The sequence below is a fragment of the Suncus etruscus genome, chromosome 11 (genome assembly GCF_024139225.1).
Source record: "Suncus etruscus isolate mSunEtr1 chromosome 11, mSunEtr1.pri.cur, whole genome shotgun sequence".
In the NCBI taxonomy this organism is placed as follows: domain Eukaryota; kingdom Metazoa; phylum Chordata; class Mammalia; order Eulipotyphla; family Soricidae; genus Suncus; species Suncus etruscus.
The window spans coordinates 98,903,779-98,974,947 of NC_064858.1; the positions used below are offsets into that span (position 1 = coordinate 98,903,779).

Below are 71,169 nucleotides of genomic sequence, written 5' to 3' on the forward strand. Positions count from 1 at the left end.
TATTAAATATTTTTATTTATTTAAACATCTTGATTACAAATGATTGTGATTAGGTTTCAGTCATGTAAAGAACACCCCCATCTCCAGTGCAACATTCCCACCACCAATGTCCCAAATCTCCTTCCATCCCACCCCCCCACCTGTACTCTAGACAGGTTTTCCAGTTCCCTCATTCATTATTTTTTTATATATTTTTTAAGTAACATGATCATATTTGAGTTACAGTCATCACCAGAACACCCCCCTTCACCAGTGTAACATTACCCCTTTCCCCCTTCCCATCCCTCGCCTGTATTCAAGACAGACATTCTACTACAATTGTTTTTAAGTTCAGTAAGTTGTATTTTTTTCCTTAAAGAATAAAAGTAAAAAAAAAAAAAAAGTAAAGGTGTGATAGTAATGAGAGCCATTGTTTGCATAGGTCCAAAAAAATGGGGAAAATGGAAAAAAATCCTTGACCTGATTACTAAAAAGGCCTCACCTCAGTTTATTGGCATAAGATAGACTCTGGGTTCCAGGCAAACCAGACCGTCCAACTCCAGTCATTCTCAAGGTCCCGGTGAAACTTTTTCACACTTTAGCTATTGTTGGTATCAGATTCTTATATTTAAAGACTCTGGATTCTGTGCATTTCTTTCATTGATGCCAGGCTGATGTGGAGCATCCTCTAGTTTCAGCATACCGTTCAATGTGGAGCGATCTGCCCTGCATGCAGACTGTTGCTGAGTCGTCTGGGTGTTGGGAGAACTCTTTGGAGTAAGTCAATGCCAAAGCAGTGGTAGGTCTTCTCTGGTAGAGGCTTGGATCCTGGTAATGTTATAGACAATTGTGGTTGTTTCCATAGATGGTATCCATTGTTAGGTGTGTGTGGGCGATGCCCATTCTTCTGAGGCCTGAGCCAAATCATTATGCCAATGTTCAGGGTAAAAGGCCTAATTACATTACCAAATTTGTGTCCCCATCTCTATTAGATAAGTACTTGTTTGCATATGTATTATTTCCCCCATTTTAATGTGCCTATACAAAAGAGAAGCAATGCCACAAGATATTGTTGATGCATCTGGGGGCTGACGAATAAAGTCCAACATTCCCCGTAACGTGGTACAAACATGAAATCTATACAGAGATACTCTTCTACCAGTATTGCTTATAAAACAGATCTCAAAGGGGGAAAATCAAACAATCAAATAACAAATCCAGTGGGCAAAATTGTCACTATATGAGGATATTCGACAAGAGTTATAGATGTTAAGGGAATACATCTGAGATATACAAAGGAGATACACGTGACCCTTTTATGTTTTAGAAATAGTCAAGAAGGAGGGGGTGTTTCCAAGACACCACTTTGGTCTGTGATTGGACAAATGAAGAGAGCATGGAGCCATGTCTTCCACTTGTTGCTTGCTCTAGCTTCCGACTCCCCGAGAGGCTTTTGCTTCCTAATTGCTGGAACTTGACAGTTCAGCAGTCCCCTCCCAGCCCCTTGCATGAACAAGGAAACCTGGGCTCTCTTTTAAATTGCATCTCACTGGAACCCACTTGCTGGGACCCTGAGCAGGTGTCCAGGAATAACCCTGGGACGGGGAGGAAGGAGAGAGAAGGCTTTGGGGGGCGACCGAGGCTGCATCTTCACCTTATCTTGGCCAAAAAACCTACAGCATGAAACCTTGCTGTGACGCATTGCCTGCTGAAGCTTCAGGCTCCACCCAAAAATTACTGTGAAAGATATGTAATCCACCTTGGCCAAAACAAAAATCATTAGTACAGAAAATGGTTAAATGTGTGGTAACAAGAGATGGGAGTGAGAGAGTAAAGGAATAAAAGGAGCACATGGACAATATTCAGAAAATGACTAGCAGATGAAACACAATGATATCCATATATTTCTTATAATGTTCCCCGCGCGGTTTCGCAATGGACAGGTTTAATAAGGAAACTTCCCTGATAAGTATTAATGCCAGAACCTATTGTGACCCATGTCCCGCACCCCCTTCCTAGGCCTGGTTAAAGCAGCCTTTGGCATGGCGGAGGGCTGCCCGACGCCATGCTGGCAGGACCTCCCAGCTCAGCTCCCAGGAAGAAAAGAGGTTCTTCCCTTCCCGAGCCTGAAGGCCGGGAGGTCGGAGCCCCCTCCCCCAGACCCTCCCTTTGGAGATGGGAGGGAAATGGAGCAATCCTAGGAACACCCACAAACTCCTCCAAGGGACCCTCCTAGATGGCTTGCCCCGCCATGTGACCAGGCAAAGCCCTGGAGTACCAGAGGAAGGAGGTAGGGGGGTGCTGGGGTGACCCATGTCCTGCACCCCCTTCCTAGGCCTGGTTAAAGCAGCCTTTGGCATGGCGGAGTAAGCCAAATCTTTAAGTAATATACATGCTTCATTTTCTTCTTCTTCTTCTTCTTTTTTTTTTGCTTTTATTTTTTTATAGTATAATTGCTAAACCATCTTTAGACCAAGATGATTCAACAGTCTAGGCAACATGCTTTGCACCCTAGAATCCGGGTCTGATTCTAGTACTACCAGGAATGACCTCTGAAAATAGAGGTCATGAATCCTTACAGGAATGACCCTCAAAACAAACCAAAAGAAAAAAATATATTTTTATGGTTTTTGGGTCGTACCCGGCAGTGCTCAGGGGTTACTCCTGGCTCCATGCTCAGAAATTGCTCCTGGCAGGCACAGGGGACCATATGGGACGCTGGGATTCAAACTGATGACCTTCTGCATGAAAGGCAAACGCCTTACCTCCATGCTATCTCTCCGGCCCCAAAGAAAAATTTTTAAGGAAGAAGATTAACAAACACTTCCTGCTTTCTACATATCTCAAAGGGTGGTCTTTGCAAACAGCTGAAGAAAATGGAAGTAAAAACATGTTATATACAAGGACTAGATCAATGTGCTCAGCGAGAGGTCTGATTTTTTCCACAGAAATGAAGACTCTCCTCATCCTGGGGCTGGTCCTCCTGTCTGTCACCGTCCAGGGGAAGGTCTATGAGCGATGTGAACTGGCCAGAGATCTGAAAAGACTTGGAATGGACGGCTATCAGGGAGTCAGCCTGGCAAACTGTAAGTCAATACGACATCAGACTTCCAATGAGTTAGCTACATAAGAAGGGGTTTGGAGCAAATGAGGTTTTCCAGGGATTTTCATGGAGAGTTTGTTTTCTTATAATGATAGGCTCTGGTGCAAGCCTCGTATGCAAGATCCCTGGATCCGGTCTTGATACCACATGAATTCCTGAGCACACTGCTAGAAGTGAACCTTAAGCATTGGGCCAAAAGTAGCCCCTTGCATTACTGGATGTGGCCCCAAAACAAAACAAAAAAATGAAATTAACTTATAATCAAATATGCAAATGTTAAAAATAAACTTAATATCAAATATACAAATGTTAAAAATGAGAGTAAGGGAGGGCAAAATGATATATCATCTGAAGTTAAACCAGAAAATATTGTATGCTTAGTGGCATGGCTTTTCCAGGAGCCTGAGACTTGATGCACATGTAGAATATTAAAAGTTGCATTTGAGGACCTAACATATCTCTTTATTTTATTTAAATACCATGATTACAAGATTGTTCATACTACAGTTTTTTTTTCAAAGATCAAGTTTTTCATGATTGAGTTACAGTTATACAAAGTACAAAAACCTTAACCAGTGCGCATTTCCACCACCAATGTCAACAGTTTCCCTTTCACCCTATTTGATGCCCTCTTTCTTCCTCTGCTTTGTATTTCTCCCTCTCTCTCTCCTTTTCTGGCATTGTGGTTTGCACTACTTTTAATGAAGGGGCATCATGCACGTCCCTTTCATGGTAGACCCTTCTCTACTCAAACTGCACTCTCCACTCTTTGTGGCAAGCTTCCTACCATGGACTGGTCCTCTAATCTTCACCTCCTAAGGTATCTTTCTTGGTGCTTGACTCCAGCCATTTTCTTTTGGGACTTCTGGTTCTGAGTACCAGAGTGAGACAATATTTTTCTTTATTCAGTTTCCTTCTCTGACATCAGATTTGAGTGGAAAGGGGAAGGGTGATTTCTCCCAAGGATTCTTGGCTACCTGGGCTGACAGTTGTATGTTAGTGCCTGAGGATGCAGTGATACAATAAGTTATAGTGACCACAACTGAACTTCCTGTACAATCTTCAGTAGGTCTTGTTGTATTGCTTTTTCTAACTAAATATAAATTCTTTTCAGGGATGTGTCTGGCCAGATGGGAAAGTAGTTATGACACAAGTCAAACAAACTACAACCCTTCCAGCAGGAGCACTGATTATGGAATATTTCAAATCAACAGCCGCTATTGGTGTAATGATGGCAAGACCCCCAGAACTGTGAATGGCTGTGGAATCTCCTGCAGTGGTGAGTCAGGCCCTTTGAAAGGCAGTGCAGGTTCCATTCAGTCCACTCGCAAAAACTAAGATTTATAGGCCCTGTATTATAGTACAATGGGTAGGGCACTTGCCTTGCCTGAGAGCTACCTGGGTTCAATCCTCAGCTTCCCATATGTCTCGTTGGCACTGCCAGGAGTAATGCCAGAATGAAGTCAGGAATAAACCCTGTGCATTTGTAGCTAGTGTAGGCCAAACTCCTTCCCCATTATCTCCTTCTAAGCCATCAAAGTTTAAAAAAAAAAGAAGAAGAAGGGAAGAGGACCTCGGTTTAATCCCTACTACCCAATATGGTACCCCTGAGCACCACTGAATCTATTCCTGAGTGCAGAGCCAGGAATGAGTCTTGAGCCACTAGATGTGGCTCTAAAATATTAGCAAAAAGAATGTTCAGCCTCTCCCCTTCTTTTTTTTAACTGTGTAGTTCAGATAGATCCTTCCTTCACATTGGTTAAGAATTCTATTAACTAGGGCAAATGAAACAACATGCTTCATTTCTTGCCAAATGGGATGGAATGAATGAGAATGAAGGGAAACATGTACTCCAATATCCACCGATTCATGAAAACTCTTGAAGGAAATTGGGGGTGGAGTTTGGACCACCTCCAGCAGTGCTCTGATTCTGCACTCAGGACTCTACTCCTGGCATTGCTGGGATACCATGTGGGATGCCAGGGATTGAGCCTGGGTTGGCCACATCCAAGGAAATGCCTTGTAACACCATTGTCTCTTGGAAAACACTTCCTTTAGAAAATGTTTTGTCTGTTCTCCCTATAGACTAAGGAATCTAAGATGGCAAATCTAAGTACATTTTTGTGAAAACTGTTTTCATTTTCCTCTTTTTTAGTTTTGCTGAGAGATGACATCACTCAAGCTGTAACATGTGCAAAGAGAGTTGTCAGGGATCAAGGCATTCGAGCCTGGTATGTGTTAACCATGGAAAAGCAAAGTTACTTTACCCAACTGTTGTGAGAGATTTTCAGAGACCAAAGTAATCTGAAAACTGAGAAGTGCAGTTTGAATCCTCTACAAATCAGGGATTACTAGAAATAATCTAAGTGTTTAAAGTGTTTCTTACGTGTTTCAGAATATTTTTCTTTTATTACAATTTGTTTAAGGGATTTCTAGAATAATTAAGATTTGTCACAATCTAGGGAGCCAAAGTATAATATAGAGGGTAGGGCACTTGCCTTGCATGTAACCAGTCCCAGTTTGATACCTAGCATCCAATGTGGTCACCTGAGCCTGTGACCAGTAATTCCTGAGTGCAGAGTCAGGAGTAATCCCTGAGAACTTCCAGGAGCCACCCCCCATGCCAACAAAACACAACACTCAGTGTATTTATTGTGAAGTAGTTTGGATTTTGGAATCACAGCCATCAGTATTCACAACTTTCTCCTTGACTAGGATAACTCCTGATGTTTCTTGGGTGCTCATATGAAGTGCTGATGATTAGAATGTGGTACATACCAGATTCCAGATAAGCATCTTAACTCTGTCCTATCTCTTTGACCCAATACTCAAGTTTATAATCAGTATTATATATGCACTAGGCAGGGTTTGGAGATAAGCAACATATTTGGAACTGATAGCTCCATTAATTATCAACAAGCCCAAGGCTATGCTCTAGTCTGTGTTTCAATTTACTGATGAATTTTCTCATTCTTGCTAACCATGGAAGGTAGATATATGCAAGAAAGGTGTGCTCTGAGCTTTTCACTGTTTTACTTTGCTTTCCAGGGTGGCTTGGAGAAACCGCTGTCAAAACCAAGATGTCTCTCAGTATGTGCGAGGTTGTGGAGTGTAATTGTGGAATCTTCCAGCTTCCGCTCATTTTGTCCGTTTCTCATCCTTAGTGGTAGTCATTCAGTGAAAGGTTACACTATCAATATTTTCAAACAAGTAATGGTTTTATAGAAGCAGGAGTTCAATGTGAATTTTCACCTAGAAGGTGAATATTTATGAATGTGTTTATTATTTTATATTAGGCTTACAAAAATTTTCAGTTGGCTCACAGGACTAATGTTTATGAATTTTCCCCATGTGTGGCTGTCAAATACATCTCCAGTATGTACTAAATTCCTTGTAAAATTTTAGAAACTTTATGCATTGTGCTGCTCATGAAGAAATGGAAAGCAGGACTAGATGAGCTGTTGCTGTTTCAGTTTCACTTACTTCAATTCAGGCCATAGTTATAAGTATAGAAGCAGATGAATTAGCAAGCATTGTTTATGAAATAATAGCAGATTAACCTCAGGTTTGAAATTATGCATATTGTAAACAATGAAATTATCATTAAAGTCTTTTTTGCAACTTAATCATACTTAGTCTTTTTTCGTTAAAATCCATAGAAAATCTATCAAGAAAAACACTTGTGGGAGAAAGATTTGGGGCCAAAGAGATAATAGCACAGGGGTGAATGAAGTCGCCTGCCTTGGATATTTGACCCGGGTTCAATTCCCATCACCGCATTGAGTTCCCTGAGTCTGCTAGGAATGATCTCTGACCACAGAGCCAGGATATAAATAAAGTCTGACACTGCCAGGCGTGACTCAAGCCTCTATCCACCCCCCAAATAGGTTTTCTGAAATGTTTCCTATATTCTTATCTTGTACCCAAAGAGCTGGATTGCTGGAGAAAAATCCAGAAACATTTGCTTAGAACCAGAAAGGGCCTTGAATCTGTAAGGCCTTCTTTTTCTTTTTCATGTTTCTGCAACTCCATCTGCTGTTGTGCCCACTCTCCATGGTGACAATTACTTTTCCTGTTCCACTCACCCTTTCAGAGCCCCCAGTGCTCACACCAAGTGCACAAACACAACACTTTCTCTCTGTCTGTCTCTCTGTCTCTCTCTGTCCCTCTCTGTCTCTTTGTCTCTCTGTCCCTCTCTGTCTCTTTGTCTCTCTGTCTGTCTCTCTGTCTCTCTCTGTCCCTCTCTGTCTCTTTGTCTCTCTTTCTCTCTGTCTCTGTTCTGTCTGTCTCTGTCTCTCCATCTCTGTCTCTCTGTCTGTCTCTGTCTCTCTCTCTCTCCTCCTCAACTCACTTCTCACCCTTCTGGCATTTCAGTGGATGACCTGGCATTGAAATTCATTGCTTCTAAAGACTAGAGCAATCTTGTTATGGATGGGGGGGGGGGGGGGAGGGCGGCTACACCTGGCGCCGCTCAGGAGTTATTCCTGGCTCTGCACTCAGAAATAGCTCCTGGCAGGCTCAGGGGACCATATAGGATTTGGGAATCCAACCCAGGTGCGACTTGGGTGGGCTGTGTGCAAGGCAAACACCCTAGCGCTGTGCAATTGCTCCAGCTCCTAGTGCAATATTCTAAGAATGTCTCCTTTCCTTGCCCCCATGTGGTCCCAGGCTTCCCACCTCTGCTCCTGCCAATGACACTTTCCATGTGCACTGTCCAGGATGTGGTCTCCATGCTGGGGCACCTGCACCACTGAACAAAATGCCCAGCGACTTCCCTTTTACAAAGAACTCTCCATTCTCCCCATAGAAGCATCCCACCTGTCATCCTTGTGTGCTCCCTTTTACAGCAAAATGTTGGCTTGAGATCCCTGACCTTGCCAATGCAACAGCCTTTCCTCCACTCTCTCTCTGGCCATTTTCCCCAGCCTGTTGTCCTCTCACCTAAGGCTGCTCCTACCAAGACTTTCCCTTTCCTCCCTGGAGCCCATTGCAGGGTTGCCTGTTCGGGGTTCATCTGGCTTGATATCTCAGCAGCTTTTTTTTTGTCTGTTCAGTTTTCAAGTTTTCATTTATTAATTCTTTTATAATTTTTATTTTGACCATATTGGCTTGCATATCTTTCAGGGTAGTATTTTAGGTACATATTAACATTGAATCAGGGGAATTCTCATCATCAAATTTGTCCTCCCACCACCCTTGTTCCCATCTTGCATCCCATATCCCCACCCTCAACCCCCGCACTGCTAGAATAAGTGGTCCCCTCTGTATCTAGCTTACTACTTAGTGACCATATATCTGGTTGGTCCTGGTACCCTCCCTTGTTTCATCCTCTGTTTGAGAGGCAAAACTAGATAGTTTACATTATGTGGTTCTGTTTGAAGCTTTTAACAGACTTTTTTCCTCTTTTGGTTTCTCCCTCCTTTATAATCTACATCTCTGTTCCTGGCAGATCCCTTTCTCAGTTTTTGCATTTCAATTTGGGGAGTTCCCTGGGTTCAGTCTGTATACATAGACTATATTTCTCATGTTTTCATCTCTTGCTAATATATAATGTATAACTGTGGGGAGCTGAGCTGATGGAACCTAGAACTAAGGTGCCTCAGAAATCCCTGACCTTGTTACCCACGTGACCAGAGGCACCCATGCCCTGAGGACAAAGGAAATAGACAAACACTAAAGTAAATTCAAAGCATCCCAATACATCCAGCCAGAGAGAAAAATATAGAGCAACTTGCCTTTGTGTTAGCAAAAGATTAATATGTTTACAGCTGAGGTTTTATTTATGCTTGCTGAGTAAAAGTTATAAGACCCTGTTTGGATCTTGTGCTTTCAGTATAAACATGTGCTCAGGTCTCCCTCTTTACCCCTCCCTATTACCTGCCCCCAGCTTATGCTAATGAGTGCTTGCAATTGTAATTGGTGGAAACTTGTATGACGTATTTTGCCTTTAAAAGCTGATCTCCCCGGGCAATAAACCCCTTTTGAACAGCGTGAGTTGTCTTGAGGGTCTTACTAACTTCTTAAGTTTTCTTCACAGATCGGACCTGCTCAAGTAAACCCACAGATTACTAGCGACCCTCATTCCCACACCCCCGCAGGTCGGGGGTCCCCCACCGAGGGTTGCATATAACTTCCAACTTTATGCCTGCCCGCTGTCCATCCTGTAACAGAGACAGGAGCTCACACATGTGACAATGATACTCCCACAAACAAGTGCTAGGCGGCCACAATTAATGGTGGGGTCGAGTAGGCTGGATGCAGATTTAGTTGTATGCTTGCAACACAGTTTAATCATAACACGCTCTCCAAGGTTGAATTCTTTAGCTGTGGTGCTCACCAGGGGTCTTTATAGATCTTGAACATCTTTCAGTCCTGATGCTCACTGGTGGTCCCACTCTAGACCCAGCTTTACTCCAGAGATCACACATATTTCTATGTGGTACTGGGGTCCCAGATAGTAGGGCATGTGGACAGCATTGGGTGTCAAACTCAGAGCTTGATGCTTGCAAGTCAGGTGCTTCTGCCTCTGATCCACACTGATATGGGGCCTCCTTCCTGCCAGGGCCCAGTTTAGAGGAAGCTGAAAGCTTCCTGAAGCCTGCTGTGGAGAAGACTCAAGGCAATCCCTCTGTAAACTGTAATGAAGGTTTGGCTAACTGAGGAAAGGTTTCAAAGAGAGACCCACTTCCTTAGAAGGGACTACAGCGGGCCCGGAGAGATAGCACAGTGGCATTTGCCTTGCAAGCAGCCATCCAGGACCTAAGGTGGTTGGTTCGAATCCCGGTGGCCCATATGGTCCCCCGTGCCTGCCAGGAGCTATTTCTGAGCAGACAGCCAGGAGTAAGCCCTGAGCACCGCTGGGTGTGGCCCAAAAACAAAAACAAAAACAAAAAAAAAGAAGGGACTGCAGCATATTCCAAGATAGTTCATAAATTTATTTAGCCTAAATATAAATCTCCCTTCAGCTGTTGTTGAGTATTTGAGCATTTAACCCAGATGAATGAATGAATTAGTACAGGCCAATGCGGCCTTGATTAAATATCTCTTTACCTGGAAATCTTAGCATAAACATAATCTTAGCAGAAACATAAAAATAACTTTGTAGTAACTCACAGTGGAGTTAGTTATTGAAAGGAAGTTTAGTATCTTTAAACTGTCAACTCCCTCAGATTAAAGGAATCCTGATAGAATCCTGATAAACTTGCTAATCTTTTTAATTTACATTGGTATTGGCACCCAGGATCTGGCCTGGGAGTAAAAACTTTGAGATGTTAAAATTTGCCTTTATGTTTTGTTTTGTTTTGTTTTGGGGGGTCACACCTGGTGGTTCTCAGGGGTTACACCTGGCTATGCTCTCAGAAATTACCCCTGGCAGGCAGAGGGGACCCTATGGAATTGGGGGATTTGAACCACCATCCATCCTAAATCAGTTGTGTGCAAGGCAAAAGCCCTACCACTGTGCTATCTTTCCAGCCCTAAAATTTGCCCTTTTGATCCCAGGAAAGCCTCTGGCTCAAACAGACATCCCTCTCTGTCTTCTTTAATTGTAGCTAATATTTTTTATTTTATTTAAATCACAGTGATCGACAAGAGTCCTTTATAGTTGAATTTCAGATAAACGGTAAGTCAAGGCCATTCCCACCACCAGTGTCATCCTTCTTCCACCAATGAACCAAAATTGCTTCCTATACCACCACACTTTTAGAAGGTTTGTAACCCACAATAAAGGCCTGTGCATTGTTCATTGTGAAGAAATATATAGCTCACACAATATATACTAATAAGCTTTTGCTAATAAGGAAGTATAATCTTTTAACCTTGCAGAAAACAGATGTAAGCTTGTCACACACCACAAAAATCATCATGTCAAATATCCTATTTAATGGGCTGGAGAGATTGCACAGCAGTAGGACATTTTTGTATGCAATGGACAGACCCTGGACGGATCCGGTTCTATTCCTGGCATCCCATGTGGTCCCCCAAGCTTGCCAGGAGTGTTTTCTGAGCGCAGAACCAGGAGTAATCCTTGAGCATCTCCAGGTGTGGCCCAAAACCAATTAATGAATAAAATAAATAAACTGCTTTAAAAAAAGCTTTTTAAAAATCTTGTTTAAATATACCATTGTAACAATCACTAAATGAATTCAGATCCCACTTCATTTTATTTTAATATTTAAAAGGTTTTTATTTATTTATTTTTTGGATCACACCCGGCAGCGCTCAGGGGTTATTCCTGGCTCTACACTCAAAAATTGCTCCTAGCAGGCTCGGGGGACCATATGGGATGCAGGGATTCAAACCACCGTCCTTCTGCATGCAAGGCAAACGCCCTACCTCCATGCTATCTCTTAGCCCCCCCCCCCCACTTCATTTTAGTGTCTGATCTGTCTGCCCATTTGCCCAGACCTGCACTCACCTTCCTCAGGGACCCTGAAGATTTTCTTAGTGCTTGGATCAAGCAGGCTGTGACACTATAGTGAAACAAGTTCAAATTTTCAATATTTTTTAAATAGAGTACAAAGGCTATTTCCATCCCCTGAATAGTTTGAAAGTAAATTGCCAACCTGGGGCAAAACACAGAATCTTTCCATTAATAAGTTTGATATATTTCCAAAATATTAACCAAATTAGAAAGTTGCAAGGACTCATTACCACCTAATTATCAAATGCCACTCAATTTTATCAACTGTCACCTATTAAATTAAATGCATAGTTAATTTTGTAAATCAGGTGCCTTAATAAAAATTAGGAGCCAGAATGATAGCACAGCCCTTGTGTATAATATGATTTTGGGCCCACATCTTGCAATGCTCACAGTTACTCCTAGTTCTGCACTCAAGAATTGCTTTTGGTGGAACTATGGAGAGAAAAAGAATGCCAGGGATTGAGGCCAATTTGTCTGTGTGCAAGATAAAATCCCTACACATTATGCTATGACTTCAGGCCTAGTCATGTTCTTTTTAAACATTTATTCAAATTCATAGACAGTAGGAAAAAGCTCCTGTTTTAGATATGGTGCTACTTCCCACTTCCCATTTCTTCCTAAACCAAATCTTTAAATAATGTCATGCTGTATTTTCTTATAGCATAATCCCTAGGCCATTTTTAGGCCAGAGATGATTCAACAGACTAGGCACGCACTTTGCACCCTAGAATCTAGGGTCTGCTACTAGAATTACCAAGTGTGACCTCTGAGAATAAAGGTCAGGAATTGACCCCAAAGCAAACAAAAAACAAAAACCCAACCTTCAACTATAAAAGAAAGCAGTTAAAGTAAGAAGATCAACAAATACTTCTTGCTTTCTACATATCTCAAAAGGTGAAATTTGCAAATAGCTAGAAGGAAAATGAAGTAAAAACGTGTCATATAAAAGAACCAGATCTACCTACTCAGCAGAAGTCTGATTTCTACACCAACATGAAGGCTCTCCTCATTCTGTGGCTGGTCCTCCTGTGTCTCACCATCCAGGGGAAGATCTATGAGCAATGTGAGCTGGCCAGAATTTTGAAAAAAACAAAAAATGGATTCCTATTGGGGAGTCAACCTGCCAAACTGTAAGTCAACTCAACACCAGACTTCCAATAAGTTAGCTAGAGCAAGTGGACTTTTCAAGGCATTTTCTTGGAGAGTTTATTTCCTTATACTGGTTAAAAAATATCAGCCTGTAGGATCAGGTACAAACCTTGTATGCAAGAGTCCTGGCTTTGGTCTTAGTACCATATGAACTCCCAAGCACTGCTGGGAGTGAACCCTAAGCACTGAGCCAGGAATAGCCCCTTGCATTATTGGATGTGGCCTCAAAACACACACAAAAAAATTCAGCAAAATGAAATTAACTGATTTCTTTAATATCAGTTATACACATGTTAAAAATGAGGGTATATGGGGCCAGAGCAGTGGTGCAGAGCGGTAAAGAGTCTGCCTTGCCAGCTCTAGCCTAGGAGATGGACTGTGGTTCCATCCCCTGGTGTCCCATATGGACCCTCAATCCAGGAGCGATTTCTGAGCCCATAGCCAGGAGTAACCCCTGAGTATCACCGGCTGTGGCCAAAAAAAAAAAAAAAAAAAAAAAAAGAAATGAGGGTGTGAGAGGGGAAAATGATATATTATCTGAAGTTAAACCAGGACATATTGTATGTTTTTAGTGACATGGAGTTTTCCAGGTACCTTAGACTTGGTGAATATGTAGAATATTAAAGGTACATTTGATGACCTAAAATATCTTTTTTTTTTTTTTATTTAAGCACCATGGTTACAAGGTTGTTCCTACTACAGGTATTTTTTTTTCACAGATAAAGTTGTTCTTGATTAAGTTACAAAGTACAATAACCTTCACAGTGCACATTTATGCCACCAATATCAACAGTTTTCCTCTCACCCTATTTGATGACCTTTCTTCCCTGCCTGCTTTTACATCTCTCTCTCTCTCTCTCTCTCTCTCTCTCTCTCTCTCTCTCTCTCTCTCTCTCTCTCTCTCTCTCTCTCTCTCTCTCTCTCTCTCTCTCTCTCTCTATCTCTCTCTGACAGTGTCTCTACTCTAACTGCACTCTCTGCTCTTTGTGAAGCTTCCTACCATGATTTGGTCTTTTTTTTGGGGGGGGGCCACACCTGGCAGTGCTCAGGGGTTACTCCTGGCTGTCTGCTCAGAAATAGCTCCTGGCAGGCACGGGGGAACATATGGGACACCGGGATTCGAACCAACCACCTTTGGTCCTGGATCAGCTGCTTGCAAGGCAAACACCACTGTGCTATCTCTCTGGGCCCCATGATTTGGTCTTAATCTTCCCCAAAATATCTCTTTGTTGAGTTCTTGGTGCTTGAGTCGAGCCATTTCCTTTTTTTGGAAATTGGTTCTGAGAGCCAGAGTGATACAATACTTTTCTTTACTCAGCCTCCTTCTCTGACATGAAATTTGAGGGGAAAGGGAGAGGATGACCACTCCCAAGGATTCTTGGCTAACGAGACTGACAGTTGTATGTTAGTGCCTGAGGATGCAATGATGCAATAAGTTATAATGACCACAATTGAACTTCCTGTACAGTCTTCAGTAGAAATCTTGGTGTGTTGCTTTTTCTAAATAAATATTAATTCTTTTCAGGGATGTGTCTGGTTAAATGGGAAAGTGGTTATGACACACAAAACAAATTACCATCCTTCCAGCGGGAGCACTGATTATGGAATATTTCAAATCAACAGCAGCTATTGGTGTAATGATGGCAAGACCCCTGGAGCTGTGAATGGCTGCGGCATTTCCTGCAGTGGTGAGACGGGCCCTTTTAAAGGCTATCCTGGTCCCATTTAACCTAACTCACAAGAATTAAGGTTCATGGGCCCTGAACTACATAATACAGTAAATAGGGTACTTGCCTTGCATGAGACCTGCCTGGGTTCAATCCTCAGCCTTCCATATGGTTCCCTTGGCACTGCCAGAAGTATTCCTTGAATAAAATGTCAGAAATAGGGGCCGGAGAGGTAGCATGGAGGTAAGGCGTTTGCCTTTCATGCAGGAGGTCATCGGTTCGAATCCCGGCGCCCCATATGGTCCCCTGTGCCTGCCAGGAGCAATTTCTGAGCCTGGAGCCAGAAATAACCCCTGAGCACTGCCGGGTGTGACCCAAAAACCACAAAAAAAAAAAAAAATATATATATATATATATATAAAGTCAGAAATAAACCTAGAGCACTCATTGCTGGTTGGCCCCAATCATTTCCCTACTCCCCCCCTCCACCAAATAAAAGAATTAAGACTCAATAGAAGTGAATAGGCCTTGAGGCTGAAGAGATTGTACATTAGTGGTTAGGCACTTGCTTTGTACTCGGCCAACCTGGGTTTAATTCTGGCATCCTATGTGGTCCCCGAGCACTACCAAGAGTTATTCCTGACTTCAGAGCGAGGAATAACTCCTGAGCATTGCCACGTGTTGTGCCACCCCAACAAAAAGAAAAGGAAAAAGAAAAGGCCTTGACCTAGAAAAACTCCAATTCCAACTTTATAATTTATTTATTTACACCTAATGTTTATTATAGCGCCATAATTTATCAAGTTGTTCATAATATATTTTAGGACTTAATTATTCAAACACCAATTCCACCGACAGTATGTCCTTACATTCACCAGTGTCCCCAATCTCCCAATCATCACCCTAAACCAGCCTCCAGACAGGCACAAACAAATTGAATTCAAATCACTTATTACAACTGAAAACAAATGGAATGACCAAAAATTAGAGAAACACAGCTCAATTTGAAATGGTTGGCATAGCTCTCCCTGATGTTAATAAAGCCAGTAGCTAAGGATTTTCTGGGTTGTGGTTGGTGCTAACTGACCCTTCTGTGTTACTGTTTAGGCCAGGAGTCTCAAACTCGCGGCCCGCGGGCCATTTGTGGCCCTCCGTACAACATTTTGTGGCCCGCCGCCGGCCTTCAAATATCGCAGTATTCGCGATTATTCGCTTACCGAATAATCACAATAAAAATCGCATTAGTAAAAAAAAAAAATCGCATTAAACATTAGCATACCCCAAGCAGTTCCGTTCGGGGTATGCAAATGTTTAATGCAATTTTTTGTGATTTTTTTCTTACTAATGCGATTTTTATTGTGATTATTCGGTAAGCGAAATCCCTTATGCGACCCTGCCTCACCCCGACTTTGCCTCCTGCGGCCCCCAGGTAAATTGAGTTTGAGACTTCTGGTGTAGGCTCACAGAGCTCTGGTATATTGCCATGTAACTTGCCCATCAGATTTTCTGTGAAAACAAATAAACAAACAAACAAAAAACCTTCATCTTATCTCCAATTTCTTTTCTTTTTGTTTTTTTTTGGGTCACACCTGGCAGCACTCAGGGGTTCCTCCTGGCTCTATGCTCAGAAATCGCTACTGGCAGGCTCGGGAGACCATATGGGATGCCGGGATTCAAACTACTGTCCTTCTGTATGCAAGGCAAATACCTTACCTCCATGCTATCTCCCCAGCCCTTCTAATTTCTAATTATAAAATTAAAGAGCTGCTATAATGAAAGGTCATTAATTTGCTAATATGCAAGTTTCTAGAACTCTCCTCTTCATGGTAAATGTAATTATTGATATTTTCTCCAGAGCATTACCTTTCTGTGCTTATATTGTAGAAGTTTAGAGATGATTTGATGATGTAGGTCTTTAACTTTTTATTTTTATTATGAAATATTCTAAACATATAAAAATTTACAGCAATCATATAAAAAGCAGTTTTGTTCTCCATTAGAGTATTAAATGTTGTCAACATGTTATTATACCCAATCTCTTCTATAGTGATATTAAAGTGAATTAAGAACATGAGTGTTGGGGCCCGAAGAGATAGCACAGCGGCGTTTGCCTTGCAAGCAGCCGATCCAGGACCAAAGGTGGTTGGTTCGAATCCCGGTGTCCCATATGGTCCCCCGTGCCTGCCTAGGAGCTATTTCTGAGCAGACAGCCAGGAGTAACCCCTGAGCACCGCCGGGTGTGGCCCAAAAACCAAAAAAAAAAAAAAAAAAAAAAAAAGAACATGAGTGTTAACTTCTAAGTTCTTTAGTTTGTAACTCCAAAATGTATAACTGCCATATAATCTTATAAGTTCCATATAATCGCAGCCATACTTAATAAATTGAATTATAAATTTGTCTAATAGGAGCAAATATTCTATTAAATTTATATAAAGTAAAAATGGTCTATGAAATGTTCAGTGTAAAATATTGGAGAAATATTTCAAACAGTAATATTTTAAGGAGTTTTTTTGAATTCCACTATATTTATTTCCACTATATAACACTTTTTCCTTTTGTTAATCACTATGAAATTCTTTGTTTCATCCATGTCAAATGTTTTGGGATCCATTAATTTTGTCAGGATAAAGTTCCAGGACTGGAATTGCTGATTAAAATTTGGGCCTACCATAAAACATATCTCTATAAGGTCAAGAAATTGCTCCTGGCTTGGGGGACCAAATGGGATGCCAGGGGATCGAACCATGGTCCGTCCTAGATTAGCGCGTGCAAGGCAGGTGCCTTACCGCTTGTGCCACCACTCCGGCCCCATCATCCTTCATTTTTATCCTCAGTACTCCATGTGCCTCTTTGAGCACCACCAGGAGAGATGACTCTGATGAGATAGAGATAAGATAGGCATTAAGGCTTTTTCTTGCTTGCGGTTGACTTTCGTTTGATCCCCACAACCCCATATGGTTCCCCTGAGCACCACAGAGTGATTCCTGAGTGCACACTAGGTGTGGCTCCAAAACAATGAAAAGATTATTTTGTTCTTTCTTCTCCCATTTTTTTTTTGAAACTGTGTAGTTCAGAGAGAGTCTTCCATCACATTAGATAAGAATGCTATTAACTAGGGCAAATGAAATGACATGCTTCATTTCATGCCAAATGGGATGGAATGAAAGGGAAAAATGTCTCCCAATATCCAAATAGTCATGAAAACTCTTGGGGATAAATTGGGGCTTGGGTCACATCCTGCAGTTCTTCTGACTCTGCACTCCTGACAATGCTGAGGACTATGTGGGATGCCAGATATTGAATCTGGGCTGGCCACATGCAAGGCAGGAAAACATTTACCTTGGTAAATGTACTGTTTGTTCTTTCTATATAGACTAAGAAATCTAAGCTGGCTAAACCGAAATGAATTTCTGTGAAAGCTGTTTTTATTTCTTCACTCCCTCTTTTTCAGATATGCTGAGAGATGACATCACTCAAGCTGTCAAGTGTGCAAAGAAAGTTGTTGGGGACCCTCAAGGCGTTCGAGCCCGGTACGTGTTAACCACAGGAAAGCCAAGTTACTTTACCCAACTGTTGTGAGAGTGCCACAGTCTCCTTGTCTGGACACTTCACGGAATTCTCTGGGTCCCCAGGATAGTGGGTGCAGGGTTCAGCAAAGGAAGGAGACATACTTAATTGTTGTGGTAGATCATAATTGTGTCTGTTTATTGAATGCTACAGGGGTGTATTTAAACATGAATTTTACATATGAGAGACTGCATATATCTGCTTTCCTGCAAGGTTAAAAATATTGTATTTTCTTGTTAGCAACAAGCTTATCAGTACATACTGTTTGATCTATAAGCTTCTTCAAACACATAATTCTTTAGAGTGGGTTACAAATCTTCTGAATGATAAGTTTCAATAAAAAAAAAAAAAAGACAGAGGGGAGTTGAGCCAGAGGCTGCTCTGGTATCTAAGGGCAAATAATTTTTGGGGGGGGTTTTTTGGGTTACACCTGGCATCGCTCAGGGATTACTCCTGGCTCTATGCTCAGAAATCGCTCCTGTCAGGCTCGGGGGACCATATGGGACTCTGGGATTTGAACCGATGACCTTCTGCATGAAAGGCAAACGCCTTACCCTCCATGCTATCTCTCCAGCCCTCTAAGGGCAAATTTTAACATTTCAAAGATTTTTACTCCTAAACTGGACCTTGGGTGCTAATTTTGATATAAATTAAAAGATTAGCAAGTTTTCTAGATGTTCCTACAAAGGGCTCCTTTCATCTATGTGAGCAGAATATCTTTTAAAAGATTAACTTTACTTTGAGAATTACAAAGTTATTTTTGTGATTCTCTTGATGCTGATTTTCCCAGGTAAAGTGATATTTAATCAAGGCCATATTTATATATATTAATTTTGTCATCTGGAAGTAAATGTTCAACTATATTCATACTTAGCACAGCAGCAGGGAGATTCTTATTAGGCCAAATATATGTTTGCAACTATTGTTTGAAACTATTACTAAGCTTGAGAAATATCACTCTCAGTTTTCAAGGAAGGGACCTCTCTTTGAGGTCTTTTCTCAGCCATCCATGCTGAAGGAGCCCAGTGGACCTTCTGATTTTAACTTTCCTTATATTATGGCCACAGTAGGAGAGATTTTCAGAGACCAAAGGATAGGGAGCTTGCCTTGCATGACACTAACCTCGGTTCATACCTAGCATCCTAAATGGTCTCCTGAGCCTGTCACAAGTAAGTCCAGAGTGTAGAATCAGAAATAAGCTCTGAAAACTTCCAAGAGTCTCTCCCCACGTCAAAAAACAAAAACACTCAGTGTATTTATTGGGAAGGAGTTTGAGTTTTGGAGTCACAATGCTGAGGATTAAAAGGCAGATAAAAAATCTTAACCCCTTGACAGAGGTATATATATATATATATATATATCCTTGTGCATATATATGTGTGTGGCCCAACAATCAAATATAATAATAAATATTAAATAATATTATATTATAATAAATATACTCAGCATTATATATGCACTAGGCAGGGTTAAGTTCTAGTCTGTGTTTCAATTTACTGATGAATTATCTTATTCTTGCTAACCATGTAAGGTTATATAAAAAGGTTATATGAAAGAAAGGTGTGCTTTGAGATTTTTCACTGTTTCTCTTTTCTTTCCAGGGTGAAATGGAAAAATCATTGTGAAAGCCAAGATGTCTCTCAGTATGTGCGGGGCTGTAGATTGTAACTGTGGAATGTTTCAGATTCCGCTCATTTTTGTCTCTTTTTCATATTAAGGGCTAGACATTCAGTGAAAAGTTACACTACCTATATATAGAGGTACATATTGGTTTTGTACATATTGTACAAATTGTACATATTGGTATTGTACATATTGATTTTGGGTCACACCCAGTGGTGCCCAGGGGACACCCCTGGCTCTGCACTCAGAAATTGCTCCTGGCTGACTCAGGGGACCATATGGGATGCCGGGATTCAAACCATTGTCAGTCCTGGTTCAGCTACATGCAAGGCAAATGCCCTCCCTCTGTGCTATCTCTCTGGCCCCTACTACCAATATTTTCTTTTTATTATTGTTATTTTTATTTTTGGGTCACACCCAGCAGCACTCACAGGTTACTCCTGGTTCTGTGCTCAGAAATCACTCCTGGCAGGCACGGGGGACCATATGGGATACCGGAATTTAAACCACCATTCGTCCTGGATAAGCTGAGTGCAAGGCAAACTCCCGACCATTGTGCTATCTCTCTGGCCCCAATATTTTTAAACAAGTAATGGTTTTACAGAAATAGGAATATAATGAGAATTTTCATCTAGGATATGAATATTTGTGAATGTGTTTATTATTTTATATTAGACTTACCATGATTTCCAGTAAATAGGAGAAATTAATTTCCCCATTGTGTGGCTGTCAAAAACATCTCCATTATGCATTCAATTCTTCATAAAATTTTAGAAACTTTATGCATCATGATGATTATGAAGGAATATAAAGAAGGTTTAGGAGAGCTGTTGCTCTTTCAGTTTCACTAACTTCAACTCAGGCAATAGGAATAACTACAGAAGCAGATGAATTAGCAAGCATTGTCCATGAAATAATAGTGGATTAACCTCACGTATGAAATTATGAACGTTGTAAATGATGGAATTATCATTAAAGGTTTTTGCAATTCATACTTTGAACAAAAAAAGTCTTCATTCAAACTCTGAGAAAATCTCAAAAGAAATAACTTGAGGAGAAATATTTGGGGCCAGAGAGATAACACAGGGGTTAAGTAAGTCACCTGCCTTATACATAGTTGGCCAGGTTCAGTTCCCATCATGGCACTGAGTTCCCTGAGTCCTGCTAGGAATGATCTCTGAACAAGGAGCCAGCAATAAACTCTGAGCACTGCCAGGTGTGACTCATGCCTCTATCCACCCCATAAAAAATGTTTGGGGAATGTTTCCTCAATTCTTATCTTTTACCCACAGAGCTGGATTGTTGGAGAAAAATCTACAAATTTTGCATAGAACAAGAAAGGGCCTTGAGTTGGTACAGACATCTTTTCATGTTTCTGCAACCCCATGTGCTGGTGTGCCCACTCTCCTTGGTGACAATTACTATTCCACTACTCATCCATTCAAAGCCCTCTGAGTTTCTGCATGTAATCATGTGCACAAACACACAATAAAGACACATTCTCACTTTCCCACTCACTTTTCATCCTTTTGGGATTCCCGTGGATGATCTGGCATTGGAGTCCATAACACCTAGGGACTTAGAGCAACCTTCTAAGAAAGTCTCTCCTTGCCCCCAGAGAGCCCAGCTTTCTTTTCCCACCTCTGCTCCTGCCAATGACACTTTCCATGTGCACTGTCCAGGGTGTGGTCTCTATGCTGGGGCACCTGCACCACTGAACAAAAAGCCCTGTGACTTCCCTTTTACAAAGAACTCTCTCAGGGCCCGGAGAGATGGCACAGTGGCGTTTGCCTTGCAAGCAGCCGATCCAGGACCAAAGGTGGTTGGTTTGATTCCCGGTGTCCCATATGGTCCCCCGTGCCTGCCAGGAGCTATTTCTGAGCCAGGAGTAACCCCTGAGCACCGCCGGGTGTGGCCCAAAAACAAAAACAAAAACAAAAAAAACAAAAACAAAAACAACAACAACAACAACAAAAAACTCTCCATTCTCCCCCTAGAAGCGTCCCACCTGACATCCTTGTCTGCTCCCTTTTACAGCAAAATGTTGGCTTGAGATCCCTGGCCTGGCCAATGCCACAGCCTTTTTTCCTCCATTCTCTTTCTGTTCCTTTTCCCTCAGCCTGCTGTTCTCTCGGCTAAGGCTGCTCCTCCAAGATTTTTCCCATTCCTCCCTGGAACCCATCGCAAGGATTGTCTGTTTGGGATTCATCTGGCCTGATCTCTGCGGCCTTTAACAGACTTTTTTCCTCTTTTGGTTTCTTCCTCCTTTATAATCTACAATCTCTGATTGTTCCCGGCAGATCCCTTTCTCAGTTTTTGCATTTCAATTTGGGGAGTCCCCTGGGTTCAGGCTACATACATAGACTATATTTTCCTTGTTATCATCTGTTGCTAAAATAAAGGACACGGTTCTTTTTCCCCATTCTATTCCTTCTTGTATTCCTTCCCACTCTATGTCCATCTTGTAACAGAGACAGGAGCTCACACAAGTGACAAGGATACTCCCACATTTGGTTGTAACAAGTGCTAGGAGGCCACAATTAATGGTGGGGGTAGAGTAGGCAGGATGCAGATTTAATTATGATGCTTGCATCACAATTTAATCATAGCATGTTCTCCAGGGTTGAATTACTTTTTTTTTTTTTTTTTTTGGTTTTTGAGTCACACCCGGCGATGCTCAGGGGTTACTCCTGGCTGTCTGCTCAGAAATAGCTCCTGGCAGGCACGGGGGACCATATGGGACACCAGGATTCGAACCAACCACCTTTGGTCCTGGATTGGCTGCTTGCAAGGCAAACGCCTCTGTGCTATCTCTCCGGGTCCAGGGTTGGATTTCTTTAGTTGTGTGCTCACCATGGATTGTTATAGATCTTGAACATCTTTCAGTCCTGGTGCTCACTGGTGGTTCCACACTAGACCCAGCTGAGTTCCAGAGATCATACATATTGTCTTGTAGTACTGGGTCCCAGATAGTAGGGCTGACACGACTTTCCTCAGCACAATTGGACAGCATTGAGAATCAAACTCAGAGCTTGATGCTTGCAAGTCTGGTGCTTCTACCTCTGATCCACACTGATAGGGGGCCTCCTTCCCTGCCAGAGACCAGTTTAGAGGAAGCTGAAAGCTTCCTGAAGCCTGCTGTGGAGAAGGCTTAAGGCAATCCCTCTGTAAATTGTAATGAAGGCTTGGCTAACTGAGGAAAGGTTTCAAAGAGAGACCCGCTTCCTTTAGAAGGGACTGCAGAGGGCCCGGAGAGATAGCACAGCGGTGTTTGCCTTGCAAGCAGCTGATCCAGGACCAAAGGTGGTTGGTTCAAATCCCGGTGTCCCATATGGTCCCCCGTGCCTGCCAGGAGCTATTTCTGAGCAGACAGCCAGGAGTAACCCCTGAGCACCGCCGGGTGTGGCCCAAAAACAAACAAACAAAAAAGGGACTGCAGCATATTCTAAGATAGTTCATAAATTTATTTAGCCTAAATATGAATTTCCCTTCAGCTGTTGTTAAGTATTTGAGCATTTAACCCAGATGAAAGAATAAGTACAGGCCAATGCAACCTTGACTAAATATCCCTTTACCTGGAAATTTTAGCATTAAGAGAAACATAAAAATAACTTTGTAATAACTCACATTGGAGTCAGTTATTGAAAGGAAGTTTAGTATCTTTAAACTGTCAGCTCCTTCAGATGAAAGGAATTCTGATAGGATCTTGATCAATTTGCTAATTTTTAAATTTACATAGGTTCTGACCCACAGGGTCTCACCTGGGAGTGAAATTTTGAGATGTTGAAATTTGCCCTTTTCATCCCAGGAAAGCCTCTGGCTCAAATAGGCATCTCTCTTGTTTTTTAAATTGAAGCTACTATTTTCTATTTTATTTAGATTATTGTGATCTGCAGAGTCCTTTCTAGTTGAATTTCAGATATACAATGAGACAGGGCCATTCCCACTACCAGAGTCAAACTCTCTCCAACCAATGAACCCAGAAGGTTTGTAACACACAATAAAGGTCTGTGAATTGTTCATTGTGAAGAAATGTTTAGTTCAAACAATATGTACTGATAAACTTTTGCTAACAAGAAATTATAGTCTTTTAACCTTGCAGGAAAAGAGATGTGAGCAGTCACACATTGCAAAAATCATCATGACAAAAAAATCCTGTTTAAATATACCACTATAGCAATCAATGAAGGATTTAGATCCCACTTCATTTCAGAGTGTCTGATCTGTCTCCCATTCGCTGACTCCTGCGTCCACCTTCCTCAAGGATCCTGAGGATTCCTTAGTATCTAGCCAAGCAGGCTGTGACACTTCAGTGAAACAAGTCCAAATTTTTCAATATTTTTATTTCTTTTAAACTTCATTGCTTGATTGATTGATTGGTTTTGGAGGCCACATCTGGCTGCACTCAGGGTTTCTCCTGGCTCTGCACTTAGAAATCTCCCCTGGCAGGCTAAGGGACCATATAAGATGCCAGGAATTAAACTGGGTCCCTCCTGGGTTGGCTTCATGCCAGGCAAATGCTCTACCGATGTGCAGCCCCAGAATTTTTTTTTTAATTTTATGTGTGTGTGTGAGAGAGAGACAGAGACAGAGAGAGAAAGAGAGACAGAGAGACAGACAGAGACAGAGAGAAAGAGAGAAAGACAGACAGAGAGAGAGAGAGAGAGAGAGAGAGACAGAGACAGAGAGAAAGAGAGAAAGACAGACAGAGAGAGAGAGAGAGAGAGAGAGAGAGAGAGAGAGAGAGAGAGAGAGAGAGAGAGAGAGAGAGAGAGAGAGACCTGGCAGCACTCAGAGGTTACTCCTGGCTCTGTGCTCAGAAATCACTCCTGGCAGGCACACGGGGACCATATGGGATGCTGGGATTTGAACCACCATCAATCCTGGGTCAGCTGCATTCAAGGCAAACGCTCTACCTCTGTGCTAGTTCTCTGGCCCCACATTTTTTAAATATTTTTAAATAGAGTACAAAGGTTATTTCCATCCCCTGAGAAGTTTTGAAAGTAAATTTCCAACCTGAGGCAAAACACAGAATCTTTCCATAAATAAGTTCTATATATTTTCAAAATATCAATCAAATCAGAAAGTTGCAAAGACACATTACTACGTAATTATCAAGTGCCACTCAATTTTATCAACTGTCACCTTGTAAATTAAAGGTGTAATTAATTTTGTAAATCATAGTGCCTTAATAAAAAATTAACTAGGAGCCAGAGTAATAGCACAGTGGTAGGGTGTTTGCCTTGCACTTGGCCTACCCGGGAAGGACCCAGTTTCAATCCCTGACATCCCATATGGTTCCCCAAGCCTGCCAGAAGCGATTTCTGAGTGCAAAACCAGGAGTAACCTCTGAGCACAATCAGGAGTTGTCCAAACAAAACAAAACAAACAAACAAACAAACAAACAAAAAACACCTAATTCAGACTCCTGCATTACAATTGGTTGCTGTGTTTTTGTGTCCTCCATCAGGGTCATTTTTTTCATTTTCATTCTTGCTTTGACAATTTACATACTTCGAAGAGCTGAGATAAGTGATGCCGCACAATCCTAGAGGTTATCCAATGTTCTCCTGGTCTCTCAGGGCCATAGGTGCATCAATGCCATTGATGCATTCTGTGCATTTTCAGAATGCACAGAAGTGAGACTCTACCTTTTTCCTGTCAACATTCAAGATACACAGTTTTTGATTAATGATTATTTTTAATTTGACCAAGGTATCATAGATCAAAGTAGGGTCAGCTTGGCAGCAAAGCCTAGATAGATACTATCTATCTCTCCAGCCCCAGAAAGCTTTTCTTTCCATTCAAAAATTAGGACAATTAATCTTCGGTTTGCTATTGATCTTTCCACCTGAAGGCCTTAGATGCAAATTGTCTTTATGTGAAAACCTACTAATGACTCATTCCCTCCTTTATTACAAATTTTTATTGACATTTCACATCTGTGGTTTGCCTTTGCCTTAGCTAGTTTACATTATTTAGAACATATTTAAAACAAAGGCCATTGATATTTTAATGGCCTTTGAGAGGGGAGTCAAGATAACTCCTTTGCCCATATTACCAGTTTTCACAGGGTCCTATAACACATTCTGAGTAACAAACAATTACAGCCTTTTCTTTTCTTTCTTTTTCTTTTTTTGGTTTTTGGGTCACACCTGGCAGTGCTCAGGGGTTACTCCTGGCTGTCTGCTCAGAAATAGCTCCTAGCAGGCACGGGGGACCATATGGGACACCGGGATTCAAACCAACCACCTTTGGTCCTGGATCGGCTGCTTGCAAGGCAAACGCCGCTGTGCTATCTCTCCGGGCCCAATTACAGCCTTTTCTTTTGGGATGGTTTTAGTTTGAAAAAACTATCAAAAGCCTTAGAGTTATACCAGGACCAAACAGGTGCAAGACTACTAAGTAGTAGGCTAGATACAGAGGGGACCACATATTCTAGCAACCCTGGGGGTGAAGGAAGAGGATATGGGAGGTAGGACAAAAACGGAGGTGTAGGGAGGACAATTTGGTGATGGGAATCCCCCCTGATTTTATGTAAATATGTACCTAAAATATTATTGTCAACAATATGTAAGCCACTATGATCAAAATAAAAATTATATTTAAAAAAAAAGCCTTAGAGCTTTAATGAACTTCCTTCTTCCAGGCTGCAGGTCCCAACACACATTGACTGATGTTCTTTTCTCTATCAAGGGAAACAAATAGGAATAATACACCCATTGTAACCTGACAAAATAAACACTGATGGGTATGTTCTTTTGAAGTTCTAAGAGCAGCCCACAGAGAGAAGATGCAGGAACAGGGGCTAGTGAAAGATTAAAGCTGATCGGTCAACTTTGACATGTGAAGTCCTCTGGTGCCCCTCAAGACTGATAAGCAGCTAGGTTTTCAACGATAGGTCTTGGCATAAATTTATATCTGATCTCAGACAAATAGGGGACAAAGTGTGAACTTTCCTTATATCTGCCTCCTTTTAATGGGGAGTCCTCAGCAGTCCACAGAGGGATGTGGTGTCACTGCCAGCAGTACTCAGCCTGACTGAGTGGGCTGAAGGGATTATGTTAGGATTATAAAGGGATTATGAACAGAGGAAACTGTTAGAGGGCTGATGGAGTGGAGAGCATGTAGCGTAGTAATTCAAACTAAGAGTCAAGTATATGACAAGTTCTTGGACACAGATCTGTGAACTTTCTTCCTGACCCTATCATCATTTCCTTTGACTTGCCTTTCAAGACTAACCCTATGCCAAAGGAGCAGTTCCTGGAGTATAACTCTGCCCCTCCTCAGAAGACTTGATTATTAAGTTCCATGGCTCTATAATGACTCCTGTGTTCTAAAATAAAGTGTGATGTAAAGCCTTTGGAAAGGTATCAGGAACTTTGCCCCTTGAGCCTATTTTAGCAGGAAAATACAGATTTATAAAGAAAACACATATTAGGTAACAAGAAAGTTCAAGTAGGAATCTGACTGAGCAACATGGCTTCAACTTAGGTCTATTAAAACTACAGGCAATGTAGCATCTAGGGAAGTTGAGATAAATAATGTTGAGATCAGGAGTACAATAAAGTAAATGCACACAGAGCAATTTTAGTCAAAAGGAATGCTAATAAAAGATGTGTTTTGGTTTTGGAGACAAACCAATAGTGCTGCTTGTGTTTGAAGATCATGATGTACCAGGATTCAAACTTAAGGCCACACATGAGAACAAATAAGATACATCCATGGTCCAGAGCTCAAGTTTTAATTTTTTTCTTCAATAAAAGGGTGTAAAAATTCATCAAATACCCTCCCCATTAAAAATAAACTCATTTTCACTTGTGTAAAATGTGCATGTAGTCGTGTGTGTGTGTGTGTGTGTGTGTGTGTGTGTGTGTGTGTGTGTGTGTGTGAGTGAGTGAATTGTATAATCTGATTTTGAGACCACACCCAGCAATGCTAAGGTTTTACTCCTGGCTCTGCATTCAGGAATTATTCCTGATGAGGTTTTAGGGAGCATCAGAGATGCCAGGGATTGAACCCAGTTTGGCTGTTTGAAAGGTAAGCTTCCTACTCCAGGTCTAGTTGTGTTGTTTTTTAAATCGTTCAAATACATATTCAGTAGGAAATAGCTCCTGTTTGACATCTTTTATTTGGGGAAGGGGAGACCTGGAACACACACAGTGCTCAAGTCAGTGCTCCTGACTCTGTGCTCAGAAATTATTCCTGGAAGGCTTGGAAAACCATATAGGATGCCAAAGATCAAACCAGCATCAGTCACCTACAAAGCAAATGCCCTACTCCTCTCGCTATTGCTCCAGACCCTAGCTCCTGTTTTGGATATGCTGTTACTTCCCATTGCTTCCTAAGCCAAATCTTGGTTTTTTTGTTTTGTTTTGTTTTGTTTTGTTCTTTTGGTTTTTGGGTCACACCCAGCAGCGCTCAGGGGTTACTCCTGGCTCTTACCTCAAAAATCACTCCTGGCAGGCTCAGGGGACCATATGGGATACTGGGATTCAAACCACCATCCTTCTGCATGCAAGGCAAATGTCTTACCTCCATGTTATCTCTCTGGCCCCCCTAAGCCAAATCTTTAAGTAATGTCAGGCTGTCATTTTCTTATAGCACAATCCCTAGGCCATTTTTAGACCAGAGATGATTCAACAGGGTAGGCACGTGCTTTGTACCCTTGAAGCCAGGATCAGTCTGATCCTCTAGAGCTATCAGGTGAGACTTCTGAGAATAGAGGTCATGAACTCTTCCAGGAATGACTCACAAAACAAACCAAAAAAAAAAAATGAATAAAACCCAACACCATCAAATATAAAAGAAAGCTTTTTAAGTAAGAAAATCAACACACATTTCCTGCTTTCTACATCTCTCAAAGGGTGGAGTTTGCAAACAGATAGAAGAAAAAGGAAGTAAAAACATATTAAATACCAGAACCAGCCAACCCAGCTTAGCAGAGGTCTGATTTCCCCACAGACATGAAGGCTCTCCTCATTCTGGGGCTGGTCCTCCTGTGTGTCACTGTCCAGGGGAAGGTCTATGAGCGATGTGAGCTGGCCAGAACTCTGAAAAGACTTGGGATGGACGGCTATCGGGGAGTCAGCCTGGCAAACTGTAAGTCAATCTGACATCAGAATTCCAATGAGTTAGCTACATAGGAAGGCGTTCGGAGCAAATGGGCTTTTCCAGGGATTTTCATGGAGAGTTTGTTTCCTTATAATGGTAGGATCTGGTGCAAGCCTTGTATGCAAGGGCCCTGGATCCGGTCTTGATACCACATGAATTCCTGAGCACTGCTAGGAGTGAATCTTCAGCACTGGGCCAGAAGTAGTCTCTTGCATTATTGGATGTGGCCCCCCCAAAAAAAGTAAATAATGAAGAAATCAACCTTTTTCATTAATATCAGATATGCAAAATTTAAAAATAAGGGTATGGAGGGCAAAAATGTTATATAATGTGAATTTAAACCAGGACACATTGTAAGCTTTCAGTGTCCTAAAATTTGCAAGATGTTTGAAATTTGGTGTACATATAGAATGGTTAAAAGGTACATTTAAGGATCTAAGGTATCTACTTATTGAGTTTTTGGTGCTTGACTCCAGACATTTCCTTTTGGGACTGTAGAAGTCATGTTGTGTTGCTTTTTTTTAACTAAATATAACTTCTTTCCAGGGATGTGTCTAGCCAAATGGGAAAGTGGTTATGACACACGGCAAACAAACTACAACCCTTCCAGCAAGAGCACTGATTATGGGATATTTCAAATCAACAGCCGCTATTGGTGTAATGATGGCAAGACCCCTAGAGCTGTGAATGCCTGCGGTATCTCCTGCAGTGGTGAGTCAGGCCCTTTGAGAGGCAGTGCAGGTCCTATTCAGTCCCACTCACAAAAATTAAGAGTCATGGGCCCTGAGCTATAGTACAGTGGGCAGGGCACTTGTCTTGCTTGTGTCCTACCTGGTTTCAATCCCCAGCTTCCCGTATGGTTTCCTTGGCACTGCCAGGAGTAATGCCATAATGAAAAGTCAGGAATAAACCCTGATCATTTGTCTCTGGTGTAGTCCAAACCCCTTCCCCATTACCCCCTTCTCCGCCACCAAAGAGAATCAAGACTCAATAGAAATGAAATGGCTTTGAAACTGAGGGAGCTAGTACAGTGGTTGTAAGGCACATGTGTTGTACTCGCCAACTTTGGTTCATTCTGGAGTCCCACCTGGTCCCTAGAACACCACCAGGAGTGATTCCTGAGTGCAGAGCCAGGAGTAACTTGAGCATCACTTGGTGTGGACTCCCCCTCCAAAAAAGAAGAAAAAAAAATGCCTTGACCTAAAAAAAAGTCCAACTCCACCTTTATAATTTTTTTAAATTTCCTAATATTTAATATAACACCATGATTTATCAAGTTATTCATAAAACAATCATTCATTTCAGGCACTAAATATTTCAACACTAATCCCACTTTCACCGGTATGTCCTTACTTTCACCAGTGTTCTCAACCTCCCACCACCACCATAAACCTGTATCCATGCAGGCACAAACAAATTTAATTCACATTGATTTCCCACAGCAAGTGGGAAAAAAATGACAGGTGGATAATTCCACAAAAACAAGTGGAATTAGCAAAACTTAGAGCAGCACAGCTCAATTTGAAATGATTGGTATATCTCTCCATGGTGTTACTAAAGTCAGTAGCTAAGGATTATCTGGGCTGTGGTTGGGGCTAACTGACTCTTCTTCTGTGTTATAGGATAGGCTCACTGATCTCTGGACTAGTTCCATATAATTTTCCCCATCAGATTTTCTGTGATACTACTGGGCTAACACTACTATAAGAAATTGAGGTGTCCAGGATTTATAGATCTAAAACAAATTTTGTGCTTTGGTAGCACATAGACTAAAATTGGAACCATACAGAGAAGATTAGATGGCCTCTGTGCAAGGATGACATGCAAATTCGTGAAGCGTTCCATATTTTAAAAAAATCTAAAACAAATTTTGTGGTTGAAAATTTGATAGCAGGGCCTGGAGAGATAGCACAGCGCGTTTGCCTTGCAAGCAGCTGATCCAGGACCAAAGGTGGTTGGTTCGAATCCCGGTATCCCATATTGTCCCTGGGCCTGCCAGGAGCAATTTCTGAGCAGACAGCCAGGAGTGACCCCTGAGCACTGCAGGGTGTGGCCCAAAAACCAAAAAAAAAAAAAAGAAAAGAAAGTTTGATAGCATATAGTCAAAAAGCTGGACCATTTGTTCAAGGGTATATAGAGGGTGGCATTGGGATGTTGCAGTTCATGCAGAAAGAGAAACTCCCAGCCTACCACCCCCAACTTTCTGAGAATGCCACAAAGGTGTCAACCAGGATAAGACTACCAAGGAAGAATCGACAGCCAGTATTTTCTTTTGGAGCCTAGTGTAAGAGCTGGTACCTTTTTCTGCTGGGAAGATTGTAATGGTCGGGAGTGGCTGGTGGGATTTCTGGTGGATCCAGTGGGGAGGGGCTTGACCCAATCTCATTTCATAAGACCCAGTCCAACTTCACCTTTAGAAATTCTTCATCCTATTCCCAATTTCCTAATTAGAAAATTAAATATCTGGTATAATATAATGGTTAATTTGCTAATATGAATGTTCCTAAAATGCTCCACTCCATGATAAATGTAATTATTGATATGTTCTCCAGAGCATTACCTTTCTGTTCTTATTTTTCAGAAGTTTAGGGATGATTTGATTATGTGGGTCTTTAAATTTTTTATTTTTATTATGCAATATTCTAAACACATAAGAGAAAATTTGTAACATTTATATAATAAAGTTTTATTTCCCAATAAACTATTAAATGTTATCAACATTTTATCGTACCTAATCTCTTCTGTGGTGACATTAAAGTGAATTAAGAACATGAGAGTTAACTTCCAAGTTCTTTAGTTTGTAACTTCAAAATGTATAATTTCCATATGATTACAGCAGTACTTAATAAGTTAATTTATAAATTTGTCTGATTGGAGCAAATATTCTATTGAATTTATATAAAGTACAAATGGTATATGAAAGGGCCGGAAAGTGGTGCAGCAGTAGGGCATTTGCCTTGTACGCGGCTGACTTAGGACGGACTGAGGTTTGATCCCCCAGGTCCCCAAGCCAGGAGCAATTTGTGAGTGCATAGCCGGAAGTAATCCCTGAGCATCACTGGGTGTGGCCCAAAAAACAAACAAAACAAAAAAGTATATGAAATATTCAGTGTAAAATATTGGAGAAATATTTCAAAATTAGTAATGTTTTAAAGAGTTTGTTTTAATTCCAAAAAGTTCAGTTCCATTATATTCCACTTTTTCCTTTTGTTAATAACTATGAAATTTTTTGTTTCATATGTGTCAAATATTTTGGGATATATTTTTTGTCAGGATAAAGTTCCAAGGGCTGGAGTGATATAGCACAGCAGTAAGACCTTACACATGGCCAACCCAGGACAGGCCCAGGTTCGATTCCCAGTATCCTATATGGTCCACTGAGCCTACCAGGAGCTATTTCTGAGCATAGAGCCAGGAGCAACCCCCCCCCCTTTTTTTTTTGCCAGGTTGGGCAAAAAAGAAAAAGGAGAAAAAAAAAAGGCAAGATAAAGTTCCAGCAATAAAATTGCTGGTTAAAAAAAAATTGGGCCTGGGGCCAGAGAGATAGTATAGGAGTTAAGATACTTATCCTGCATATGCAGACTCCATTTTGTTTTCTGATACTATATATATCTCTTTGAGCACCACCAGGAGTGATGAAATTGATGAGATGCTTTAGTGAGATAGGACAGGAATTAAGGCTCTTGTATTAGTGCATGCAGCTGACCTTGCTTGGATCACCACAACTCCATATGGTAACCTTGAGCACCACAGGAGTGATTCCTGAGAGCAGAGCTAGAAGAGAATCCAGAGCAACACCAGGTGTGGCTTCAGAACAACAATGAAAAAATTGTTTGGCCTCTCTCCTCCCCCCCCCTTTTTTTTTATAAAACTGTTTAGTTCAGAGAGAGAGCCTGCCATCACATTGGTTAAGAATTCTATGGGCCCGGAAAGATAGCACAGCGGTGTTTGCCTTGCAAGCAGCCGATCCAGGACCAAAGGTGGTTAGTTCGAATCCCAGTGTCCCATGTGGTCCCCTGTGCCTGCCAGGAGCTATTTCTGAGCAGACAGCCAGGAGTAACCCCTGAGCAATGCCAGGTGTGGCCCAAAAGCAAAAAAAAAAAAAAAAAAAAAAAAAAAAGAATTCTATTAACTGGGGCCGGAAAGATAGCATAGAGGTAAGGCGTTTGCCTTGCATGCAGAAGGACGATGGTTCGAATCCCAGCATTCCATATGCCCCCCCCCCCCCCGGAGCCTGCCAGGAGTGACTTCTGAGTATAGAGCAGGAGTAACCCTGAGCACTACTGGGTATAGTCCAAAGACAAAAAACAAAAACAAACAAAAAAAGAATTCTATTAACTAGGGTAAATGAAGCAACATGCTTCATTTCATGCCAAATAGGACAAAATAAAGGGGGGAAATATCCCCCAATATCCACATATTCCATGAAAATACTTGGTGAAAAATTGGGCGGTAGGGTTTGGGCCACATTCAGCAGTGTTTCTCACTGAGGACTCTGCATTCCTGGCAGTGCTGGGAGACCATGTGGGAAGCCAGGGATTTAGCTTGGTATGGCAACGTTCAAGGCAGGTATCTTACAAGGTGTACTGTCTTGGAAAACATTCCCATTGGAAAATGTTTTGCTGGTTCTTCCTATAGACTAAGAAATCTAAGCTAGATAAACCTAAGTGCATTTCTGTGAAAACTGTTTTCATTTCCCTCTTTTTCAGTTTTGCTGAAAGATGACATCACTCAAGCTGTAAAGTGTGCAAAGAGAGTTGTCAGGGACCCTCAAGGTGTCCGAGCCTGGTATGTGTTAACCATGAAAAAGCAAAGTTTGGGAAGAGGGGGGAAAAAGACAAAGTTACTTGCCCAACTGTTGGGAGAAATTCTCAAAGACCAAAGTAATCTACTGAAAACTGATAAATGCAGTTTTAGTTGTCTGCAAAACCACATATTACTAGAAAGTATCTGTGTTTTGTCTCTTGCGTGTTTCAGAATCTTATTTTACTACTCAATTTGTTTAAAGGATTCCCTAGAGTGATTAAGATTTGTCACACTCTAGGGAGTCAAAGTGATAATACAGAGTGATTAACCTAGGTTCGATACCCAGCATTTTATCTAATCCCTTATGTCTGCCAGGAGTAGTTCCTGAACATAGAGCCAGAAGTAAGCCCTGAGAACTGCCAGGAGTTGCCCCCGCACCCCCACGCCAACAAAACAATTCAGTGTATTTGTTGGGAAGGAGTTTGGGTTTGGGAGTCACAATCAGGAGTATTCAGAAACCTCCTGGATCAGGAATCATTCCTGATGCTGCTTGGGGAACCAGATGAAGTGCTGGGGATTAAATTGTGGTCAGCACCAGCACTTTAACCCACATCCTATCTTTGGCCCAATACTCAAAGTTTATTATTACAGTAATTGCTGGTGAGGTTGGATCCTGGGCAACTATCCACAAGGCGAGGTTGGAGTCAATATTTTTCCGGTGGGAATAGGATATTTATGTTGTTTGTTTGTTTTTGTTTGTTTTGGGCCACACCCGGTGACGCTCAGGGGTTACTCCTGGCTATGCACTCAGAAGTCGCTCCTGGCTTGGGGGACCCTATGGGAAGCCAGGGGATCGAACGTAGGTCCGTCCCAGGCTAGCGCAGGCAAGGCAGGCACCTTACCTCTAGCGCCAAAGGAATAGGATATTTATAATGTGTCTCAGTGACTCAGGTTAGGGGGAAGTAGGGTGTGAGCTCTGTTTAGGGGATTCAAACAGGTTGGGTGCTTTGTGGTTAGGCAATTAGGGAAAACAGGGCATAGGGGATTCCAGAAAGCAGGGTGTGTGTGCTCTGTGTTTAAACAGGGCGTGTATATCTCCAATAATCAACATTATGTACACACGGTTTAGGAAAGTAGTAAAATATTTAGAGTTGATAGCTCCATTTCTTATCAAACAAATCATGTTTAAACTCTAGTCTGTGTTCAATTTACTGATAAATTATTTTATTCTCGCTAACCATTTGAGGTAAATATATCCAAGAGAGGTGTGCTTCGAGCTTTTCATTGTTTCGCATTTCTTTTCAGGGTGGCTTGGAGAAACCGCTGTCAAAATAAAAACGTCTCTCAGTATGTGCGGGGTTGTAGATTATAACTGTGGAATGTTCCAGCTTCAGCTCAACTGCTTCTTGTTCATATTGAAGGAGGAGGAGTCACTCGGTGAAAGGAGTCATTCGGTGAAACTAATAATGATTTTTCAGAGGCAGGAATACAACATGAATTTTCACCTATTTATGAATGTGTTGATTATTTTATATTAGACTTACCAAAGTTTCCAGTTGGCTAATAAGAGAAATGTTCATGAATTTATCCATATTGTGGCTGTCAAATACATCTCCATTATACATTTAATTCTTCATGAAATTTTAGAAACTTTAGAAACTTTATGCATCATGCTGATCATGAAGGAATATAAAGAAGGATTAGGAGAGCTGTTGCTGTTTTAGTTTCAATAACTTCAATTCAGGTAATAGGAATAACAATAGAAGCAGATGAATTAGCAAACATTGTCCAGAAATAATAGTGAATTAACCGTAGGTAAGAAATTATGCATGTTGTAAACAATGGAATTATCATTAAAGGCTTTTTGCAACTCATACTTAGTCATTTTGTCTTGTTTTGTTTTTCCGGCTACACCCGGTGACTCTCAGGGGTTACTCCTGGCTATGCACTCAGAAGTCACTCCTGGCTTGGGGGACCATATGGGATGCTGGGGGATCAAACCACGGTTCGTCCTAGACTAGCGCAGGAAAGGCAGATGCCTTACTGCTGCGCCACCGCTCTGATCCCTCATACTTTGTCTTTCCTTGCTCAAAATCCATAGAAAATTTCTAAGAAAAAATTTGAGGAGAAAGATTCGGGGCCAGAGAGATAGCACAGGGGTTAATTAAGTCACCTGCCTTGTATAGTTAATCCAGGTTCCATCACTGCATTGAGTTTCTGAGCCCTGCTAAGAATGATCTCTGAACACAGAGCCAGCAATAAACTCTGAGCACTGCCAGATGTGATTCAAGCCATTATCCGTCTCCCCAGAAAAGATATTTTTGGAATGTTTTCTATATCCTTACCTTGTACCTAAAGAGCTAGATTGCTGGAGAAACATCCACAAACATTTCCTTAGGATCAGAAAGGGCCTCGAGTGTGTACCACTCACTATCTTTGTCAGGTTTCTGCAAACCAGTATGCTGGTGTTCCCCTCTCTTCATGGTGACGATCACTACTCTCCCTTCAAAGCCCACTGTGCATGTGCCACTCATGTGTCAACATTCAGAAGGCAAAGTTTTTGAGTAATGACTTCGTTTTTACCAAGGCTTACGGTGACATCTGCAAGTCCCCTCTGGTGTAAAGCATTTGGGAGGGGGAAGGGTCCTTTGTGTACTACAGTGCATGGCTTCCCATTTCATTCAGAATTCAATGTTTCTATACTATAATTTCTTTTGAGGATCACAATGTTTATGATTTGGAGAACTGCTCCATTGAAAGTTAGCTTCTGGGTCATTTTGACATGTTCCCATCATGATCAGAGAACTTGTTTTATTTTCGTTTGGGAGCCACATCAGCAATTCTCAGGAGTTACTTCTGAATCTATAGTCAGGACTCACTCCTGCTGGTAGTCAGGGGACAGTAGGGGATGCCAGGGATCAAACCAGGTAGGCTACATGCAAGTCAAGCACTCTATCTGTGCTATCACACTGGCCCCAGCATTAATTGTTTGATACAAGATGTTTTTAATCTCACCTTATTTTTTTTTCTATTCTGGCCCTAGAATCAGCAATTTCACCAAGAGTCTAGATTTCTCATAACAGCTAATCATGTCTGATATGGGAATGAAATTTACAGTCTCAAATATGCAAGGCAAGAACTCTATTCCTAAGCTACAACCTTGGCCCTGATTATTGTGAGTGAACATAGGTGTGCCAAGCCTTCTTTGCACATTTTTTTTTGCCTTTTTTGCATTTTGGGGTCCCTAAAGTATATTCCTAGGAGTGGTATTGATGGATCATATAAAAAAATCAATTTCAGGCCTGGAGAGATAGCACAGCAGTGTTTGCCTTGCAAGCAGCCGATCCAGGACCAAAGGTGGTTGGTTCGAATCCCGGTGGCCCATATGGTCCCCTGTGCCTGTCAGGAGCTATTTCTGAGCAGACAACAAGGAGTAACCCCTGAGCACCGCCGGGTGTGGCCCAAAAACCAAAAAAAAAAAAAAAGTTTTTTGAGAAATGTTCATATTATTTTCCAAAAAAGGCTGGATCACGATGAATCAATCAATGCTCTCGGACCTGAGGCAAAAGCTTCAAGGAAGTCAGTCTCCTGGAACAGTCATAGGTGGCCCCAGAGCAAGGAAATATTCTCCAGGTCATGTATTGCTTCTGTGAACAATGATGATTGTTTTTCTTATTCCATGCTACAGTAACCTGGGAACACTGGGTTCTATAGAAACCCATAACAAAATCATTTTAGAGCACATTAATGATTGTATGAATTACACAGAAACAGCCAAGAATAATTTTTTAGAAAAGAAGCCTTTAAAAGAAAATCAAGAAATTTTGTTTAAAAGCTATCTATGACTAATATTCTCTAAGAATAATAAAAATAAGAATCATTTAGTCACAACTTTGGATCACTTACTAGTAGAAGAGTCTCTCATAGAAGAATCTAGGGAAGGACCCGGAGAGATAGCACAGCGGCGTTTGCCTTGCAAGCAGCCGATCCAGGACCAAAGGTGGTTGGTTGGAATCCCGGTGTCCCATATGGTCCCCCGTGCCTGCCAGGAGCTATTTCTTTTTTTTTTTTTTTTTTTTTTTTGGTTTTTGGGCCACACCCGGTGACGCTCAGGGGTTACTCCTGGCTATGCGCTCAGAAGTCGCTCCTGGCTTGGGGGACCATATGGGACGCCGGGGGATCGAACCGCGGTCCATCCTAGGCTAGCGCAGGCAAAACAGGCACCTTATCCCTAGCGCCACTATTTCTGAGCAGACAGCCAGGAGTAACCCCTGAGCACCGCCGGGTGTGGCCCAAAAACCAAAAAAAAAAAAAAAAAAGAAGAAGAATCTAGGGAAAAGCCCGTAGCACAAAACCTGACAGCTGGAAACACTTTAAGCCTTAAGTTAAGGACTGTGGAAGATTCATATGAGTGTCCCTATAATAAGGCAGAAATAGATAAGGAAAAGGAAACAGGCTTTTTTATGTTCCTAAGAAAAACCAAGGCACATGATGGTTATATCTAATATAGGGCAACTGATGGAAACCACCTATAAGACTAGACTATGGCCCACTTAGCATAGGATTAACTATACCTGATCCCTTACCTTATACAGGAGTGTATAATGAGGCTGGTAACAGATGAGTGCTGTATGAAGGAAAAAGTGTCCTACTATATAAAAAAGAGGAAGGGCTGGGGCCGGTGTGGTGGCACTAGAGGTAAGCTGCAGGTAAGGTGCCTGCCTTGCCTGTGCTAGCCTAGGACAGACCACAGTTTGATCCCCCAGCGTCCCATATGGTTCCCCAAGCAAGGAGCGACTTCTGAGCGCATAGCCAGGAGTAACTCCTGAGTGTTACCGGGTGTGGCCCAAAAACCAAAAAAAAAAAAAAAGAGGAAGGGCTATTTAGTGTCATCTTACATAGGAGCAAAAGTATTCACTAATACGAGCAAATAATACAAACAAATAAAGAAGGCGTGGATCAGGATATCAAAAGGCCAGAGTTCTTTAATGTTTAAAGACTAAGAATATAAAACGTACATTTTTCAATCTAACATAAATAAGAGTTAGTGAGGAGTTGGATGATATTTTGGATAAAAAAAAAACCAGGGGCCGGGAAGGTGGCGCTAGAGGTAAGGTGTCTGCCTTGCAAGCGCTAGCGTAGGACCGACCGGACTGCGGTTCGATCCCCCAGCGCCCCATATTTCTGAGCGCATAGCCAGGAGTAACCCCTGAGTGTCAAATGGGTGTGGCCCAAAAACAAAAAAAAAACAAAAACAAAAAAAAACAAACAGTTATTTCAGTTACAATTGGACCAAGGCAATACATGATTGGAGACCTAAACCTGGACCCCCAGACATAGATTTAAAATGGTGGCTCTATAACATATTAAAATATAACAAAAATCTTGCTCACAGCTCAGGCTAGGTCAGCTTCTAAAATCAAGCAAATATTAATTACATTAACCACTAGCCTTAGGTCATATAGTAAATACAGACAACCACCAGAGTACCATTGTCTAAAAATAGTAAGATTAGATCTGAATCTTGATAAAGTCAGCATACCTAGAAATATGTGCCAAAGCTCTTAGCCACTTTCCAGCATCCTAGACTTTGTCTTTTGTTACACTAACCCCTTACCCACCTGTCTTCCGAGGAGGACCCAAGTGCTGCCCTCTGATGACTGAGCAGTCTTCGGCAAGGACCCAAGGGTTACCATTCCCAAGTCTCACTAGTAGACAGAACTAGAGACAATGCAGTAGAAAAGATGTTTTCCTTGTACAGGGAAGTCCCAGATCTTATCCCTGTCACCCAATATGGGCTCCCACTTCTGCCAGGAGTGATCCCTGATTGAAGAGCTGCGACCCCGGCCCGCAGGGTGGATGAGGGTCATGAAGTTATTCGTGAATCACGAAGAGGATTCGACCTGAAAAATAAAAGAGGGCTGGGAAAATTGATGGACTCAAGACGATATTCCGATCAAGAGTCAAATTTATTGGGGGAGAAAAAGACTTTATATAGTGTGGTCAAAACAAAGAAGTAGGGGGTGGTAATCTCTCACAGTAACATTCTGTTTTTCAAAGTTACATTTTACAGGTGACTTATCTTACAGTTACAGGCCTACAGTATCTTTTCTCAAGGGCAACAGAATATTTAATCTTGTGCCTATGGGAACAGCTTGTGGCTTGCAGTTTACACCTTCCTTTCTTTAGGTCCAGGGGGGAAATGCCAGAAGCTGCAACATGCAGCTTGTCACATAGACAGTTTTAACTCAGGTATCAGAGACTCCATTTTGCTCTTTAGTTAAAGGGCCTCTGCCACATCCCACTCAAGAGAAGCACACACCAAAGTGTAGTGCTCTCCTGAAAAGGAATTATTTGCCAAAAAGGCCCGCTTAGAGCAGTCAAAATCACTTGACCCTTTGCGTGGATGGTTTGGCAATAATTCTAAATATGTGGCTGTAACTATCTCTCTCTTTATTTTAAACCAATATTAGAAATCAGGCCTTAGTAATTTCTTCCTACTACAAAGGACAGCAATCAATCCAGCCAAAAGTCTCCCATTTAACAGCTCTCTGTAATTTTTGCTACCTTGGCGCCAAGAAACAGATTTTTCCATAACTTAGCTCAAAACAAAGTAATTTTCACTTTCCCCCCCCCCCGAAACTCTAAAACATTCCTCACATTCCAACTTCCCTGATAACTATCTTTTCCTTCTGTTTTACCCAAAACAAAGTGAACCCAAAAACAAGCTGCCTTTTCACCTTCAGTATCAGCTCTTTAAAAATGCTAATTTAAGCCAAAGTCCTTCATTCTTCTCCCAGCCTCTTTGACATCTAGAATTTGCACCTTTTTTCCCTGCCTCTAACCTTTAAAAGTCAGCCAGCTCAAAAAATAAATTTGTCTCCGTTTCGTGCCTTGTAAACGCGAGTCCCCATGCAATCTGCGTGGTTTCATTCATTTCTACAACATATTTTCCATCATTCGCCATTCCGCGTGCCCACCCTTTCCCCCGTGGAATTTTTCCCGAACTCCACGAAGGACCTGTTTGCAGGTGCTGGAGACTGCAAACAAAATTTGGCTCACAGCAATAATTTGGCTCACAGCAGGCCTCCAACAAAGAGCCAGGAATAAGCCTTGGCTTACACACATCTGGGTGTGCCTCAACCAAAGAAAATTTGGTCCAATCCCCCACCACAAGGTTCATGCTTACTTTCTCCCTTCTCGTGCTTGTGATTCTTCTCTCAGTGTGAGAACATTGACAACGTATTTCCTTAATAGCCTTTCATGTGGGAACCAGAGCAATAATATACAGGTAGGGTGCTTGCCTACTTGCATGTGGCAAACCTCATTTAAGCTCCAGTACCATATATGGTTGCTGAGCACCACTAGGTGTGGCCTAATATACACACACATGTCATATTAGTACATATATTATTTGCTCTATTTGCTTGTGGATAACATCTCCCAACATGGCCACACCACATCATAGATGCTCTTCACCTAGACTTTGATCCCCATCGTTGTCATTCTCTCAATGTCACCGCTCAGTGATAGATCATGCAGATAGATAGAATCATGATAGATAGAAGCATGATAGATCATGCAGACAGATAGAATCACTGTCCCAAAAAGGAAGGAAAAACATTTTTACACATTTTTATGTGACACAATTTAAATCTTAAAAAATATAGTTTTTTCTTCTTCCTTCTTTCTTCTCTTTTCTCCTCCTTCCTCTTTCTCCTATTCCTTCTCCTCTTCCTCCTCTTCTTCCTCCCTTTCATCTTCCTCTTCCTCCTCCTCCTCTTTCTCCTTCCTTTCTTCCTCCTTTTTCCTTCTCTTTCTCCTCCTCCACTTCCTCTTCCTCTTCTCCTACACCTCTTCCTCTTCCAACTTTTCTTCTCTACCACCTCCTCCACCTCACTTGGTGGTGCTCAGGGCATACTCCGGGCTTTGAGCTCAGGGATCGCTCCTGACAGAGCTTGGAAGTATGTGGGTTTCTGGGGATTGAAGTAGGGTCAACTTTGAGCAAGGCAAATGCCCTCTCTGCTGTACTTTCACTCTGGTCTTATCTATTTCTTTCTTTCCTTTTTAAATAAATTATTCACTTCATAAGAAAAAAAAACACAAAAATATATACAAATAAAACCTTGATTTTTCTGTATTAAAATTTTTATACACTATGCCTGCATTTTTTATATGTCAAAAATGCATTTTGAGGGATCAGAAAGCTGTCTCATAGCACTTTCCTGGCAAGTACGTGGCCTCAAATTCAAAACCCAGTGCTGTCCACAGACCCCGAGACAATCCTGACAGTACTGCTGTTAAGGGAATGTTTTACTCTTGCTGAAACTTCTGTTCCTAACATCGGACATACAGTAAGCACTGACTGAGGGAATATATTTTCTCATTAGTATATTCCTCGTGTTGAGTTTTGTAAGATACACTTCAATCAGGAATCCAACGGTCATCAACTACCAGGTTGATGAGAATGTAATGCGTAGTAGGGCCATGGGAGGGCAGCAGAGGATGCCAACATCAGAGCCATATTCGGCTTCAAGATTTCAGGACAACTAGGAATAAACCCAGGGACCTGGGGCCGGAGCGGTGGCACAAACGGTAGGGTGTGCCTTGCATGTGCTGACCTAGGACGGACCGCCCAGCTGTGCCCCCATCCCCCCAAAGAAACACAGGGACCTATTTTCATAGGTCTTTAGATATATGATATTATCTAGAGGTGTATGTAGAGTGGGCCAAATAGTAGAGAGAGAGAGTCAAGGAGAGGAATAGTTAAGAATTAAAAAGCCCCAGGATGTGACTCAAGTTTGGGAGCACACACCCACCATTTGCAAATCTGGGTTCCATACAGAAGCAGCCATTCTCCCCTATCCTCCCACCCTGCCCCAGCTTGGCCTCTATAAAAACAAGAGAACTAGAAATGTGACATATACAAGAAGCATCAGCATAGCTCAACAGCACAGGCTGGCTGTAGAACCAGAGGACAGAAAAACTGGACGAGGTGGACTGGAAAAGCAATGCTGTTGGACATTTTGCTTATGATTCCTTCTTTCCTCCGGTCCTCCCTCCCTCCATTTCTTCCTTCCTCCCTCCTTTTCCTTTGTTGCTTTAATAACTGGGAGTCACATGTGTTGTGTTTTAGTCTCATAGGGATCACACATTTGTCTAAGATGCTTGTGAATGTTGCTCTTCTTCTAACAATCGCACATATTCTGGTTGTTGAACTCTCTGGAGTAACACACTTTAGTGTGGTCCTCACTTATATGCTGGTAGGGCTGGGGTCACAATCATAGCTATGGTGCTCACGAGTCTTTTATAGTTGTAGTGGTCAACAAGGATTATGATACTTGCACACAACTGGCTATCTTGTGGCTGAAAATCTCTTGCAGCAAGATCAGACAATGAAGTGGTTAGGCATAAAAAGTTGCTTTCAGGGGCCGCAGCGGTGGCACAAGCAGTAGGGCATTTGCCTTGCATATACTGATCTAGGTTGAATCCCCTGGCATCCCATATGGTCCCCCAATATAGGAGCGATTTCTGAGCGCAGAGCCAGGAGGAACCCCTGAGCATCATCGGGTGTAATCCAAAAAACAAAGTTGTTCCCACAAGTCAGAGATAGTGCACTTGCCATGCATTCTTCAGACCTGAGTTCAATCCTGGCACCCGGGCACCACCAAGAGTGATCCCTGGGGCTGGAGAGAAGCATAGTGGTATTGCGTTTGCCTTGCATGCAGCCAATCAAGGACTGATGGTGGTTCAAATCCCGGCATCCCATATGGTCCCCCGAGCCTGCCAGGAGAGATTTCTGACCGTGGAGCCAGAAGTAACACCTAAGCACTGCCGGGTGTGACCCAAAAACAACAACAACAACAACAACAACAAAAATCCTAACCTTGAAAATAAAATAAAGTAAACACGGAACAATATAGGGGCTAGAAAAAAAGTACAGCTGGTAGGGTGCTTGCCTTATATATGGTCGAACTAGTTTTGATAACCTGCACCACATATGGTCTCCTGAAGCCCTGTCTAGAATGATCCCTGGGAGGGGGGAGGAAAAGGAGGAGAAAGAAGAGGAGAAGAGGAGGAGGAGGAGAAAGAGGAGAGGAGGAAGAAGAGAAAGAGGAGAAAGAGGAGGAAGAGGAGAAAGGAAGAGGAGGAGGAAGAAAAAGAAGAGAAAGAGGAGGAAGAGAAGAAAGGAGGAGAGGAGAAAGAGAAGGGGAAGAAAGGAGAGAGAAGAGAAAGGAGAAAAGAGGAAGAGGAGGAAGAGAAAAAAGGAGAAAGGGGAAGAGAAGAGGAGAAAGAGGAGGAGAAAGAGAAGGGGAAGAAAGGAGAAAGAGGAGGGGGAGAAAGGAGGAAAAGGAAGAAGAGGAAGAAAAAGAGGAGGAAGAGAAGGAGAAGAGGAGAAAGAAGGGGAAGAAAGGAGAAAGGAGGGGAAGAAAGGAGGAAGAGGAGGAAGAAGAGGAAGAGAAAGGAGGAGGAAGAAAAGGAGAAGAGGAGAAAGAAGAGAAGGGAGAAAAGAGGAGAAAGAAGAAGAGGAGGAGAAAGAGAAGAAAGGAGAAAGGAGGAGGAAGAGAAAGAAGGAGGAAGAGGAGGGGAGGAGAAAGAGAAGGGGAAGAAAGGAGAGAGAAGAGAAAGGAGAAAAGAGGAAGAGGAGGAAAAGGAGGAAGAAGAGAAAGGAAGAGGAGGAGAAAGGAGGAGGAGAAAAAAGATAAAGGGGAAGAGAGGAGGAGAAAGAGAAGGGGAAGCAAGGAGAAAGAAGAGAAAGAAGAGGAGAAAGGAGGAAAAAAGAGGAAGAGAAGGAGGAGTAAGAGAAAGAGGAGGAAGAGGAGGAGAAAGAAGAGGAGGAGGAGAAAAAAGGAGGAGAAAGGGGAAGAAAAGAGGAGAAAGAGAAGGGGAAGAAAGGAGAAAGAGAAAGGAGGAAGAGAAAGAAGAGGAGAAAGAGGAAGAAAAAAGGAGTAAGAGGAGGAGGAGCAAGAGAAAGAGAAGGAAGAGGAGGAAGAGGGAGACTGCAGGCGGGAGAGGGGGACGACCAGCACCTAGGACCCGAGTTAAGGCGCCCACGGAGCCCACCACGGCCCCAAAGAGGGCGGCGACTCCCGCCACTCGAGCCTGGCCTTGGCCCCGCCCCTCCAGCGAGGCCCCGCCCCCGCACCAAAAACCAACTTCCGGTCCTAACGGCGCGTGCTCATTGGCTGGACACCTGAGCATCCGGGGATACACGCACCGCCGAGTAAACTCGGAAGTGCGGAGCGCGCGTGCGTGCGTGCTCCCGTCGCGCCTGCGCACTGCGCACTGTGCCCCGCGCCGCCCGAAACTTCCGGGGGCTCGACCGTTGAGTCCGCTCCAGCCCCGCCTTTTCCGCTTCCGGCACGCCAGGTCGGGCGAGGCGGCGACAGCGGCGGTCGGGGCTCCTTCCGCAGGCACCATGTTCAAGAGAATGGCGGAGTTCGGGCCTGACTCCGGCGGGAGGGTGAAGGTCGGTGGTCTGGCTTCGCGCGCGAGCTCGGTGCGGGCCGGGAGTGGCGGGACGGCGCTGGGCGCAGAGGGGGCGCATGCGCAGTCGGGGCCCACCGGGGTGCAAACTCTGCCAGGTGCCTGGGCCGCCTGAGCGCCCGGAGGGGAAGCAAGATGCGTGTATGATGTTGGGGTGCAGGTCCAGGACCCCGAAGCAGGACGCTGGGCCTACCTAACCCCCCGAGGGGCTTGCCTTGGTTGGCCCCCTCCCCTTCATCCTGTGTTTCAGGTTTTGGGGTCACACCCAGCGAAGAACAGGGGATGCTCCTGGGGGTGTGTGCTTGGGGAATGAATGAATGAATGAATGAATGTCTGGGGCGCTGGGATCCGACCCGGGGGGCCCACTTTTGGGGCACACAGACGCCTGACAGACTCCAGCTTCGGGCCCTCTCGGGATCGTTTGAAGGCAGGACCGACTAACTGGGTCCTTCGACGTTTCTGGGCAAGGATTCGTGGGTTTCCAACCGTCTAGTTCATCTGTCAGCATTTTTTAAGACAAATTATCTTAGGGACTTTTTGTGGGGGAGACAGGAGCACACACACACACACACACACACACACACACCCCACTGTGTAATACCTGGCTCAGCTCAGGCTTTTGGGGGGAGAGGGGAAAGCAGACACACACACACACACACACACAGAGTGTAATATCTGGTTCAGCTGGGGCTTTTGGGGGGAGAGGGGAGAGCACACACCCCACTGTGTACTACTTGGTTTAGCTCAGAATTTTGGGGGAAGAGGGAGAGCACACACACACACACACACACACACACACACACACAGAGTGTAATATCTGGTTCAGCTGGGGCTTTTGGGGGGAGAGGGGAGAGCACACACCCCACTGTGTACTACTTGGTTTAGCTCAGAATTTTGGGGGAAGAGGGAGAGCACACACACACACACACACACACACACACACACACACACACACACACACACACACTGTAATACCCGCTTCAACTCAGGATCTATTCCTTGTGATGCCAAGGGGACCCTATTCAGGGTCGGGATCAAACCCAGGTCAACTGCGTGTAAGGCACCCAACCATCGACTGGACAATCTCTCTGTTCCTTGGCTCGGAGTTTCTGTCTATCTACGCCACTTTGTTTCTAAAACGAGTCTATACATGACACAGGACTTTCATACTGTGTTCATAATATCGTACTCACTTGATGTTTTGAAATTTTGGAAATTTCAGAAGCTGCTGGAATTTAGTGGACGGAGGGAAGGAGATTAAAAAGTGGGTATTGGAGGGGCTGGACCTATCGATCATACAGCAGGTAGGGCTTTTGCCTTGCACTCGATGGACCTGGGTTCGATCCCATGTAGCCCCCCAGCTCTGCACTAATTCCTGAGGACAGAAGGTGAGGCCTCCAAACAAAGATTTTGGAGAAGTAAAAGACCCTCTGTTGTGATCATGTGGGATTTACACATTTTAAGTCAGTGGTTTGAGATGGGACCTACAGTCTCAAGTGCTCTTTTACTAAAACTGGGGTGAATTAGTCAGGCTTTAAAATTAAATCTCCTCCCTGCTGATGCTTACACAGTTTTGCAGTGTTTCCAATTTAGATAGATTCCCTCCAGTTCTAAACTCTTGGATTAGACTCCTTTTAATTGCTGAGAAACTGCAAATCGGTAGCAACATAGTAGCCCTGAAAGACCTTGGCTTTATCAGTGTTCCCTACTCATTTCAGTCAGGCTTGAGCCTGATGCCGGCTTTGCCACAAAAAGTATCTTTTTGAATTTATTTATTGAATTCACTTACTACAAATTGTTTCTCTGAACGTGCATTAAGCTATCAACTGTTTAATGATCTAGTCTTGATCTAAAGTTTTCACGTAAGTCACAGCTTTCCCTTGCTCCTCTGGGTATAGCACAACCTTTTACACTTCAGACTGACCTTGCTCTCTGTGTATATACACATTGTGTTTTATTCTCTTTGGGGAGTGAGGGTAGGAACATGGGACTGCATACATGCTGTACAAGTAAGTATTGTCCTGCTGAGCTACTCCTCCTCCCCCCGTCTCAGATGCACCATTATTGAACTCATCTGCAATATTCAATATTTTTCTTTTTCTTTTTCTTTTTTTTTTTTTTTTTTGGTTTTTGGGCCACACCCGGCATTGCTCAGGGGTTACTCCTGGCTGTCTGCTCAGAAATAGCTCCTGGCAGGCACGGGGGACTGGAAATCAAACTCAGATAGACTATGTGCAAGATACATAGCGAGACAAATAGGGCAAGATAAATGTCCTACCTGCTGTGCTATTACTCCAGCCTTCTACTTTTATTTCTTTTCTTTCTTTCTTTCTTTTTTTTTTTTTTTTTTTTTTGGTTTTTTGGGCCACACCGGCGGTGCTCAGGGGCTACTCCTGGCTGTCTGCTCAGCAATAGCTCCTGGCAGGCACGGGGGACCATATGGGACACCGGGATTCGAACCAACCACCTTTGGTCCTGGATCGGCTATTTGCAAGGCAAACGTCGCTGTGCTATCCATCCGGGCCCTCAATATTTTTCTTTACTAGAAATGTCTTTGTCCTTGCCACCATAAACTCACAGACCCTTACTCTTCTGCAGAGGAAACCATAATCAGTGTCAGGATCAAACCCAGGTCAACTGCGTGTAAGACATGCACCAACCTACTCCAGCTTACAATCTCATGTAAAGATATAGCATATGAAGTAAGAAATATGCACACCATCTTAGAACAGAGCTCTAATGTAGCAAAATCCCAGCCATCAATAGTTCTCATTCTTCCAAGTGCCCTTTAACTTTATCTGTTGTTTTTGTTTTGTGGTGTCTCATTAAGGTTTTCTCCTGGCTCCTAGTAGTACCTAGGAGATCTATATAGAACAGGTATTGGCTGCGTGTAAAGTAAGCACTTTAATTCCTATACTATTTCTCAGTCCCGCCATTTTAACATAATCGGACTCTAACTATGATTATAAATAATCTATTATTTAAATTTATTTTTTGGTTTGGGGACCACACATAGTTGTGCTCAGGGCCTGTTTGCTCAGTGGTCAGGGATACTCCTGGTGAGACTTGTGGTTCCTTAAATCAATTTTTAAAAGCCCCTTTCTCTTTTTGTTTGTTTTGGGGTCACAGCCAGCAGCGCTCAGGGATTACTCCTGGCTCTACATTCAGAAATTGCTCCTGGCAGGTGCAGGGGACCATATGGGATGCTGGGATTCAAATCACCATCTTTCTGCATGCAAGACAAACGCCCTACCTCCATGCTAGCTCTCCGGCCCCCCAAAAGTCCCTATCTTGTGTTAATATTTTTTAAATTGTGGATTACTGACTAGTTGCAATTTTTCTGTACTAATGAAAGTAAACAGTTGCAGGGAATAGAGAGATCGTACAGGTATGCATGCATAGCCTTGCATGAATCCAACCCCAATTTTCTGGAACTGCATATGGTCCCCTGAACTCTTAACTAGGTGAACCAGAGTCAGGCATTGCTTGATGTAGCCCAAACAAAAAATAATAATAAAACCAAACACGTAATAAAATGAAAAATGCTTACCCCTATTCTACCTAAAATGTTCTGCCAAATTGCCCTATTATTTATACTATGTTTGAGAAGTCATTGCCATAAAAAAATTAATGGAGGGGTGGAGCGATGGCACAAACGGTAGGACACTTGCCTTATGCACTCTAGCCTAAGATGAACCATAGTTCGATCCCCTGTTGTCCCATATGGTCCCCCAAGCTTAGGGCGATTTCTGATCACATAGCCAGGAGTAACCCCTGAGCGTCACCAGGTGTGCCCCCCACCCAAGGAAAAAACAAAAAATATTAATTGGGGCTGGAGCAATAGCACAGTGGGTAGGGCATTTGACTTGCACGTGGCTGACCTGGGTTCGATTCCCGGCGTCCCATATAGTCCCGAGTCTGCCAGGAGTGATTCCTAAGAGCAGAGCCAGGAGTAACCCCTGAGCACCACTAGGTGTCCCCCCACCCCTCCAAAAAAAAAACAAAAAAAACATCAAAACAATTTAAGTCCCTTATCACAGGTGATAGATAGCTCAAGGCTTACTCTTGGCCTTGCTTGCAGGAATCACTTCTGGTGGGCTCAGAGGACCATATGGGGTGCTGAAGTTTGGCCATGTTTGGGTGCTATTGTTGGCCATATGTATTTCTGTACTATCTCTTCAACCCCATTTGTGCTTTTTATTTTATCATTTTTTTTTTTAGGGAGTTACTATTGTTAAACCAATAGTTTATGGTAATGTTGCTCGCTATTTTGGAAAGAAAAGAGAAGAGGACGGGCATACCCACCAGTGGACGGTATATGTGAAACCATATAGAAATGAGGTAGGCACTTGTTCTATAATTGTGTTCATCTACAGTTGGTTTGCATGAAGATAAAATATATCTCACAATAATATTTCTAAAATTATCAATAATTTTATAATAATTCTGCTGTTTTCATTTTGCTGTTGAATTCTAGTAACCTGGAATATAGCCTAAATAATATATTTTAAAGGTATTTATTGAATGAGTAAACTATTCTGTACTTAGAACTTACGAAAATATACACAAAAACTTACATATGATTATCTATATAGTGGAATATTATTAGACAATAAAAGGATACAAAAATACATGCTAACTACCAATGAAAGATAATTAGAAACATGGTAAGTGAAAAAACAGATACAAAGGCTATATGCTATATGATTATACAAAAGAGTCAGTGAGTAGAAAGATTTTTAGAAAAACCCTGTTAATGGGGTTTCTTGGTATATAATAAAACTGATAGTGGTTGGTCTTGGATACACAATTCTATGGGCTGATCCACTCCTACATGCAGTGAGAACTGGAGAGCTCAGTTCCCTGTCTTTGATACTCAATTCTAGATATACCAAAAGTCATTGAATGCTCGGTAAATTACCTTCTGGGTAAATTGTATGACAAATTGCTTCACTTGAATTGTATTTTAATTTAAAATTTTATTTCTGGAGGTCATTCCTGGTGGTGCTTGGGGCTACCCTGGCTCTGTGCTTGTGGGTCATTCCTGGGAGTGTGGGAATATGGTTCCAGGAGGATCATGTATGTGGTCTCATGAATTGAACCAGGAATAGCTGCATGCAAGGGGTTAAGGCTGCATGCCTTAATTCCTGTCCTTGTTTGTTTGTTTGTTTGTTTTTGGGTTTTGGTTTTGGGGCCACACCCAATGATGCAAGGGGTTGCTCCTGTCTATGCACTCAGAAATCACTCCTGGCTTGGGGGACCATATAGGATGATGGGGACCGAACCGAGGTCCGTCCTGATCAGCCACATGCAGGGCAAATGCTCTACTGCTGCACTATTGCTCTGGTCCCAATCCCTGTCCTTTTTGTCTAATTCCTCTTTTTGTTTGTTTTTTAAGACATCATCAATAATTGTCTATTTCCTACATGATAGAAGTTGAAACCATCATTTTTTACTTTATTTCCATGACCTTTTCCCTTCCCATTTCTGCAACTTTATTTTGTCTCATTTAAAATAATCTGCATTTTGGGGGCCATTGAGAGATGGCATGAAGGTAGGGCATTTGTCTTGCATGCAGAAGGACAGTGGTTCGAATCCCAGCATCCCATATGATCCCCTGAGCCTGCCAGGAGGGATTTCTAAGCATAGAGCAAAGAGTAACCAGCGAGTGCTGCCGGGTGTGACCCAAAAAAACACAAAAACCAAAAAAAAAAAAAAAAAAAAATCTACATTTACTAAATACTAAGTTACTCCCACTTTTCCAGAGATACACTCTTAAGCCTCTTCATTCATTCCTAATGTTTCTTTTGGTCTTTGTTCAAGGATCAGTTTCTCTTGTTCTATATTTTTCAGTCTCCAAACTCTGCACAGACCTCTTCCATGTCATTTTTTTGTTTGTTTTTTGTTTTTTGGGGTTTTTTTTTGGGGGGGCCACACCCGGTGGTGCTCAGGGGTTACTCCTGTCTATCTGCTCAGAAATAGCTCCTGGCAAGCACTGGGGACCACATGGGACACCGGGATTCGAACTAACCACCTTTGGTCCTGGATCGGCTGCTTGCAAGGCAAAGGCCGCTGTGCTATCTCTCCAGGCCCTCTTCCATGTCATTTTATCTAATGTATTCATAACACAAATTGCATTAAAGCAGTCATTTTCTTTTTTGCTCTCCACTACACAGGAAGATTCTATCTACAACTTGTTCTTTAAAATCGATTATAGATTTTTTGGCTTAAAAATGATTGGGGTTATACTATTTATGGAAGAAGCAAAATTGGTTAGAGCATTATGTATAGGATAAAAAATAATGCAAAATAAGGAATTGTATGTACGTATATCCTACTTTATTATGAATTGGGATATTATTTTCAGGCTTCCTATGCTTTCTCTTTTTTCCCCTTGTTTTTTAGCGGGGTACAGAGGCACACTCAGTAATGCTCAGGCGTTACTTCTAGCTCTGCACTCGGGAATCACTTCTGGTAGACATCAAATATGGGTTGGCCACTTATAAGGCAAGGCAACCCTACCTTCTGTACTATTATACTCCAGCTCGTTTGTTTTTTTTATTTTAAAAAATTAACTGCCACATAATTAAAGGAAAGTATATCATGTAAAATAAAGTATATATACTCAATGTATTTTCTTTTCTCCAAGTTTTTATGCATAATTAATTTCTCTCTGTATTAGGATATGTCAGCTTATGTGAAGAAAATCCAATTTAAATTGCATGAAAGTTACGGCAATCCTTTAAGAGGTATACTATGGAGTTTTTTTATTTATAACCCCCCCATTTTTTTAAATGATTTTTATTTTGACCAAAGTGGATTACAAATCTTTCACAGTAATATTTTAGGTACATCGTGACATTGAATCAGGGGCATTCTCACCACCATGTTGTCCTCCCTCCACCCCTGTTCCCAGCATGCATCCCATATCCCCCTCCTTCGCCATCCCCCACCCAACTGCTAGTATAAGTGGTCCCCTCTGTGTCTAGCTTGTTATAGATTGGGTATTGATTCTATTGTCGTTGGCTTTGGATTTGTTGTTTAAGTCTGATCATTTTTTATTTCTTCAATGTTCATACAAGTGTTTGGTCTTGGTACCATCCATTACTTCCCTCTCAGTTTATGAGGCAGAACAAGATGATTCAAGTTATGTGGTTCTGTTTGAAGGAAAAAAGAAAAAAGGGGGGTGGCAAAATCAAACAAACAGTAAAACCAGGAGGAGTCCATTTTGGCTTTGCACAGATCAAAGGATGACATGTCTTCTGATTTCATCTCATCGTTAGTTGGTGAGATAAGAGAACCTGCTCTTAGATCAAGTTATTGCCATTTCCTCATTGTCAGGTTATCACTTCAAAGCTGGCGCATGTTGGTGTCATAGCAATATTAAAGATGTCACAGAGAGGGCCCGGAGAGATAGCACAGCAGCGTTTGCCTTGCAAGCAGCCGATTCAGGACCAAAGGTGGTTGGTTCGAATCCCAGTGTCCCATATGGTTCCCCGTGCCTGCCAGGAGATATTTCTGAGCAGACAGCCAGGAGTAACCCCTGAGCAATGACAGGTGTGGCCCAAAAACCAAAAAAAAAAAAAAAAAAAGAATGAAGAATGTCACAGAGGGAGTTTGGTTCCTGGACCTGTTGCGGAGAACAGTGTCTGTTCTATGTCTGAGATCTAGGGTTTGGGATAAACCAAAAAATGTAAGGGATCTAGAAAACTAAACTAGTCATTTACAATTGTTTTATTTTTCCTCTCTCTTCAGTTGTTACTAAACCACCTTATGAAATAACTGAAACAGGATGGGGTGAATTTGAAATAATCATCAAAATATTTTTCATTGATCCTAATGAAAGACCTGTGAGTAACATTAATCTTTGAAAATCTATAGTATTAGTACTTGTGAAAATGTAACAGTAATTAATAACCTGGTATATGTTGATATTTTATTCAGAGATACTTTATTTAAAGTTATGGCATGTTTCTTGCCTTAAATTAATAAACCTGTCCATTATTAAGTAATATGCCTTTCATAAACTCGGTACAAAAGTAGATATAATTTGAGCATTTATTGGGAAAAAAATCATGGAAGTCTTATTACAGCAAAAAATAAAAACATTTAAAATGTATTATTTCCATTTGTTTTCTACTAATAAGTTGAGTCTATATATAACTACATATAACTCTGTGAAATGGCAATATTCAGTTGCTTTCTTCTTGTGCTATGCCTAATTGTGCTACTTCTGTTGGGTTCGGCTGTGGGCAATTCTGCCTTGAGGAAAGTAAAACGTACAAGGCTTGGGAATTTTGTCACAATTGTATTTGCCATAACACCAATGCGTCTTCTATTTTTACTTCACAGGTAACCCTGTATCATTTATTGAAGCTATTTCAATCAGATACCAATGCAATGCTAGGGAAAAAGACAGTGGTTTCAGAGTTCTATGATGAAATGGTAAGTAGACACGATAAGGATTTGAGTGTATTTTCAGTTATAGAACTCTGAAGTTATTGAACTTTTTTTTTTTAATTCTGTCCTTTTAGATATTTCAAGATCCTACAGCAATGATGCAGCAGCTATTAACAACATCTCGTCAGCTAACACTAGGTGCCTACAAGCATGAAACAGAATGTAAGTGCCATGAATTTATAATTTCTACTGAAAAAATGTTTTGTAATACATTGAAGTAAATTTTTTTGAGCTTAAAAAAATAAGTACATGTATTTTGGAATGTGAAAAAAGGATATTTGAAATGGTTTTCAAAGTAGACCTTATTTCAGAAAGGTAAAAGATAGCCAGCCTTTCACATTCTCTAAAATACTTTTGTCTTTTATTCCTCTGTTATATTTAAACATAGCTTTTTCTTCATCTTAGTTATTAACCTTTCAGTCTTTTCTGTTTTCTGGTCTTTGTTAACAAAACTTTTGTCAAGAATTTTATAAGATATAGGGGCTGGAGAGATAGCACAGGAGTAGGACATTTGCCTGGCATGCAGTTTACCCAGAATGGTTCAAATCCCAGTATCCCATGTGGTCTCCCGTGCCTGCCAGAGGCAATTTCTGAGAGCTGAGCTAGGAGTACCCCTGAGCGCCACCAGGTGTGACCCAAAAAAAATTTTTTTTATAATATATAATAATAATAATGATGTTTATATATGTATTTGTCCTTTTTTTTTGTTTTTGTTTTTGAGTCACACCCGGCATCGCTCAGGGGTTACTCCTGGCTCTATGCTCAGAAATAGCTCCTGGCAGGCTCGGGGGACCATATGGGACGCTGGAATTCGAACCGATGACCTTCCACATGAGAGGCAAAACGCCTTACCCTCCTCCATGCTATCTCTCCGGCCTCAAATTTGTCCTTTTTTTAATTGATATTATTTTATATAGTATCAAATGAACACAGGAATGATAGGGCCAGAGAGATAGCTTGGAGGAGGTTAGGAGTTTGCCTTGCATGCAGAAGGTCAGTGGTTCGAATCCCGGCATCCCATATGGTCCCCCGTGCCTGCCAGCAGCGATTTCTGAGCATAGAGCCAAGAGTAACTCCTGAGCGCTGCTGGGTGTGACCCAAAAACCAAAAAAAAAAAAAAAAATCCCCACACGTAGCCCTGGAGAGGACCCTTAGCACCAGAGGGTTTGGGTGCTGAACTGTGAGCCTGAAGATCTGAGAATCACTGGGAGGGGTCCCCAGCAACCCTGAGAACCTTTAGGGAGATATTCACCTCCACCCCCAAATTTAAAGATATTAGAAAAAACCTTTTCTAAGTTTTTAAACCAACCTGTTGGTTTTGTCAGCTTGTTTTTTAAATAAAAACTGTCCTGAGTACAGAACTAGGAGTTACCCCTCAGTACTTCCAGGTGTGGCCTAAAGACAAGCAAAAAATTTTGGAGGAGTGATAGTAAGAGTCAGTATTTTTGTTCTTCTCTGATTTACAACTAACTCGATGGGCATCCTTAACCAGTGGGTAAATAGGATCTCAGAGGAAACGCAGATCAAAGAAAATCAGTTGCCAGGAAGAGGGAACTCTGGAGAGGGGCTACAGGGGCCGAAGAGATAGCATGGACGTAAGGCGTTTGCCTTTCATGCAGAAGGTCATCGGTTCGAATCCTGGCGTCCCATATGGTCCCCTGTGCCTGCCAGGAGCAATTTCTGAGCATGAAGGCAGGAATAACCCCTGAGCACTGCCGGGTGTGACCCAAAAACCACAAAAAAGGAGGGGGGCTACAGGCCAGAGCGTTTGCGCAGCGGTAGGGCGCTTGGCTTGCATGAGGCTGACCCAGGATGGACCTGGGTTCCATCCGTGGCCTCCCATATGGTCCCCCAAGCCAGGAGCGATTTTTGAACACATAGCCAGGAATAACCCCTGAGCATCACTGGCCAAGATGGACCTAGTTCAATTCCCAGCATCCCATATGGACCCCTGAGCACTGCCAGGTCTGGCCCCAAACCAAAAACAAACAAAAAAGATGGTAAGCAGGGCCTAAACTGGTAGGGCACTTGCCTTACACATGCTCGACCTGAGTTCCATCACCGGCATCCCAAATGGCCCCCTGAGCGCATCGCCGGGTGTGGTTTAAAAAAAAAAATGGTAGGAGAAATCACTTTAAAAGGACAAATTTCATGTTAGGAAAACTAACATTGGGCCAAGCAATAGCATAGTAGACAACTAACATTTCAAAAGAGAGAAAAATATGTATAGAATATAAGCAAAGGATTAATGTATTTTTTTAAAAAACCCTAGCATACATTTAAAAAAAAATCCCAGTTGATATATTAACCAAGGCTAAGATCAAAAAACGAAGCCAGGGCCAAAGAGATAGCATGGAGATAGGGCGTTTGCATTGCATACAGAAGGACAGTGGTTCAAATCCCGGCATCCCATATGATTTCCCTAGCCTGCCAGGAGTGATTTCTGAGCACAGAGCCAGGAATAACCCCTGAGCATCACCAGGTACGGCTGAAAAACAAAAACAAAAGTTGTGGGTATTAAGATTCAGTTATAAGTTAATAGCCCAGTAGAAAAATGAACAGAGAGAAATATTGGTAGAGAGGTTACCCAATGAGTGGAAGCACACATTTTGCATTCAGGAGCCCGGTATGAATCTCCAAGTACTGAGTAGTTCCTTAGCACTCTTGGGAGTGACCCCTGAGCAATTCAGAGGAAGTAGTTCCTGAGTACCTCAGTTATCCTAAAGCAAAAAAAGAAAGAGAGAAATGTCTCATTAGTATCAAAAGATGAGCTAGTTCCAGCAGTAATAAGAAAGATGCATATTAGATTACTTTTAAATACCATTTTTAACATTACAGACTACAACTACAGTTGATGCATAGGGTACAGACATAATACTAATGAAATTATTAACTAATGCGATTTTTGAGTCACAACATTTTTCTAAAATCAAAAGTACTTCTGCCCTCTGCACAAACAGTTCCACTTACAGTTTACCTTACAAGTATACTGAGTGAATTTTATACAAAATGGTCATAGTATCTTTTATAAGAGAAAAATATGGAAATAGTCCAAATGTGTATCAAAGGAGAGATGAATTTTGCATATCCATTTCGTGAGGTCCTCTGCAGATATCTGAAAAAGACAGCTCTGATGGGGAATGAGATTTCAGGTCTGATGGGAGGCGGCACAGCCTAAAGTGATCAGAGTCTCTGTGCTTAGGAGTTAGCCTGGTATTGCTCACCAGATCAGAAGTCAATCAAAAAATCAAAAATATATAGTGTGTATATATATATATATATATATATATATATATATATATATAGCAGTATAAACATCTCTTTTACAAAATATGTTTTAAAAATATGAGAGCTATCAGCAATGAACAAATGAAAAACTCATTGAATTTATATAACTAAGTTTTGAGAAATACTTTATTTGCTTGTTTGTTTTGAGGGGAGTTTGGATCATACCCGGTGGCTCTCAGGGTTTACTACTGGCTTAGCACTCAGAAATCACTCCTGGCAGGCTTGGGGGACCATTTGGGACACTGGGGATCAAACCTGGGTTAGCCATGAGCAAGGCAAATGCCCTACCTGCTGTGTTACCCCTCCAGCCCCTGAGAACAGTTTTATTTGCATCATTTAGGAGAGATTGAAGGAGGGGCCAGAGAGATGGCACAGTGGTAGGACATTTGCCTTGCATGTGGCTGACCTGGAACAGACCCAGGCTCAATTCCTGGCATCCCATATGGTCCCCCAAGTCTGCCAGGAGTGATTTCTGAGTGCAGAGCCAGGAGTAACAACTGAATGCTGCCGGTGTGGGCCCAAAAATAGAAAGCATTCAACTAATTAAGGTTCAGCAATGTATTTTAACATAATCATGTCTCTCTGATGCCAAAGGTTTGTATTTTTGGTTTGGTTTTGTTTCTAATATCAAAACATGCTTATTTAAATTGTAATACCAGTCATCTTAACAAAAGGCCACCGGTGCTTATATGAAAAGTCCACTAGATGGCAATGTTGGGCGACAGTGAATTCTTTGGTTAGTAAAACCCAATGCTGCTCTAAATGGAATATTTAAAAGATGTGTTCTATTTTGCAATAATGATGTTTTCTTTAGCGGTTTACCAAATAGCTCTTTGTTTGTTTTAACAACAGTGTTTTATTTTTGTTTAATGTTCTATCATCATAAGTTAATAAGATTCTTGCCAGGCAGTGTATACTTGATATACATTAAGACACTTAAATCCTTCTCAGGATATAATAGATATTATGAGATATTTCTACTGTCATCTCCATTTTAGAAATAAATTATAGACATAATTAATAAGTAGTGAAGGGGCCAAAGTGATAATGATAGCACAGCAGGGAGGGCACTTGCCTTGATTACGGCTGACCCAGGTTCGATCCCTGGCATCCCATATGGTCCCGCAAGTACCATCAGGAATGATCCCTGAGTGCTGCCAGGTGTGACTCAGAAACCCAGAACAAAATTAAAGTAGCTTAAAATAATGTCACAGGCAACAAGTAATAGAGCTAGAATTAAAATCTAAACAGTTATTACTATCTTCTTTTAAAATATGTGTTGTCAGACAGCTAGTATAGCGGGAAGGACATTTGCCTTGCACACAGCCAACCAGAGTAAACCCTGAACACTGCAAGGTATGGTTCAAGACATATACGTGCCACACACACACACACACACACACACACACACACACACACACACACACACACACACAAAGTGACTTTGTTTTCAAAGTTTGATTTTATCTACACATAAATTTAAGGGGTTTTTTTTTGTTTGTTTTTAATTTTGGGGGGATTTGTTTGTTTTTGTTTTTGGGTCATACCCTATAGCACTCAGGGATTACTCCTGCTCTATGCTCAAAAATTGTTCCAGGCAGGCACGGGGGACTATATGGGATGCTGGGAATCAAATCCAGGTCGTCAGTTTGCACACAAACGTCCTTCCCACTGTATTATTTCTCTGGCCCTCACAATTTCCTTCTTAGTTATAGAAAATATTTTTTATCCTCTCTTGGGAGTTCAGACTTTATTACCCACCTTCCTTTGTTTAATGTTATGTATCTTAAATTACTCACATTTCATCATAGAAAAGAAGCCTAAAGGAATGGCATACTTGTTACTCTATGACATAAGCTAGACATGTGGGGAAAGTGAAATAATGCATTAAAAGTTTTTTTCTTAGTTGCAGAACTTGAAGTGAAAACCAGAGAAAAATTAGAAGCTGCCAAAAAAAAGACAAGTTTTGAAATTGCAGAACTTAAGGAGAGATTAAAAGCGAGTCGGGAAACTATAAATTGTTTAAAAAATGAGATTAGAAAACTCGAAGAAGATGATCAGACAAAAGAGATGTAAGCAATCCTGAAGAGAACTTCATTGTCAGCTGAACAGAAAATGAATTCTAAAGGAGAAATGGACTTTAAGGAGTATAGTGTTACTTAGAAAAACTGCATATATGGTTGTTGATTATAGATTTTTCAGCAGTAGGGTCAAACTGTAATTTTTAAGTACTATTTAAAGAAATATATGTGTAGAATAAATTTCATAAGTTATTTATCGACCCATTTTTAGCTAATTCCCCGATGTTAAGCACAATTTGAAATTTTGTATTGCTTTATATGTATTGCTTATTATTTTGGTAGGCATCGGAATTTCATAATAAAGTCTGACTTGAACAGATTTTGTATACTACCCTTGTAGTTAGAATTAGTAGTAAAGTTAATATATATTTACTTTCTTAAAATTCTTATCTTATCCTGACTTTTGTTTAACTGATGTACTCAATAAATGTGATGCATAGTTTTTATTTTTGATGCTTGATGTGTTTCTTCCTTTTTGGAAGTACTTGGAGAGTTCTTGGATTACAGTTAATTGTTGCTTTTTTTTTTTTTTTTTTTTGGTTTTTGGGCCACACCCGGCGGTGCTCAGGGGTTACTCCTGGCTGTCTGCTCAGAAATAGCTCCTGGCAGGCACGGGGGACCATATGGGACACCGGGATTCGAACCAACCACCTTTGGTCCTGGATCGGCTGCTTGCAAGGCAAACGCCGCTGAGCTATCTCTCCAGGCCCCATAATTGTTGCTTTTTAATAGAAAAATATTTAATTACTTGTGTTCATAAGACACATATAGGAAACATATACAGAAGCTTCATATCTCACTACCAATTTCCTTACTTTTTCCTCCTTAGCCTTTCTTGCTCAGATTACACAATTCCCCAATTTGTTTGTTTTGCTGTGTTTTGTTTTTTTGGGTTTTTTTTTTGACATATACCAATAGTACTAAGGGACTTCTGCTCTGTGCTCAGGGGTCATTCCTAGCAGTGCTCAGAGGACCATATATCATGCTGGGTATTGAACCAGGTCTGAAAACAAGTAAGGCAAGTATTATAATACTAAAAAAAAAAAAAAAGAAAGAAATAAAGAAAGAAAAAGAAAGTATTATAACACTGTCTCTCCATCCATAGTTCTGTGTTGGGGCCACACTCAACTATGAATGGGACTATTCCCAGCACCCTTGGAGCTGCTCCCTGGCCCTTGTAACACTTAATTTTAGGGGCCTGGATAGTAATACAGCAGGTAAGGCACTTGCTTTGCACACTGTCAACGAGTGTCCAATTAGCAGCATCCCATGTGAACCCCAACCATGGCCAGGAGTAATTGCTGAGTGCAGAGCCAGGAATGAATAACCCTTGAGCATCACCAGTGTGGTCAAACCCCAAAATGAATATAATACTTAATTTTAAATGCAATATTGGTTGAACCATCTTGGCAACCTAGCGACAGTAATCCCTCCAAAAAAAGCATTTTGAAAGTACGTTGTATTAACATAAATTACACAGCACCTAAAAGTGGCAACATTTCCTATGCATAATGTAGAAATTCTTATTCTCTATTGAGTCATAACTAGGCACTTGAAGATATTTGCTATCTCTCTGCCCCAGTAGATTTGGTTGTTCTGTTGCTTTATTTTTTACATCATGACACTTCTAAGTGTACTGGGACTATACCTCTGTAGTCTGAAGTTTCTGACAGGAGGCCCTCTGGAGTTGGGAGTAGCTCTTCTAGTTGTTCCTCAGTTAGCTTTCCCTGATTCTTCTCCCAATGCCCATAGTTCAGAGTGGGGCTTTTAAGGGATTTATCAGTAAAGCTAATGGAAATACTAATGGGATCCATGAGTGCTGAATAGAATCATCCTCCAGATGAGCCCCCTCCAATGTTTTGACTCATGGACCCATAAGTTCATGGAATTAAGTTGGACATTATACATGGATCCATACAAGGGTTCAAATATAAGATGAATCAGTTTTGCTTCTGTCAGGTCTTATTTCTGTGTTGTCTTTAAATCTTTTTTTGTTTCGGGGCCACACCCAGTGGTATTCCATATGGGATGCTCGGGTGGAACCTAGGTTAGCTACCTGTAAGGCAAGGGCCCTCCCTACCCAATGTACTGTCACCCTGACTCCTATCTATAATCTTTAATCTTAGACCTCCCCATTCATATCAACCATTTTTAAAATTCCATTTTTAAAGATCAAATGATTGAATAGACATTTTTCAAATGAAAAAGAAATCCAGATATGACCAATAAAAACATGAAGTGTTCCACTTCAGAAATTAAGAAAATGCAGGGCCGGAGAGATAGCATGGAGGTAAGGCATTTGCCTTTCATGCAGAAGGACAGTGGTTCGAATCCCAGTTTCACATATAGTCCCCTGTGCCTGCCAGGGCCGATTTCTGAGCATAGAGCCAGGAGTAACCCCTGAGCATTGCTGGGTGTGACCCAAAAACCAGAAGAAAAAAAAAAAGAAATTAAGAAAATGCAAATTAGAACCAAAATGAGATTTTCACATGGACCTACCAGTGCTTCTCAAGGCTACTCCTGAATTTGTGCTCCAGAATTATTCCTACAGTGCTCAGGGAAACATTTAGGGTACTAGGGATCAAATCTGGATCGGCCACATGCAAGGCAAGTGTGTTCACTGTACTATTTTTCTGGCCTCAGTAAGGTGATGGTTTTGTTTTGGGGCCACACCCAGCAGCACACGGGGGTTACTCCTGAGCTCAGCCCTCAGAAATTACTCCTGGCAGGCTTAGGGATCATATGAGTTGGCAGGGATCAAACCTGGGTTGGCCATGCACAAGACAAATGCCCTGCCCACTGTGCTTTTGCTCCAGCCCCTTATTAGGATAATTTTAAACAAATTGGTAAAAATGTTGAGAAATTGAACCCCTCATACATTTATGGTGGGAATATAACGAATGTGGTGTGACCACTTTAAAAACGAAAGTTTGTCAGAAAGCTAAGTATTCACCTTATTACTCAGTAGTTCTAGTTCCAGGTATATTTCCCAAAGGAAAACATGCTCACGCAAAGACATGTACATGAACATTTTGCTTGTGGCAAAATCATGCATTGACACCAAAAAGGAAACAACTTCAAATGCCCATTAACCAGTAAATGAATAAATGGTATAACCATACTGTGAAATATCATTAAGATATATATTTCTTATATATAATATAATTAGAATATCAGTCAGATTCTACTTGAATGAATGAAGCTTGAAAATGTACTGAGTGAAAGATGTCAGACACAAAAAGGCACATATTACAGAACTCCATTTGGGTGAAGTGTTCAGAACAGGCAAGTCCACAAAAACTCGGTTGATGAGTTGTTGCTGGGAAAGGGGGATAGGGGATTTCCTTGAGGGGTGATGAAATGTTCTGGAATTAGTGTTGATGATTGCACAACCTCATGTCTTTTACTAAAGCCAGAGCTGTTTTTAAAGCATTTTTAGAATGCTTTCCTAAGACTAAGTCAACTTTAGCTCAAAAGTGGTTTTAAACACTTAAGTGGCAAATTTTGTTTAGAATTTTAAGAACTTGCAAAGCATTCTGAGTTCTTGATGTCCATTTTCCCACGGTACCCATAGAAGTGAATATCTATTTACCAAGCATGTTATCTCATGAGCAATGATCATGTGATTTAGATGGAGACTATGAACCATTAAGAGACTTGTATCAGCTCACTTCTTTCATGAAGATCCAAGTTTAAGTCTCATTTTTCTAAACAGGATGGTAGGCAGTGTACTGTTGTCCTTATTTTATAGCTCAGAGATGTAAAGGACTTGCTAGATGTTTAATCAACCAATGATGCGATTTAGACTGGTAATCTACAACTCTAGACTTTTCTGCCACATAATCCTTAAGTGTTCTCATATTCAAAACATTAACATCTTTTAATTGTCTGTTGCTCACACCTAAGTATGTCTCAAGTCTCCTTTCTTTATCTAGAGTAATTTGAAACTATCAAATAGGATTGTCAGGTGACATGAATGAAAACATTAAGATAAGAATTTTGCTGCCATCAGAAAATGAAAGAAGAGGAATTAAAGAGATCGTACAGTGGGTAGGGAATTTGCTTTGCTTGCAGCCTACCAGAATCTGATCCCCAATATCCCCCACATACATGGTCTCCTGAGCCCCTCAGGAATGATCCCTGAGTGCAGAGCCAGGAGTAAGTCCTGAGCCCTGCCAAGTATGGCCCCAAAAAGATTTTGGTGTTGTCCTGATGAATGGAATATTAAGAAATACATCATTTGAAATCTCATTGAAGGCATTTGGGGTACCCTGTCCTTAGCATTGCCCTTAATATCTTCAAATATGGCTATGTGTGTGCACTGGCTGATAGGTTTCTACTGTCTTTATTACTAACATTGTAATTATAAAGGGGACGGGACATTCCGCATAAAGTGTGCACCTTACCTGTGTGAGACACTGGGTTCGAGCTGTGACGCACAAAAGTTAAAAAGAGGGAGGCCAGAGATAGTACAGCACATAAGTCACTTACCTTGCATGCAGCCAACCTGGGTTTGATTTCTAGCATTTCATATGGTCCCTGAGCATATGAAGTAATTTCTAAATGCAGAACCAAGAGTAACCCCTGAGCATCACCAGGTGTGAACCTGCCCCCCTGCCAAAGTTAAAAAGATGAAAGCTCTTCTCAGTTTTCCCTCCACTCTTATCCTGCTTGCCCATAAATTCCTGACACATTTCATCAGGGTCAATTGAACATTGACCTGTCCACTGAAACACGTAGAGGAACAAGAGTGCAAGGGGGGTAGTTCTCTGTGACCTCCAGAAAGTGAGCTAGACAGTCTTGCTGATTCAAGTGTCAAAGCTTCCCAGACACATTTGTACAGGTCAAGGAGGCAGGTCCCTGAAAGACTCTGAGGCCACCTCATGGGCCTGTGTCAAAACCCCAGAATTACTGACTCTGGGAGCCTGTGGAGAGTCTGAGGCAAGGGAGTGTGGGTTGTGTTCACAATTATCCCCAAGGTTGGGATAATTTAAAAACTTAAAATTACCAAGAGCTGCACTCATTGTGGCAGAAAAGCAAATCTAGTGATGGACCCAGCTCTGAGAAAGATGAGAGGTGGGGCACAGAGCATCTGCCATGTGCAGGGGCACAGGCACTGAATGCTGAGGGTGGAGCCCAGGTACAACCCTGAGCACTACCAGGAAAGAAATCCCTGTGCATTGCTAGATATTTATGCACACACAACTAATAACAATAAATTGCTATATTAATTGGCAATTTTGATTCCACTTGCCTTGTATTACATGCCCCATTACAACTGCCAATTCTGCATAGCCTCTTGAGCCCACACTTTGAACTGGTTACTCTCTTTTCTGGCCCTTAATCTTGGCTGCTCTGCTCTTGACCCTTTTAAGACTCTCTTGCTCTTTAGGATTCAGGAGCAAACTTTCTTCGTCTGCCCCAAATGAATTCCCCATCATCACCATTTGAACATTTCCAATTAATAAACTCAACATTCCCTTCATTCTCATTTAATAGAGTCAATCCCTGGCATCCCATATGGTCCCTCAAGCCTATGCTGCTGTGTATGGCAAAAAGAAAAGAGGAGAGGAGAGGAGGGAAGGAGAGGGGAGTGGAGGAGAAGAGAGGAGAGGAAGAGAGAAAAAAGAAAAGAAAGAAAAAAGGAAAGGAGGGAGGGAGGGGGGGAGAGAGGGAGGGAGGGAGGGAGGGAGGAAGGAAGGAAGGAAGGAAGGAAGGAAGGAAGGAAGGAAGGAAGGAAGGAAGGAAGGAAGGAAGGAAGGAAGGAAGGAAGGAAGGAAGGAAGGAAGGAGAAAAAGTCATGTGATTTGCTGCTACATAAAGGGACCTGGAAGATACCATGCTGAGTAAAGAGTCAAAGGGAGAGAGATTGATAAAGAAACATAATGGTAAATACCCATAGACAATTGAAGCAAAAAATGTAAGAACCAGTATTCAGTAGAAAACAAGCTCTTTGGGGGGGGGGGGGTGACTGGAGAATAGGATGAGGTGAGAATGGGAAGCAAAGGGGAAGCAGAGGAAAGCATTCAAACAGAAGGTAATATTGAAAATTGGTAGTGTTATGTATAAAACCCACTGAGCAACAATACTAGAAACCACAATTCAAAACTGTATATATTTTTAAAAAGTTCCTCTTGTAGAAGCAGAATGGTGGAGGTACATGGGGGTAGGGTGGGGCCATTGGTGGATAGAAGTGGATACTGGTGTAGGGATTGGTGTTGTATGCCTGGAACCCAATCATGAATAACTTTGTAATTTTATGGTGATTTTATATATAGTCTGTTTTGTTTTGTTTTGTTTTGGGGCCATGCTTGGCGGTGCTCAGGAGTTACTCCTGGCTCTGCACTCAGAATTTATTCCTAGCAGGCCTGGGGGACCATATGGGATGCTGGGAGATCAAATCTGAGTCAACCATGTACAAGACAAATGCCCTACCCACCATGCTATCACTTTAGCCCCTCATGGTGACTATATTAATTTTAAAATAAATGAATCACATTAAAAAGGAATAGCTGTTACTAATTTGAGAAAGGTTCCTTTGTATGATTTTTTTTTGGGGGGGGGCCACACCCGGCAGTGCTCAGGGGTTGCTCCTGGCTGTCTGCTCAGAAATAGCTCCTGGCAGGCACGGGGGACCACATGGGACACCGGGATTCGAACCAACCACCTTTGGTCCTGGATCAGCTGCTTGCAAGGCAAATGCTGCTGTGCTATCTCTCCGGGCCCTGTTGTATGAGTTTTATCTTGCCTTTTTTTTTTTTTTTTTTTTTGGGGCCACACCCGTTTGACACTCAGGGGTTACTCCTGGCTATGCGCTCAGAAATCGCCCCTGGCTTGGGGAGACCATATGGGACGCCGGGGGATCGAACCACGGTCCGTCCTATGCTAGCGCTTGCAAGGCAGACACCTTACCTCTAGCGCCACCTTCCCGGCCCCCTTATCTTGCCTTTTATTGGTGTAGTGTATTGTGTTAATTGATTTACATGTACTGAACATACATGTATCTCTGAGATGAATTTCACTTGATGATGGTGCATGAAAGTTTTGATGTGTTGGTGGTTTGGTTTGTTAAGATTTTGTTGATATTTTTGCATTGATGTTCAAGAAGATTAGCCTGAAGTTTTCTTTTTTGTGTGAGTGGTAGCTCTGTCAACTTTGTGCATCAATGTAAAGTTAGCTTCATAGAAAGACTGAGGAAATATTCCTGTTTCTTCGATATCTTAGAATAGCTTAAGGGTCAACTGCAGTAAATCTTTTCTGTATTTTGATAAAAAAAAAAAAAAAAAAAAAAAAAACCACCCATAAACCTATCTCTGGGCCAGGAATTTTACTTTGGGGCAAATTCTTGCTATTTCAAAACTCCCTTGCTTTTGATTGGCATGTCCAGACTTTCTACTTCCTCCTCATTCCGTTTTAGGATATTACTCATTTCTAGGAATTTATAAATTTCTTCTAGGTTCTCTAGTTTAACTCTAGAACAGAGTTGTTCATAGTAAGCTCCATTGATGTCTTGAATTTCTGGGAGTTCTATTGCAATATGGTTTTTGAGTTGATTTATTTGAGCACTTTTTTTTTTCTTCCTGAGTCTAGCTAATTGTTTGTCTATCTTGTTTATTCTTTCCTAGGACTGGCTCCTGGCTTCATTGATTCTTTGTATTGTCTTCTATATCATTGATTTCTGCTTTGGCTTTTATAATTTAATTTTTTCTACTAGTTTTTTTTATTCATTTGTTGTTGATTCTCTATACCAGTGGTCCTCAAACAGGGAGTTAGTTCACTGTCCCTCAGACCATTGGAGAGCTGGACTATATTAAAAACAAAATATATAAACAAATTCCTATGCACATCGCATATATCTTATTTTGAAGTGAAGAAACAAAATGGAAACAAATACAACATGTGGCACTCAGGCCTTAGTTTGAGAACCACTGCTCTAGACATTTAAAGTGCATTTAAGTCGTTGTTTTGTGTTTTTTTCCCTTATGTAGACCTGTGTTTCTATGAGTTTACCCCTGAGTGCTGCTTTTGTTGTGTCCTACAGATTTTAGTAACTTGTTTCTTCATTAGTATTAATTTCAAAGAATATTTTTATTCTTCCTTAATTTTTTCTTTGGTACAGCTGTTATTTAGAAGCATGTTGTTCAGTCTCAGGATGTTTAGAGTTTCTTCACATCTCCTTTTCATCATTAGTTTCTCACTCAGGCATTATGGTCTGATAGGATGGTTGATATGCTTTTTATGTTTGTAAATTTAATAAAACCAAACTTGATGCCCAGCAGGAATAAGGAAACTAGAGGTTGAGTTATTGAACCTAGGGGGCCTTGATTCTGACAAATTTATATAACTTATAGTTATGTCCCAAAATGTGATCTACCCTGAAGAATGTTCAGTGTATACTATGAAATAAAGTGTATTTTTGAAGGAAAAAAATCCCAGCTCTTCTAGTTTCTCATTGATGGTGCTTATGTTCTTACTGATATTCTCTCTAGTGGTGACAGTGGTATGTTGAAGTCTCCAATTACTATCTTTGTGTTTCTCTAAATTCGTGAACAAAACCCTTATAAACTTTGCTGGCCTAACATTTGGTGTGTGTCTGTTGATTAAAGTTAATATTTCTTGGTCTATTGTTTCCTTGATCAATAAGTAGTGTCTATCCCTGTCTCTACTTTCTTTAAATTTAATGCAATTTGGTCGGATATAAACACAGCTGTCTCAGTTTCCCCACTCCATTGACTCGTATAATTGTTTCCTATCTTTTAACTCTGAATTTGTGTCTATTCTGTGATAGTATGTGTGTTTCATGTTGCAGCCTGGTTCATCCTGCCACTCTATGCTTTTGATAGGAGAGTTTAGTACTTTGACATCCAAAAAATTATTGATATAAAGGATTGTGTTGCCATTTTAATGTTTAGTGTTGTTGCCTTTACAATTGGTTGTCTGGTTTATATAAGAGGATCTTCAGTCTTTCATTCAGGCTGGTTTGGTTATCGCAAATGTTGCCAGCTCTTATTTGAGAATGGTATTTTTTTAAATTTTGGGGTCACACCCAGCAGCGCTCAGGAGTTATTCCTGGCTCTATGCTCAGAAATCACTCCTGGCAGGCTCAGGGGACCATGTGGGATGCCAGGATTTGAACCACCATCTTTCTGCGTGCAAGGCCAACGCCCCACCTCCATGCTATCTCTCCAGCCCCTTGAGAATGTTTTTTTATCCTTTTTTTCCCATCTCAAAGAGAGCTACAGAAGATGGATTAAAACGACACTGAAGAAGCATAACTGCCTTACATTTTCTTCCATCTTTTGTGTCTTCTTCAACTTCCTTATCAATTCTGGTTTGTATTTTGCCTTTAAGTTCATTTATATGGTTCTCCACTACTATGGATTGCTAGTGTGTTCTTTTGCTCCCTCAATTTCATTTGTATGGAACCTCCATTCCTCTCAAAAGTTCTTCTTTGACATTGGTGAAGGGTGTTGGAACATTGTATGATTGAAACATCTATAAACAACCTTTAAACTCTGTATTTCTTGAAATTTAAAAAAAAATAAAGGAATCAATACAATTTCTTCTTTGAGTTGAACGTCTCATCTATTGACTGCCTAATTTTGCTTGCTTAATTCATTTAAGTGAGTGTTCATTTTAGGTCCTCATCAACCAGGGTTTTTGCATTTTGATGGCCTTTTGACCATGTGTAGATTTTCTGTTTCTACCTGCATCTGCAGCTGAGTTACTTAGTTTTCCCCATTGTTCCTCAGATTTTGTGGGTGTTAATAATGGGGGTTTAGATTCCCAGTTACTTGAGAACTGTTGAGTTGTTTATACCAGATGGCTACGAATAATACATCTGCTTTTCAGATTATTTTATGTACAATGCAGTGTTACTTGAGTGAGTCCAGAAAATCATCAACACTTACATTGTTGAAATAACTGAGAAGTAAGGCTGTATACTGTCTGAGAAACAGGAGTGCCACATCCCTCCTGTTCCCTATATAAGTCATGTATGTGGCAATACTTTTGCACAGATACATGAGCATTATGCAGTTTGGGGTTTAGAGGACAGATAGTTGTGAAATGGGTCAATTCCTGGTCTAGGAGTGGCTATGATGGTGCGGGACAGAGGAAGAGAGGTCCCAAGGATTTTACAGCAGGTGGCTGCATGGGATTTGAAGGTGGCGAGAACAATCTTAGGGTTTTTTGTGTTCAGACTTACAAATGCATGTTAAGTTTCGGGAGATCTTGAAATTTTGGACAGTGGCAGATTTGGGCATCAGTACAGGTCAAGGTTATTAGGAGATATAATTAGGATGAAGAGCAGTGCTAGGGGTGGTGTAGGGATTTTTTAGGGGTGTAGTACTGCTGTGCTCAGGAATGAAAAGGCAAATTAAATGTTGGGACGATTATTAAAATAGGACTAGTTCATAGGTTTATGCCTATTTGGGATCAGTTTTAGGTTATGGTTTGGAAGGGTTTAGGTGTGAAGTGTTATTGCTCTTTTTTTGTTTGTTTTGTTTTTGTTTTTGTTTTTATTTTTGGGCCACACCCGGCAGTGCTCAGGGGTGACTCCTGGCTGTCTGCTCAGAAATAGCTCCTGGCAGGCACGGGGGACCATATGGGACACCGGGATTCGAACTAACCACCTTTGGTCCTGGATCGGCTGCTTGCAAGGCAAACGCCGCTGTGCTATCTCTCCGGGCCCTTATTGCTCTTTTTTTTTTAATATAATTTTATTTTGATCATAGTGGCTTACATATTGTTGACAATAATATTTTAGGTACATATTTACATAAAATCAGGAGGGATTCCCATCCATCACCAAATTGTTCTCCCTACCCGTCCGTTTTTGTCTTCCCTCCCATTTCTTCTTCCCTCATCCCCAGGGCGGCTAGAATATGTGGTCCCTTCTGTATCTAACCTATTACTTAGTAGTCTTGCACCTGTTTGGTCTTGAGGCCTCCCTTATTCCCCCCTCTAACTGGAGGCAAGACCAGCTATTTCAAGTTACGTGGTTTTGCCTGAAAAAGAAAAAAGTAATAAATTGGGGTAAGAGTCTAATACCCCGAAAATGGGCGGAATCCTTCTAGTGGCTCTCATCATCGATTTGGGAGGTGAAAAGAAAGAGAAGGTGAAACACTCCACCAGTACCAAAGGAAGTGTTAAATATCCATTGAGGACTCCAGCTATATCGATAAGCACCACAAAAAAACAAACAAAAAAAACAAAACAACACAAACAAAAAACCAACAAAAACAAGCACACAAACAAAAAAACACACCATGGTCTTGAAATAAGAAACATGGCATAGCACATAACGAAAGAAAAGAGAGGAAGAGAAAAAATAAGTATAACTGGGGACAACAATTTCAATAATCACACCCAAAGAGAGAAATCGACCAAAATAGATAGGTAAATAAAAATAATAATAATAATAATAAATGAAGGTAAAAAATATATATATAAATAACCAAGGTTTTGTGCTTTTTGTATTTTTGTTTTTTCCCTCCTGCCCTGGCACAGTAAATATTGGGGTCATTTGAAAAGAAATTCACTTGGCCTAAAAAATATGGGGTTTCTCCGTCCTTGGAGTATACTGTCATGGGGATCAACTCTAGACTTTGCTCAGGATCATTTACTCTCCCGGTGGCGTTTTTGTGGTTGGTAGACTTCTGCTCTGTCCAGGGTGATACAATCAGAGCTCTGTGTTTAGAGGTCTCAGTATCTGCACAGATCCTGAGATGGGATTTATGATGAAGTCAGTCTTTGTGATTCTAGAGATTCTGTTACCTCAGTGTCATTTTAATCCATCTTCTGTGGTTGGTGATCTTGGGCTTTGCACTGAGCCTAGGATGGCACCTAGGTTAGCGTCTTTCTTTGTGCTTCCAGAAGCTCCATTCCGTTACAATTGTCTCTGCAGGACCTTTGGGACTGGGGATCATGCTTATTGTGCAGGTCATAGTTCAAACCCTAAACTAGGGCTTTTTTATTGGTCCCAAGATGTGTACAGTCTGGTCGTGGTTCTATCAGTCAGTCATCTGTAAATCGCGATCTTGGCTTTTGGACCTACCAAAGGGTGGCGAGACTTCTGTTTTTGTCTTGTCGTTAGCTGGTAAGGTAGGCTAATCTGCTCTAAGGTCAAGTTGTTCACATTTTCCTCGTTGTCAGGATATCATGTTAGAGCTGGCCCTTGTTGTTGACCCCGCAGTATTAAAGCTGTCCTGGATGGGATTTGTTTCCTGCAGCTGTTGTGAAGAGCTGTGCCGTTTCTATGTCTGGGATCCAGGGTTCAAGGCTGGATGAATGGTATCTAATCACCTGAGGTCTAAGTTGATTCCACATGACATATTTTCCAGGTAGGAGATATCCCTGTATTATTAACAACTGTGAGTTCCTATCTCTATTAGATAAGAGCTCTTTTCTATATGTAAGATTTCCCCTTTATTTAGTGTGCCTTTGCAGGGAGAAATGGTGCTATATTATATTGTCGGT

At 41.6% G+C, this 71,169-nt stretch overlaps 3 protein-coding genes, 1 non-coding gene and 1 pseudogene across 5 annotated transcripts; all 5 read left to right on the forward strand.

Moving 5' to 3' along the window:
- The first annotated feature begins 2,922 nt into the window (after positions 1 to 2,922).
- Positions 2,923 to 6,197, forward strand: LOC126021901 (lysozyme C-like). The gene is made up of 4 exons (XM_049782783.1): positions 2,923 to 3,065; positions 4,197 to 4,361; positions 5,238 to 5,313; positions 6,131 to 6,197. The coding sequence occupies exons 1-4, from the start codon at positions 2,930 to 2,932 to the stop codon at positions 6,195 to 6,197; spliced, it is 444 nt and encodes a 147-aa protein (XP_049638740.1). The 5' UTR covers positions 2,923 to 2,929.
- A 6,285-nt stretch (positions 6,198 to 12,482) lies between these two features.
- On the forward strand, positions 12,483 to 19,558 carry LOC126021911 (lysozyme C-like; annotated as a pseudogene).
- Positions 19,559 to 28,461: 8,903 nt separating this feature from the next.
- Positions 28,462 to 34,745, forward strand: LOC126021909 (lysozyme C-like). The gene is made up of 4 exons (XM_049782789.1): positions 28,462 to 28,615; positions 29,174 to 29,338; positions 33,337 to 33,415; positions 34,679 to 34,745. The coding sequence occupies exons 1-4, from the start codon at positions 28,480 to 28,482 to the stop codon at positions 34,743 to 34,745; spliced, it is 447 nt and encodes a 148-aa protein (XP_049638746.1). The 5' UTR covers positions 28,462 to 28,479.
- Positions 30,377 to 30,478, forward strand: LOC126023613 (U6 spliceosomal RNA). The gene has a single exon (XR_007500723.1). It is a non-coding gene; the product is annotated as a U6 spliceosomal RNA (small nuclear RNA).
- A 9,978-nt stretch (positions 34,746 to 44,723) lies between the features above and the next one.
- YEATS4 (YEATS domain containing 4) lies at positions 44,724 to 58,722 on the forward strand. 2 transcript variants are annotated; one of them, XM_049782777.1, is made up of 7 exons: positions 44,724 to 44,843; positions 49,082 to 49,201; positions 51,543 to 51,609; positions 52,616 to 52,710; positions 53,213 to 53,305; positions 53,395 to 53,482; positions 58,515 to 58,722. In XM_049782777.1, exons 1-7 carry the CDS (start codon positions 44,793 to 44,795, stop codon positions 58,682 to 58,684), a joined length of 684 nt encoding a protein of 227 aa, XP_049638734.1. In that variant the 5' UTR covers positions 44,724 to 44,792; the 3' UTR covers positions 58,685 to 58,722. The 2 variants fall into 2 exon arrangements, with proteins under 2 accessions (XP_049638734.1, XP_049638735.1); XM_049782778.1 differs by lacking the exons at positions 51,543 to 51,609; positions 52,616 to 52,710 and having other exon boundaries at positions 44,737 to 44,843.
- The last annotated feature ends 12,447 nt before the right edge of the window (positions 58,723 to 71,169 follow it).

Bases quoted from the DNA above. Each gene is read 5' to 3' on its own strand.
- LOC126021901 (XM_049782783.1), top strand. From the start codon at position 2,930: ATGAAGACTCTCCTCATCCTGGGGCTGGTCCTCCTGTCTGTCACCGTC. The intron at 3,066-4,196 runs GTAAGTCAATAC...AATTCTTTTCAG, and splicing joins GGGAGTCAGCCTGGCAAACT to GGATGTGTCTGGCCAGATGG. The intron at 4,362-5,237 runs GTGAGTCAGGCC...CCTCTTTTTTAG, and splicing joins CTGTGGAATCTCCTGCAGTG to TTTTGCTGAGAGATGACATC.
- LOC126021909 (XM_049782789.1), top strand. From the start codon at position 28,480: ATGAAGGCTCTCCTCATTCTGGGGCTGGTCCTCCTGTGTGTCACTGTC. The intron at 29,339-33,336 runs GTGAGTCAGGCC...CCTCTTTTTCAG, and splicing joins CTGCGGTATCTCCTGCAGTG to TTTTGCTGAAAGATGACATC. The intron at 33,416-34,678 runs GTATGTGTTAAC...ATTTCTTTTCAG, and splicing joins CCTCAAGGTGTCCGAGCCTG to GGTGGCTTGGAGAAACCGCT.
- YEATS4 (XM_049782777.1), top strand. From the start codon at position 44,793: ATGTTCAAGAGAATGGCGGAGTTCGGGCCTGACTCCGGCGGGAGGGTG. The intron at 44,844-49,081 runs GTCGGTGGTCTG...TTTTTTTTTTAG, and splicing joins ACTCCGGCGGGAGGGTGAAG to GGAGTTACTATTGTTAAACC. The intron at 49,202-51,542 runs GTAGGCACTTGT...TCTCTGTATTAG, and splicing joins TGAAACCATATAGAAATGAG to GATATGTCAGCTTATGTGAA.